The 71,032-nt window shown below is 47.0% G+C and overlaps 3 protein-coding genes and 2 long non-coding RNA genes across 8 annotated transcripts; 4 read left to right on the forward strand and 1 right to left on the reverse strand.

Annotated features, from left to right (window-relative positions):
• The first annotated feature begins 12,577 nt into the window (after positions 1 to 12,577).
• On the forward strand, positions 12,578 to 22,539 carry LOC309653350. 2 transcript variants are annotated; one of them, XR_014259114.1, is made up of 8 exons: positions 12,578 to 12,830; positions 13,255 to 13,311; positions 15,004 to 15,139; positions 15,514 to 15,758; positions 16,947 to 17,080; positions 17,436 to 17,503; positions 17,635 to 17,736; positions 20,466 to 22,539. It is a non-coding gene; the product is annotated as an uncharacterized lncRNA (long non-coding RNA). The 2 variants fall into 2 exon arrangements; XR_014259115.1 differs by lacking the exon at positions 13,255 to 13,311.
• Positions 22,540 to 22,731: 192 nt separating this feature from the next.
• LOC309653392 (testis-specific Y-encoded protein 1-like) lies at positions 22,732 to 26,057 on the forward strand (the record flags this gene model as incomplete). Its single annotated transcript, XM_082448017.1, has 6 exons — positions 22,732 to 23,361; positions 24,468 to 24,527; positions 24,716 to 24,827; positions 24,937 to 25,082; positions 25,198 to 25,267; positions 25,978 to 26,057. The coding sequence occupies 6 exons, from the start codon at positions 22,732 to 22,734 to the stop codon at positions 26,055 to 26,057; spliced, it is 1,098 nt and encodes a 365-aa protein (XP_082304143.1).
• Positions 26,058 to 26,581: 524 nt separating this feature from the next.
• LOC309653319 lies at positions 26,582 to 29,839 on the forward strand. Its single transcript, XR_014259079.1, has 3 exons — positions 26,582 to 26,716; positions 26,807 to 26,923; positions 29,330 to 29,839. It is a non-coding gene; the product is annotated as an uncharacterized lncRNA (long non-coding RNA).
• A 1,764-nt stretch (positions 29,840 to 31,603) lies between these two features.
• On the forward strand, positions 31,604 to 34,240 carry LOC309653393 (testis-specific Y-encoded protein 10-like; the record flags this gene model as incomplete). The annotated part of the gene is made up of 5 exons (XM_082448018.1): positions 31,604 to 32,242; positions 32,829 to 32,927; positions 33,046 to 33,157; positions 33,255 to 33,400; positions 33,515 to 34,240. The coding sequence occupies 5 exons, from the start codon at positions 31,604 to 31,606 to the stop codon at positions 33,590 to 33,592; spliced, it is 1,074 nt and encodes a 357-aa protein (XP_082304144.1). The 3' UTR covers positions 33,593 to 34,240.
• Positions 34,241 to 65,572: 31,332 nt separating this feature from the next.
• LOC309653351 (testis-specific Y-encoded protein 10-like) lies at positions 65,573 to 69,993 on the reverse strand. 3 transcript variants are annotated; one of them, XM_082447957.1, is made up of 7 exons: positions 69,568 to 69,993; positions 68,883 to 68,981; positions 68,653 to 68,764; positions 68,456 to 68,555; positions 68,226 to 68,295; positions 67,372 to 67,564; positions 65,573 to 66,041 (listed from the first exon to the last, which is right to left on the reverse strand). In XM_082447957.1, exons 1-6 carry the CDS (start codon positions 69,901 to 69,903, stop codon positions 67,538 to 67,540), a joined length of 744 nt encoding a protein of 247 aa, XP_082304083.1. In that variant the 5' UTR covers positions 69,904 to 69,993; the 3' UTR covers positions 65,573 to 66,041; positions 67,372 to 67,537. The 3 variants fall into 3 exon arrangements, with proteins under 3 accessions (XP_082304083.1, XP_082304081.1, XP_082304082.1); XM_082447955.1 differs by having other exon boundaries at positions 68,410 to 68,555; XM_082447956.1 differs by having other exon boundaries at positions 68,410 to 68,555; positions 68,883 to 68,960; positions 69,568 to 69,989.
• Positions 69,994 to 71,032: the final 1,039 nt, after the last annotated feature.

Genomic DNA, 71,032 nt, shown 5'->3' on the forward strand with positions numbered 1-71,032 from the left:
AGAAGGTGTCTTACATGGCTATAGACTGGAAAAGATCCAGTCAAAGGAGACATAAGGGTGGTCCTCCTGCAATACCCTATCAGGAGGGAAGAAATACCGCTTTCTCACACTTATAACATCTTCTGGAAGAGCTGTTATAACTGCCAGTACAGACACTGCAGGATATACCAATATCAGAGTAAGCCACCAGAGTTACGGTCTGTTGTATCATAAATGTAGTTTAGAAATTACTATAAAAAAGCAAATGAAGCAGAAAATAAAATGGAAAGTTTAAAAACTATTAATAATTAAATCCATATTACTCCACTTTACAGGGGGAAACAGCTGAGTCCTTAAGGAAGTAAAGTAACTATCAGTGGTTACAATTATTCTGTGTTCTATTATTCTATTTAGCAAGGATTTGGGAAGAGCTACAAATTCCAAGAGTGTATAACGTAAGTGTATATGAGATGAGATGGAAGGAAAGAAGTGAGGGTATTTCAGGAATTTTATGCAATTAAAAAAATTGAAAGATATACTGTAAAAATCTTAGGAGGCTATGGTATAAAATATTTAAGAGACATAATAACCCATATCTCACAATCCTTCCTATATCTATTCCTTCAGACCACGGTAACTTTGGGAGCAGTATCAAGAAGTTGTCAGTTAAGCTGGTGGACCTCTCATTCTGCCGCCATCAACATATCCACCTGACTGAAAGTAACTCATCTGGAGTCATCCAGAAGACTGCTGGGTACTTACTGTATGAGGGCAGTTACCTTTGGGGGGGCATATAAAAATGTATGTAAAATTCTATGAAATAGATATAAACTTTCATTTATGCAAGATGAGTAAATTCTGGATATATGCTGTACAACATACTGTATACAGATTGACAAATCTTATACAATACACTTAAAAATTTAAGAGGGTAGATGTCTCGTTAAACAAGATAAATTTTAAAAGTTTAATATAAGATAGACAACTAATAAGAACCTGCTGTATAAAAAATAAATAAAATAAAATTTTTAAAAAAAGAAAGTTTATTTCCACTGCCATTCACAGATGTAATCTTCATGAGGATTACATAATCATATAGATAATATGTAAACATATATCATCACTATGTAAAAGAAGATGCATAGAGACATTTATTCTTAAGATCAAAAAGAAAGCTGGATGGTACTTAGTGACCACCTAGAGGAGTGGGATAGGGAGGGTGGGAGGGATACATACGAGGGAGGGGATAGGGGGATATATGTATGTGTATAGCTGATTCACTTTGTTATACAGCAGAAACTAACACACCATTATAAAGCAATTATACGCCAATAAAGATGTTAAAAAAATAAATAAAAATAAATAAAGCTGGAATATTTTCATTGAGAAAATTTGAGAAGTAGAGAACTTACTAAAAATAATCTTTGAAACTATGGAAAGAACAGGAGGTTACGATTCTTGGATTGTAGCAAAACGAACAAAGGAAAAATGTTAAGCGTTGAGATCAAGGGGTAACAAAATAAAGCCCTTGGCCTTTACTCTGAGTGTCATTCTGCCTGCTTGGATGAGAACAAATGGTGGGATAAGGATGGGTGAGAAGGAAGCAGAAATGATAGCTTGAACCAGACTAAAAGCAGTAGAGGTAGTCTGCCTAGAAATACCCAGCTAGGGGGATAATAAGTGACATCCAAATAAAGTTGCTGAATATGTAGTTTAGTTTTTATAATTTTGAAGTTTTCTCTAAATTCCCCCTACTATTTTCCTCTTTTAATCAGCGTTATGGTTATTTGTACCTAAGTCCATTTAATGGACCTCCTTGAAGTAAGCATGTGTTTGTCATGTCATTTGGAATTTATATGTGGTAGAAAAAAATATAAACCTTATATATTTTAATGTACTTATAAACAATGTTAAGCATATACATAATGTATAACTATGATGTATCTTATAATTCATTTATATTATATACCTATATGTAATGTGGATCTGTTACTTATATATTTAATATATGCCTATCTGTCTCATATATATATGGGTTATCTTTGTTTCCTTATCCAGATACAGCAGAGTAGTCCTGTTCTCTGTCTCTTTGGCAACCACTGGGAACTGGTAGGCCTGGTCACTGAGTCCTCAGTGGCCTGTTATGACCCAGTTCTTGTGATCAAGACAGCCCACTACCTATCTTGGATGAGGTGGCTTATCAAGGCATCCCAGAAGCCACTGGATCCTATTTTTTCTCTACCCTGCAGTTTTTCTCCTGGGGTAGAACATGGTATACAAGACAGGCTTAGCCTGAACAGGGCCTCTACCATTTTGACCTCCCATGGATTCTCTGAACAGTCATGGAGGAGAAGATTAGGTACTTTCCCACTGAACAGACAGCACTGAAATCCTCCTCCAGTATTTTTTGGGTCAAATAATGGAGACTCTTTTCCTGGCAGTACACAGCTACGCCTTCAAAGCAATCAGCTCTCCTCCGCTAGCACATTCCCAGTGGTACAGTCTTGGACCTCTCCTCTTGCCAAATCATGGGATCCTTCTCCTACAGCTGTGCCCTGGAGTACCCCAGTGGCTGATATTTCTGATCCTTTTGTTCTTTCTGGACCTCAGAACACTCCAACACCTGATATACCTACAACCTGGAACCTTCCTCACAGAGACACAATGAAACATAAATATCAAACTATGACAGATTCACTAAGATCCTGGGTTAAACCTTTAGGTGGTATAATTGGGCTTCATACTCCACCGTTAGGTAATGCTGGTGGATCACATGTTCTGTTTTCAAGTGACATAGATGGATCAAAAGTTCATTCTGAGATTAATACTGTTCAGTCTCAAGTTCAGTCTAGTAAGGTTCCTTTCCATGGTCAACTTCTAGCGAGACTGTGGCTAGAAATTACACCTGGTGTTGGACCTTGGACCCATTTTGTGCCGGATAAAATAGGAATAGTTATGCAAATTCAGTCTAGTGAGGAGAGTGTTAGAGCCCAGATACATCATGTAGCTGATAGAGTTGATGCTGTTGTTAAACCAGTAACTTACAACTTGCAACCATGGGTCCCTTTAATTGTTAATAAAATTGATTCTGGACTCATTGCATACCAAGTGAAGAGAGATCCCAATATCCTATGGTAACCAATACCTTGGAACCCTGGTTTCAGCCCGTCTTAAATATAGTTAGATCCCAAAGACCTATAGAAAAGACAGAAGAATACAGGCTTCTCCCTGAATCTAAGTCAACTCAATTTTGGACTTCATCAACTCTTAATATGAACTTTACTTGGGCTCCATCTACAGTCAATACAATTACGTCTTTGGCCCAGTATAAGGCAAGTACGATCAGATCCTTAAGTCAAATGGGTAGAAGGAGTCCATTGAATAAACATGACACTATATAGTCAAACCCCAGATGCAGACTAAAGATACAACATGGCTTTTGGTTCATACAGTTACTAAGGTAAATGATCCTTTAATCCACTCTGAAGTTGGTACAATCAGACCATGGCCTCAGCCTGAAGCTGACATTGTCCAAACTTGGACCCAGTCAGGAATGCAACCAGGAAGACCTTTGACTCAACTAAAAGCCGATACAACCAAACCATGGTTACAGACTAAAGGAAGCAGACCCTGGATTCAGACTAAATTCAAAATTGTCAGACCCAGAACTCAGACTGAAGAAGGTAAAGATAGACATTGGATTCAGCCAGAAGCAGATGCAATCAAATATTGGACCCACACTGAAATTGAAACAATCAGACGCTGGAACCATCCTGAAGCTGGTACAGCCAGATCTTGATTCTGGACCAAACCTGATCAAATGGGAGAGAGGACCCAGGCAGCCTTTAAAACACTCCACTCTTGGACTCAGCCTGAAGTTGACGTGGTTAGACCATGGATTCAGTCTGAAGCTGGTAGTATCAAACAATGGACAAAGCCTGAATCATCTACATTCAGACTCATGACACAGTCTAAAGTTATTACAGTCACAGCATGGACTAGGCATGAAGCTGATGCTGTCAGACTTTGGTTGCAAACACAAACTGATAAAATCAGAACGTGGAGCCAACCTGAATCTCAAACAATCATTTCTTGGTCTGAGCCTGAATCTGATAGAGTCAGACCTTGGTTGAATACTCAAATGGATACGTGCAAACCTTGGATTGAGACAGAATTTGAAACAGCCCACTCCTGGGCCCAATCTGAAGGTGATCTAGCCAGATCTTAGACTCAGTTTGAAGCTGAAAATGCCAACCACTGGTTCCAGACTCAAATGGAGACAGTCACACTGTGGACAGAGCCAGTAATCAAAACATCCCACCACTGGATACAGTCCAAAAAGGAAATAGTCAAGCCCTGGAACCAACCTGATAAGGTAGAAACTTGGATACAACATGATACTAATACAGTCAGGCCCTGGGATGAGTTTGAAGGTGATAAGGATAGATTGTGGACTCAGTCTGAAGCTGACACAATGAGACCCTGGATTCAGTCAGTTATTGCTATAATCAACCCTGGGGCAAATAATGAAGCTGGTACATTAACACTCTGAACCCAGGCTAAATCTCCAAAAGTAAATCCCTGGACACAATCTGAAACTGAAACAGTCACATTGTTGACCCAGGATGAAACTGCAGCAGTAAATCACTGGACAGAAATAGCTGATACCATCACGCCACAGGTAAAGACTGAATTTCAAGGAGTAAAGTCCTTGACACATCTTGTGTCTAATACAGTCACACCATGGACTCAGGCTGAATCTCTAGCAGGAAACCTCTGGACTCAGCCTCTAACTGATAAAGTCACACAGTGGACTCAGGGTGAATGTTCAGAAATAAATCCACGGACAAAAACTATAGCTGACACATTCACGTGGTGGACCCAGGCTAAATCTCTAGCAGTAAATCCCTGGGTGCAGTCTGACATTGATACTGTTACACCGTGGACGCAGACTGACTCCCTCACAGTAAATTCTTGGACACAGCCTCTACCTGATACATTTACACAGTGGACCCAAGGTGAACCTTCAGAAATAATTCCCTGGACAAGAGCTGTAGCTGATGCTACACCTTGGATTCAGGCTGAGACCCCAGCAGTAAATCCCTGGACACAGTCTGAAACTAGTCACAGTATGGACTCAAGCTGAATCTTCAGCAGTAAATCCCTGGACAGACACTGCAGCTGGAACAGTTCCTCAGTGGACAAAAGCTGAATCACTAGCAGTAAATTCATGGACACAGCCTGTGGTTGATAATAGTCACGTGGTATACTCAGGCTGATTCCCCATCATTACATTTCTGGACATTGTCTGAAATGGATACAGTCACGACATGGACCCCAACAGAATCTTTAGCAGTAAATTCCTGGAGACAGTCTGAAACTGACAGTATCTCAACATGGACCAATAAAGTAAATCTAGAAATAAATCCCTGGATACAATATGAGACTGATACAGTCACAGCTTGGACCTAGGCAGAAACTTCGCAAGTAAATACCTGGACACATGCTGTAGCTGATGCAGCTCCATCATGGACTCAGGCTGAATCTTCAGCTGTAAATCCCTGGATCGAGGCTGAAACTGATACAGTCACAGCATGGACTCAAGTCGAATCTTTAGTGAATCTCTGGACAGAGACTGTATCTTCCACAGTCATACCACAGGCCCAGGCTGAATCTCTAGCAGTAAATCCATGGACACAATCTGCAACTGATGTAGACATGCTATGGACCCAGGCTGATTCGCTAGCAGTAAATCCCTGGACAGCACCTGCATCTGATAGTGTTATACAGTGGATCCAAACTGAACTTCCAACAGAAAATCAGTGGACACAGAATGTATCTGATACACTCATATAGTTTACCCAGGCTGAATTTCCTGCAGTAGAGACCTGGATACATCCTCTGGCTGATGTAGTAACACTGTGGAATCAGACTGAATCTCCAGTAGTGAATTCCTGGACAGAGGCTGTACTTTCTACAGTGACACCATGGACTCAGGCTGAATATCCAGCAGTAAATACCTGGACAGATGCTATAGCTTCCACAGTCACACAGCTGGCTCAGGGTGAATATCCAGCAGAAAAGCCTGAGGCACAGGCAGTATCTGATACAGCCATACTGCTGAACCAAGCTGAATTGCCTGTAGTAAATCCCTGGACACAGTCTGAAACAGATGCAATCACACAGTGGACTCAGGCTGAATCTGCAAAAGTAAATCCTTGGATACAACCTGTAGCTGACACAATCACATCATGGACTCAGGCTGAGTCTCTAGCAGTAAATCCCTGGACAGAGGCTGTTGTAGATACGGTAATACCATTGAACCAGGTTGAATCTCTTTCAGTAAATCCCTGGACAACACTTGCAACTGATACTGTTACACTCTGGACCCAGGCAAATTCTGAAATCATAAATCTCTTGACACAGCCCATAGTTGATACAATCACATTCTGGACCCACAGTATTTCTCTAACAGTAAACCCCGAGTCACAGTTTGATAGAGTCACTCAATGGAGTGAGGCTGAATCTGCTGCAGTAAATCCCTGCACCCAGTCTGAAACTAATCAAGTCACACCATGGACCTAGGATAGATCTCCAGCATCAAATCCCTGGACTCAGTCTGAAACTGACACATTCACATCATGAACCCAGGCTGAATCTCCAGCAGTAAAGCTCTGGACACAGTCTGAAAATGACACAATCACACCATTGACCCAGGGTGAATCTCCTGCATTTAATCCCTTAACAATGGCTGTAGCCGGTACAATCACACCATGCATCCAGGTTGAATCTCCAGCAGTGGATCCCTGGACAAAATCTGCATATGACACAGTCACATTGTTTACCCAGAGTATAACTCCAGCAGTAATTCCCTTAACGATAGCTGTAGCTGATAGAGTCACACTGTGGAATATGGCCAAAATTATACTACTAAAGCCTTGGCCACAGTCTGTGACAGATACACAATGGGTGCAATATGAGTCTCCCCCAGTATATCCCTTTGCACAACCTATATCTGACAAAGTCACACTATTTACTCAGGCTGTTACTCCAGAAGTAAATCCTTGGTCAAGGCCTGAAGCTGATACAGTCACACCATGGATCCAGGTTGAATCTTCAGAAGAAAATGCCTGGACAGAGGCTGGTTCTGAAACATTCACACCATTGATCATGGGATTTAAACCCTGGATAGAGACTGTATCTGATATAGTCACACCAGGAACCAAGTATGATTTTTCAGAAGCGAAACTTGGGATACTGCCTGAGGCAGGTACATTTGAACTGTGGACTCAGTCTGAATCTTCAGCAGGAATTCCCTGGACAGAGGCTGTACCTGTCATAGTCACACAGTGGACCCAGGCTGATTCTCTAGCAGTAAATCCCTGGACACAACCTGCAGCTGATACAGTCACAAAGTAGACACAGACTAAATCTCCATTAGTAAATATGTGGACTCAGGCTCAATTTCCAGTGGTAAATCCCTGGACACAGTCTGACTCACTACCAGTAAATATTTTGACAGAAACCGAATCTCTAGCTCTAAATCCACCAATACAGCCTGAGGCTAGTACAGTCACATTGTGGATTCAGGCTGAATCGCCATCAGTAAATCTTTGGATAGAAGCTGTAGCTTCAAGAGTCATACCATGGACCCAGGCTGAATATTCAGCAGTAAACCCATTGACATAGGCTGTAGCTAATGCACTCACACTGTGGACCCAAGCTGAATCTCTAGCATTGCATCCCTGGCCAAAGTCTATGATGGATACAATCACAGAATGGGCCCTGGATGCATTTGCTCCAGGTGCAAATCCTCTGACACAATCCTTAGCTTCCGCAGTCCCATTTGGGGCCCAGCCTGGAACTCCAACAGTAAATCCTTGCATACGGTCTGATTTTGAAACACCCCCACCATCAACCCAGGTTCAATCTGCAGCAGTTAAACCATGGACACAGTCTGAAAATTACACACTCATACCATGGACCCAGGTTCAACCTCCTGCAGTGAATCCCTGGGCAGAGGCTGTAGCTTCTTCAGTCATACCATGGACTCAGGCTCAGTCTCCAGTAAATCCTTTGACAGAGGCTGTGCCTTTCACAGTCATACCATGGACTCATCCTGAATATTGTGCAGCAAAATCCTGGACAGAGACTGTAGCTTCCACAGTCACACTGTGGATTCAGGCTGAATTTCCAACAACAAAGACATGGACAGAGGCTATAGCTTCCACAGTCACACCATGGATTCAGGCTGAATCTCCAACAGTAAACACTTGGAGAGAGGCTGTAGCTTCCACAGTCACACCATGGACTCAGGGTGAAAGTCCAGCAGTAAATACTTGGACAGAGGGTGTAGCTTCCACAGTGGCATTGTGGACTCATGCCAAATCTCTAGCATTAAATTCTTTCACACAGAGTGTAATTGATACAGTCGTATTTTGGACAACGCTTAAAACAAAGAAACCCTGGAAACTGCCTCAAACGACGATGTTCATTATTTCACTGAATCCTCAAATTGATACTATTGGATCCTTGAACCAAGTTGAAAATCAAGGATCTCTTCTGTGGTCACATCCTGAAATTGATAATGTCAGTACATTAACCTTGCCTGAATCTGGAGCACTTATGTCATGGATAGTGCCTTTTCCCCAAACAGCCAGACTCTGGCCCCAACCTGAAGCTGATATTAGCAGACCTTGGTTTAAAACCTCAGAAAGAATAAGATCCTGGGCTCAGTCAGAATCTCAAACAATGAGTACCTCAACCCAGTTTGGAGCTGGTAGAGTCAAACCCTTGGCCCAGCACAAAACTGCTACAGTCGTGTCATGGATTCAGACTGAAACTGGTATATTCCACCCATGGAACCAGTCTGAAGGAGACACAGTAAGATCCTGGAACCTTTCTAAAACAGGCTGTAAGACCATGGATCCAGACTGGAGCTGGTATAGTCAACCTCTGGGATCAGCCTAGAAGTAGTACAATCAGACCCTGAACCCAAGCTGAATCTGAAGCAGTCAGACCCTGGACACAGTCTGAAGCTAAGGCAATCACAGTGTTGACCCAGGCTGAAATGCAAGCAATGAAACAGTTGACATTAATACTGTCAGACCTTGGTTCCAAACTCAAAATGATGCAATAAGAGAGGGGACCCAACCTGAATCTCGAATAGTTACTACCTGGATCCAACCACAATTGCCAATAGTCCATCCCTGGATTCAGCCTGAAGCTAATGCAGTCAGATTTTGGACCCATGCTGAGGGTTATTTAGCCCAACCCTGGATCCAGGCTGAAACCCACACAGTCAGACTCCAGACTCATTATGAAATTGGTCCAAGAAAACCATGGACCCAGCCTGAATCTCAGTCAGTCACACTTTGGTTCCTGACTCAAAATGATGCAGTTAGGCCCTCATCCCAGTTTGAATCTCAGAGGACATGTTCCAGGACCCAAAATGAATTTGGTATAATCAATCCTTGGACCCATTCTGAAACTAATTCAGTCAGATCCTGGACCAAGCTTGAAACTGGTACAGGCCAACCCTGGCTCCATCTTGACGCTGCTACAATCAGACCGTGGACCCAGTATGAAACTTTAGAAATCTATCCCTCAACCCAGCCTGAGGCTGATACAGTAGTAAGACATTGGTTCCAGACACAAATGGATTCAATCAAAATTTGGAACAAGCCTGAGGCTGATACATCTAGACTCTGGACCCAAACTGAAACAGAAACAATTCAAATTTGGACCCAGACTGGAAGCAAAGTAGTAAAGCCTCCAAGCTTATCTGAAGTTGCTATAGTCACACCTCGGTTACAGACTCAAAGTGATACACCTAGATCGTGGATTCAACCTGACTTTCAGTCAGTCAGTCTCTGGACCCAGACTGGAGTTGGTATAATTTGTGCCTGGTCTCAGCAAAGAGTTGCTATAAATCAACCCTGGGCATACCCTCAAACCCAAGCAGTCAGACCCTGGAACATGTTGGAAGCCGATACAATCAAATCTTGGTTCCATGTTCAAATGAATAAAGTCCGACCATGGGCCCCTTCAGAATCTCAAATATTGAGTCTGGATGCAGGCTGAAGTTGGTACAGTTAATCCTTGGATCCAGCCAGAAACCCCGGCAGTTAGACCTGGGGCCCACCCGGAAACTGCTAGTGTTGCATCTTTTGCTATTCCTAAAGCTAACAAAGTCAGAACATGGGTCCAACCTGAAATAGAAATAAGGCCTGACATTCATTATAAAGCTGATATAATCACATCATTTGCTTCTCCTGAAGTTGAGCCAGATGGAACAACCCAATTAACTAGTCACGTTGACTCCTCATCTAAACAAGTAACTTTTTTACCAGTAGAAACTGTTCCTTCACCAGGTGAGTATTTTACAGCTTTGTCAGCTGAAACAGCTGCAGTAGAAAGCCAAGGTCAAATCAATTCTCTCCAACCCAGTGACCTCCCAAATATTCTCTTTCTTACTCTTTCAAGCACATGGCTTTCTGGAGGAGTTGGCTACTGGAACTTTGGCAATAAATTACAAATTACGAAAACAAAAGGAAGCCTGATGTTCCATCTACTTCTCTCAGCCCCCTTTCTCCATCTTTTTCCTTTCTTGTTCCTTGTTTTTTCCCATCCTCATGTTGTTTGTCCCTTTCCTGTTCAGCCTTTTCTTCTTGCACCTTCCCTTCATCCTGTACTTTCCGTTCTTGCTCAGCTCTTTCTCCTGTGGCCTTCTCTCCTGTTCTCCTTCCCTTAGCTGCTTCTGATAGTTCTCTACAGGGACTATCTTTCTCAAAATTTGCTGAAGGACCATTCTTTCTCATACTTTTTCATCCCTACGTGCTGCCCCAGCCACACCTTTAACAAACCAACCTTCTGTGATGCCTGCATCTCAATCTGGAACCAAGTCTAACCAGCCTGAACAAGATCCTCTCAAGTATTCAGAACTCAATATTTCCTTGGCTGAGTTTCGCCTAAGTGTGGTCTGGAGAGAGAGCCTCCGGGCTTTCCGGCTCTTCAAGACAGCTGTTATTTCTCATGAAACCACAGGCAAGTTCAGCCTAGTCATCTCTTTGAGTTGTTATATTTGGGACCATGTCTTTGTTGGAACCTAAAACCAGGGTTTCTGAGTAGATCAGAGGTCATGTTCTCAAATTTTGGCAGGACCAAACTTCAAATTATTACCTGAATGAGAAGAGGGGTAATGAATAATATAATCTTAAGAGATAGCCACATAATTGAGAAAGTACTATCTTACTTTTGCCAAGAATGGTTTAAAAGCTAAGTTTTACACAGGGCACAGTAGTATAGAAACACTTTTAGTGCTTAGAAATGGTTTATTATTCCACTTGAGAAATGAACAGAGATATTTTGGATTATTCTTAGAGTGTGCAGGCAACCTGTTACTATACCTAATGTTGTAGGGTTAAAAACATGTATTTCCAAGCATTTTGCCAAAGTTGAAGAGCTACAAGCATTTTCCTGAAATCTAAAAATAGGAAATCAACATGTTCAGGAAAAGGAGGGTGGTACCACTAACTACACCCTGTCCCACATGTGGATTCCTTCTGCAGAGTGTAGATTACTCCCTGGCGTTGTCCCACACTGTCCCAACTGCTGGGAGGCAGGAGTGGGTGAATTCTGTGCAACTCTCCTTCTCCCAATTCTGTGCTGGCTCTATACTGAATGAACAGTGGATCCTTACTACAGCTAGATGTGTGAATTTCATGTAAGTGTGAATATGTCCTTTCAAGCTTAAGGTATCATTATAAAATATGAACACTTTGAGTTTGTTAATGGTATATTCCTTTGAAGAAGCTAGATAGTCTTCCTTGGCTACAGAAACCAAATCTGGTACATCTGACTTGCAATACTCACATCTGATATATTTCCTTAAGAGAAAGCATCTCCTCTTGTATCACCTCATATCATTATGTATCTCAAAATTAGTGTTTTAGCTATTTTTTTTTCAGGGAAAATTTCAGGTTTCAAATCAATGTGTTTGTAAATTATAAAAAGATATCTTAATTTTATAAAACTTTACCTATAAAAGGATGGTATCTTGAGTTTAAATCATAATCTATGTTGGAATCACAGTTTTGCCTTTTATGACTTTAAGTATCTTGACTCTTAAAACTCAATTTATTGATCTGTTCAAGGATGATAACTACCTCAAAATATATTTTGGGTATATAATTTTATTTCTGATTGTGAGATAGTGAAGTAAAACCATTAGTACAGACAAGGATCAGAGAGAAAGAGTAACTGTCCATAGTCTCAGATCTTGTAAGTGGGATATTTCAATTTCTAACTTTCTAAGTCTATATCACTAAATGTTAAACACTATAAATACTAGGATGTAAAATAATTTATTTTGTTAGGAATTTTCGATAAGGATTTAGATTGCATTGTAATATTTACCTTCTCATTCCTGAAGGTGTCCACACATATTGTGCCTAACAAGACATTGTGTGTTTGCAACAAGTAGAGAAGAGGAGTCTTACTTTAGTGTTCACCTAGACTTCATCCGATTCATATGATTTTTTTCACATTGAAATATGTAAAAATAAAGTGCTTGCTAAATTTTCTCCCCAGAAAAAACTCAGAGGCATTGGCCCTGGTCCAGATGGGGCTTATTGATCTTCAGAGCCCTGCCCAAGCTCAAACCATAGGTATTCATCATGGTATGCCCTACCTAGGTCCCAAAGGACTTTTGGGACCTGGGCTAATCTTCCTGAAGTAGTCGCTACGTTTTCAACCCCTGGTGCTTCCTGTCTGCCTGGAGGAGAGCCTAGAGCAAGAGAAAAACATACAACTATATGACTGCTGGCTACCCAGTTGGTCCCTCATGAGAGGTGAGTGATGCAGAAGACACTGGAATTGGATGACATTGACACATTTAGAAAGAGAGTAATATTCTCTCATGTGTAGTAGTAGATTTGTTATCTTTCTCTTCAGCCATATTTCTCCTGCTAATCTAGGCCATAGCTAAAAAACCCTCTCTATTCTCTGTTTTCCACCAGGAAGTCCTGGAATTCTGCAAAAAAAAGGCATCTAAGCATCCTGCAGGTCAGCACATGTGCCCAGTTTTGGCCCAAACTGAATGAATTTACTTTCTGCATGGAAGCCAAGAAAGCTATGGGGGAGGCTGGCTGTAAGGTGATAAGTTGAGGGGGTATGAAAGGCAGGGAGAAAGAGAGGAATATCCTTCAACATAAGAAGTTACTTTCTCACATCCTTTAAAATATCCATGATTATCTGTTTCCTTGTTTCTTGCAGGGTGACCTGGGGGCACCTCTTGTGTGCCATCTACAGCAAAAGGACACATGGGTGCAGGTGGGAATCTTGAGTCACTTTGATGAACATTGCAGAAAGCCATACATCTTCAGCTAAGTGAGCCCTTTCCTTTTCTGGCTCCAGGGAGTTACACGACCCAGCCATGCACCCTGGTCCAAGCAAGGGCCCATGACTAGCTCTGCTTCCATCTCCCTTTCAGTCTCTACCTCTGCAAATGCCTCAGCTTTTACCTCCACTCCTGCTTCTGTCCGGCCACACTTCATCTCTCTGCCACAGCCTCAGAGTAAGGCCCAAGCAAATGGTAATGAGGGATGTATGAGAAGGAAAGAAAGAGAAGAGGATAATGAAAGCAGAAAAGGAGGAGGGGAGAAAACTCTTTTCCTGATAAATTCATGAGTATTTATACCAGGCAGGCAATAGGAATCATTTTTCTTAGGCTTACAAATGCATTTCATCCTTGTTGTATTATTCAACTTTCTTAATATCCCCATATGATATAGATGACACAATCATTCTATTCATCTTAATGTATTATTCTGAAACCCAGAGAAGTACATTGGACTGACCATGTTCATAAAGACAAAAGAGGAATGGCGCTAGCACAGACACTCAAATTTCTTATTTTTCTAACACAAAGTTCTTTACTACCACATATTGCCTTATAAAAGTAATTGTAGAATTTTAAGTTAAATATGTATTTTGTTTTGTTGACAGGTAATATGTAATGATTTCTGTAGGTTACTGTGTACCCAACTATGTTATATTTTAATGATTGTCTTTCTCCTTTCCTTGACTATTACGAAATGAATTACACTCATCAGCAGCTATTTCACGTTACTCTTCTATCCTTACAAATTTATTTTGATTGAATCATATTCCTACACATTACATGCTCACTTAAATCTATTTACCATGGCTCATATTGCCATATCCACAGTGAATTATGCTTTTAAAACATGAATGAGGTCATCTCAGTTTTTGGTCAAATTCTTCAAAGTTTTTTTCACTCAGAGACCTCAAAGACTATACTTCAATGAAAATTCCAGTTTCTATGTTCATGTGTACTCTTCCCTTACTACTTTTTATAGGTAGGTTATTTCTACCATTTTATACACACACTCATAGACAAACACACACACGTGTGTATATATGTGTGTATATATGTATATATGTGTCTGTATGGGTGTTTATGTATATAAAATTTCATTGCTTCAACTCACACTTTTTGAGGCACTCTAAATTTTTTTAACATAAACTATTTGCTGAGCTTCAAACCTGAATGTTCAAATTAGTGTGTCTATTTGCTATATCACTAAAATTTTAAATGAAGTAAGCTCAACCCTCCAGTTCATTTAAACTAAAATTTTTATTTCTCTAACATTTTCAAGTTAAATTATTGTCTTTTATTGCCTTCTATGTTATTGTCTTATACTGTTGTAACGATTTAAGCTAACAGTTACGTAAGGATGACAATGGGAGAGAGAGGTGGAATAGTTTCCAATATAATGACTAAAGGAAATTTAAACTGGACCGTAAAGAAATTATGCACTTGGAGAGACAATAATAAGGGGAGAATTCTTTACAGAGGTACCATGGACACAAAAATGCAGATTTTGTGTTTGCAAGTCAATTTTAATAATTGCTTAGCAGAGTAGTGAGAGGTGAAAAACTTTTATAGATGGGCTCTACATGAGAATCCTGCTAAGTTTGCTTTTACTGTTTTTTCCTCAGCTTTGGCAGATCGGATTTCTCTGAGATATGCCATGCCTTGGCAGGCCATGATCATCAGCTGTGGTAGTCAAATTTGCAGTGGTTCCATTGTTAGCAGCTCTTGGGTACTCACTGCTGCCCGCTGCGTCAGGAACATGTAAATTGGCGTCATGCAATTTCCAATACACTATAATCTAGTATCTCCAAATTACTTTGCCGAAGTCTTCTTTGGATAAGTGAACTTCATATTATGCCTGAACCATCTCTCTTAAACACATAGCATCTTTGCTTCAGGGTAAGCGAGACATTTGGCTCTGTGTTTGGCTGATGGGTATCTCTGTTAGTTAATTCTTCCGTAATCTCATTGTCTGTGATCTCAGACTCCATTCATAGACTTGATTTTCCTTGAGGTGAAGTAGGAACTCTGACCACATGGCTAAAGAAATACATGGGAATAGCTAATGTGGTAGCTTTTAAGGACTCAAATTTCGTAGTGAATCTATTCTAATTGTTCTCTAACTACACACATAGGAATCCTGAAGGCACTGCTGTAATACTGGGCCTGAGGCACCCTGGGGCACCTCTGAGAGTTAAGGTATCTACCATTCTACTGCATGAAAGATTCCAGTTGGTGAGTGGGGCAGCAAGAAATGATCTAGCATTGCTGCTCCTTCAAGAGGTGCAGACTCCCATTCAGCTTTTAGCACCCACGGTCCATCTGAAGAACCTGAATAGCTCAGAATGCTGGCTGTCTGGGCCACGGATGCTTAAGCCAGGTTAGTAGTTATTTTACTTGTTAGGGCAGTAATTTTAAAACAAGATAGAGGGGGTGTTTTTTATATATATATATATATATATATATATATATATATATATATATATAAAAACTGAGGTTACATTGATTTTTAACAGTATATAAGTTTCAGCTATCAACATTTTATTTCTACTTCTGTATACACTACCACTGCTTAACACGACAAATTTAGTTTCCACCCACCACCATGCAGTTGAACTCATTTATCCCTTTTGCCCTCCTTCTACCCCTCTTCCTCTGGTAGCCACTGATATGTTTGTTTTTCTTTGCTTTCTTTTATTCATCAAAAATCTTCAGAGACATCCAAATCCAAATCAAAATGAGATATCACCTCACACCTGTCAAAATAACTATCATGAAAAAGAATACAAGTAACAAATATTAGTGAGGATGTGGAGAAAATGGAACTCTCCTACACTGTTGGTGGGAATGTAAACTGGTGCAGCCACTATGGAGAACAGTATGGAGGTCCCTTAAAAAACTCAAACTAAAACTAAGAAACCAAAAAAAACTAAAAATAGAGTTACCATATGATCCAGCGATCTCACTCCTGTGCATTTATTAGAGGGTCCATATTTTTGATGTTGAAATTCAAGGAAGAATTCTAATCATGATTGTCTGCATTGCTACTTTTAAGATTTTATCCAAATGTGAAATTGTTTTTGTTGCATAAAATGCCAGTTTTTATGATGACTCCATTGAATTTAACAAATGAAAGCCAATACAAGGGAGGTAATTGTGTGGAGAGTCAACTTTCATAAACAAGGTAGAAAAAATATGCTACCAAACTCTTTTGTATCTTTAGAACAAAGATGTTTTTGTTTTGTTTCATTTGTTCTATTTAAGAAAATGAAACTGGACTTGAAATTTCTGATTTTACGAGTGAGATTGGCCTTGTTAATTATGAAGAGTGGCATTTGAAAAATGAGCGAAGAGATTGGAATAGATAAGTGGAATAAGTTGATAATGATGACAATGATAAAATAAATGGAACATCTTAGCATAAAAACTTAGAAATAAAGCGATGATAGATAGAGATTGTGGTCTTATCTCCCCAGTTGGTGTTTCAGTATAAGCTATGTCTTATACTGACTTATGTCTTATACTGTCTTATGTCTTGAGCTTTTTGTTTTCCAACTGTTTTTTCTAGGAGAGACAGATGAAAATCCAGAAATATTACAGATGCAAGTGATGGGCACTTCAAGCTGTGCCCACCTCTCCCCTGACAGGGGCGGTTCTGTTGTGTGCTTCATTACACAAGACAAACACTCTGATACAAATGTGGTGAGCAGCTCTTTTTTTTTCTTTCAAATTCTAATTGACAGAAACTATAACTCTTTCCATACATAAAAGTGTAGTCCAACCCATCCATAAATCATAAATATAAGAAAGTGAGTTATTGCTCTGTGGGGGAAAAAACCAACATATCTTTAATTATAAAATGATTCTTCAAAAACTATGTTACTAACTTCTGGTTTATCTCACATTGGTTATACTTGTATATCCAAACTGAACAGAGATTTAGTTGTATCCCAACAAATTAGGCAACTCATATGATTCATGTTCTTCTAATTATACAATCCTTGCTCGTCAGAGTCCACCATACATTAAACCTTTTTTTATTTTATTTTCCCTTTAGAAATGAAGTCTTTGTGGTCTAACACTGGTGGTTTTACTTGTGGGGTCCCTGCAAGAAGAATCTATTTGGTAATAATACTCATTTGCTTATGTACCTATTTAAAGTCTCCCTATTTCTCTCACTGCCCACTTCAAAATCTAGTATTAAGTAAGAATTTAAGATGGTGACTTGAATGTAAATTCTACCTTTAATTTCACAGAAACCAGTGAGCCCAGGCAGTGCGGTTATATGCAGACCAATTTCTGGGAATGGCAGCTGGAGACAGACAGGCCTCACCAGTCTGAAAGCACTGGCTACCATTGTGAGCTCCCACTTCTCATGGATATTATCCACTTCAGCAACAGCAGGGCATCCCCTAACCCAGGAATGCATGCTTTGGGTGGAAAAGCCCAAGTCCTCTAGTGTCCTAAGACAGCCAAACACACTGCCGCTCTCTTCAATAATAATTATAGCAGTACACACCCTTTTGTAAGTCAGTGGCTTGGTCAGTCAGTGCTAATCTATTAGGACGATGACAAAAAGAATATCAAAACAACATTACAAAGATTAAGGCCCTACAAAATCTAAGTAGATATTTCATAAATAAGAAACATCCTATGAATACTATTTTAATATCATTTTGGAAAAGAAAACGCCTAACTATTTCAAATTAAACAGGTGCAAAAATATAATATTCATAGAAAGTTAAAAAAAGGACTTTAAAATTAATGAAAACATTTAATTCTTTATATTTTTAAAACTAAGTACTGATGTAGTTGAAAAATCAGAAATATTCCATGATTCCTATATTAGAAAAGAAATAATTTTGCAAAAACGAAATTCCTAAGAAAGCATGATATTTTAGTCTTGAAAGAATTAATATACACATATAGAAAAAGTTTATAAAATTAAACAATAATATTTCCTACAGGAAATTAACAGTGACAGTTGTCTAAAATATGGAGTATGCGTTTCCAGTCTTACATAAAAACATGCTATTGAAGAAGCACACAAGTAATCACTTACTATGTGGCAGGCTGCCCTCAGCTTACTGTGCGCCAGGCCCCGGGAAAGAGAAAGGCCTGGAGCAGACAGATCTCGGGCCGGGAGGCCCGGGGATCCGTTTCAGGGTGGGGCATGGGGGGTGGCCCGGGGCGGGTGAGGGGAAGGGATGGCGGGCACCGGGAGTGCTCCTTCCTGAGCGGACAGCTGCGTTCCAGGCACGCCTCTGGTCCAGCGCACAAGGTCCGGGACCGACTCTGCGGCAGCTGGGCTTGGGAGGGTGGAGCGTGGGCCCCCGCGCTCCCTCCCCGTTGCCTGCACTTTGGTTCCAAGGGGAGCACCTCTGTCCCTGAGGTACCACGCTGACCTTCCTTTGCCTGTTTGGACTCCTGAGAACACGTGGGTGCCCACTGCACCCCCGCAGCTGTTTCAAGGCCGAGGAGGGTCGCAGCACCAGGGCGGGTTCAGGAATCCTCCCTCGTCCTCGCTTCCGAGCTGCACTGGCTGCGACCTGCCGTGCATCAGCCTTGGCGATCTGAAGCCCTGAGGGCCGTGGTGTACACTTCTAGGGTGGCACACAGCCGTGGCCTAGAGAGGAAGGCCTGCCCCGCTCTGGCTGCTGTCCCCTCTCTCAGGCAGAGAGACAGACAGACAGACAGACAGACAGACAGGAACTCTGTCCCTCCTCAGCTCCGTGATCCTTAAGCTGGAAGGGAGCCTCCTCGTGGCTCCCACACTCCGGTGCCTAGGGTTCCCTACTGTGGAGGCAAAGGGAAACTACGTGCAGTGGCCCTGCGGCTGAACGCGGGACACAGGGCAGCGGGGGACCTCCGACCCTCAGCCGGGGCCAAGTCCCTTGAGCCCTCTTGCCCTGGTCAGCGCTGCTGGGAGGGGCCTGGCAAGGATGAAAGGCTGGAGGGAAGGTTGGACAGCGTCCTCGCACAGCTTGTCCTGGGCCACCCACGCGTAAGGCGCCATGGCTGGGTTCAGGTGCGGCCCGCCTGCCCGGGCATGATGTGGGGGAAATGGTCAGGCCCTCCTCCGGTGGGGAAGGAAGGCTTACACTGCCCGCTGGGGCCCCGGGTGCCCGCCGCCGGGGCCTCGTGGTCCAACCCAGTGGATGCGCCTCACTGAGATTCACCCTGGGGTACAAAGCTTCGGCTTTGAGGGTGGAAACCTGTCAGCCCCGCTGGGGCACGGTACACAGGGCTTCCCCTGTAGGTGTCGTTCAAGGTGGAGGGCCCACATCCTCCATGCTGTCCCTCACCGCATCGTCCCTTGGCGTATCGGGGCATCGGGGCCCTGAGAAGTATGACTTCTTGTCCAGCGGGGATCTGCCTCATCCACTCAGGAGGGAGCACGCAGGCTCAGTCTCTGTGAAGACGGTTTATGTGTTGAAGTCGGCCAGGGTCTTGGTGTCCTTGTCCCTCGCGAGGCAGCTTCTAAGCTCAGCCCTGCCCGTGTTGCGGGCTCTGCCCTTTCCGCGCGTGAGCTTGTGTCTCTTTCTCTGACTGTGGCCGGGAGCCCCTCTGTCAGATATCCCGCCTCCCTGCCTGTCTAAAGCGGTCACATCCTCCGGTCCCTATGCCCTTCTCTCCTGGCACGTCTCTGCCCGGTGCCGCTGGGGGCACATCCTCCCTGTGTATCACACAGAACCTGAAGGAGGTCTGCCCCAGGTGACACTGACAGGGCCCCCGGCTTCTAAGTCAGGCTCTTCGGTGTCACCTGGCCAACCCGTTACCAGGGGGTCTGCGGACCGCGGGGTGTGTAAGCTGCCGGGGACAGCTGAGCGGTAGGCTCGGCCAACACAGAGGAGCTACCGAGAGGAACGGAAAGGTAGCCTTGTCCTTGAGGAAGTCAGTGAGGCCCCGAGTGGTCAGAGGGCCTCCCGGCGAATGAAGAGGGTGCCGCTTTCTGCACCAGGGACGGGTTGACTGTGGCCCCCGGGGCAGGCAAGATTCCCAGGGTGGCCATCAGGGTGGGGGCTCTGTGCGTGTTTAGTAGTAAACAGTAGGGCAGACGGGAAGGGAGCCCACCTCCTCTTTTCAGCCTCACCTTCAGAGCCTAATTCCTTCACCCAAGTGCTGGATCCATCTGCACTTTCTTCAGGACATTGTAGCACACACGTAGCCACGACCTGGTTCCCAGTGGCCTCCCACAGCTGCCTGAGGGGGAAAGAGAAACCAGCTCAGGGCCAACACCTACAGAGCAAAGGGAGCCCGGGAGCACCTCTCTAAGAAGACGGCCCGGGGACACTCGAACGAACCTGAGAGCTGCAGGAAGAGGAAAGCGTGTCCCAAGTCGGCTGGGCCCCTAGCACCTTGTCTTCCTGTATGGTGCCACAGACAGGGGCACGGGGAATGGAATCGAGCCTGCGTGCTCCCCACGGTCAACCTGTCGAAGGCAACCAGGAGGAAACAGAACACAGGTGCACGTGACTCAGCCTCCCACTGCGCCCACTTTCAACCACACCGTCCCATAGGCAGGGCAATCCCAGGTGTTTGTATCGTTCCAAGAACGACCCGTGGAGCTAAATGTGCACATGGGCTTGGTCCACAGAGGGGAGGCGGGGGACAGAAAACAACTGGGACAGTAAACAAGGGGGTGCTGACCAAAATCCTCTCTCGTGGAGACACGTACATGTGGAGTTCTGCATAGGTACATGCCCGTGTGTGTGTGTGTGTGTGTGTGTGTGTGTACATGTGTGCATGTCCATGCTCAGGGATAGGCACGACTACTGTCATGCATGCATGGACGTTGGATGGACGCGGGGACATGGAAAAGCTTAAACAGCTTATAGAACATATATAAACCGTGGGCCAGTTGAAGCCCCCAAGCCAGGGAATCCAGCCCAGAGATACCACCCCTGGAGCAAAGTGTAAGTGGCATCACTCGCCAGCAACCTCGACCAGGGGCTGAGACTAGAGGGAGGAATAAAGCACCTGTGGAAGGACAGGGAGGTTGCAAAGTACATGAGAATCATAAAGGGCCCGATGTCCAGGCCCAGAAGAGGAAAGACCCCCCCCCCCCACAGCCCCACTCCCATCCCAGCTACAGCCACCTTTATCTCCTTCTCCAGTGCACGGGCAACCTTTCCCCCCACCCCTGTGTAGGCCCTTGAGAAACACCTTGCCTTTTTTTTGGTAAGGCTTGGCAGACCGACCCACACCGAGGTATAACCGACTGCCTCACACTTTTTCTGATAGTTTAAAGCATCACTCTTTTATTTTCTGACAACTTTTGTGGCTCAGGATTATGGACCTGATGGCTTAGCTTGATTCTACCCCTGCTCCCCTGTCCCACAAGCCTGGGGCAAAGGGCTGGGCTGGGATGTGATCTCATTTGGAAGGTGGACAAGAGCAGAACCACTTTCAAAGGGCATCCTTGGGGTAGGCAGACTTCAATTCCTCGAGTCGGCAGTGGTGAAGGTTTGCGTGCGAGTGTAGTGGCACTTGACTGGGTGCAGTCCTCAGCACCTCACTGTGTTGGTGTCCAAACAATGTTGTGAGTGTTCCCCCAGTGTCGTCCCTCTGTCCATCTCTGAAAAGACAGGATGGCCAAGTCCCCTTCGTCTTGTGCAATGTCAGTGTCCATTGCGGGAGGGACGCCTGTCACCTTATGTTGGCTAGAGGAATGGCAAATGTTCACCGCCACTCAAACATCCAAAAGGCAGTATGCAAACGTGTGGATGCAGAAAGTCCGAGCACCCATGTGTGCCAGTCGTAGAGAGTAGGAGAGGTCATTTGGTTCCGGGCAAGATACCTTTCTTTCTGTGAGGCTTTAAGTATCCAGAGGGGACAGAGATCCCAGGAGAGTGGGCCACGGAGGGAGGGACCAGACACACACACACACACACACACACACACACACACACACACACACATCCACACACACATCCACACAGAAAGGCCGGGAGGAGACAGACACTCAGACGGAGCTCTTCACTCCATAGCTTTTCTGCTGTTGAGCAAAGGAAATCAACTTTAGCAAAGAGGTGGGTTTGCCGGACACGAGGGTGACGCCCACTGTCCTCGCCCTGATTGGTCGTGATGGGGACGAGCGGCCTGGGCGTGGCTTGCAGCTCCTTCCCGCCGCCTGGTCACGCGTGCCTGGTATAAAAAGCTCCTGCGCATGCGTTTCAAGCCTCTTCACCGCAGAGGGAGCGGTGCGATTCAAGGAGCGGTCCGATTCAGGGAGCGATACAGTGCGCAGCGAAGCGTGACTGCGGTCGCTGGTGCTGCGTTCTCTGCCGCCCACGTACTGAGTTTCCAACTGCCCCACTTTCACCACTGCCCCAGCTCAGAGCCAGGTCCACATGGGCAGTAAGGCGGGGCCCGGGGAAGGCGGCACTGCCCAGGGACCCTGGGTCACCCTAGGTGTGGGAGGGGGTCCTCAGGAAGCAGGGGCCCGCGGGTCCCCAGGTGTGCTGCGGCAGGTGGGTAGGGTGCCGGCACTAGCTGATGGGTGCGGCGAGGAGGCCGCCATCTTCAGCGGGGAGGTGGTGCAGCAAGGCACGGCCCTGTTGGAGGGAGAGGTGACGCGGATCGGGGAGGTGTTTTGGCTGCCTGTGGAGGACATCATGGAAGAGGTGGAGGTGGTGGCGGAGGAGGAGGAGGAGCAGGAACAGCAGGAGGAGCAGATGCTGGCGGAAGAGCCGGAGGAGAAGCCCCAGGAGGAGGGTCAGGAAGAGCCAGGGCCGTCCCCGCAGAGCGCCCCGTCCCCGCTGGAGGCGCTGGAGGCTCTGGAGGCCCTGCAGTTAGAGCTGAGCACTCTGAATACCCAAGCCAGCAGGACCTACACTGGGCTCAAGCGCAAGATCTGTGAGCGGCGGAAGCCTCACTTGGATGGCAGAAGCGCCGTCATTCGGGGCATCCCTGGCTTCTGGGCCAGAGCCGTATCCTTACAGAGGCCCCTTGGGGTTGGCTGCAGTGAAGGAGGAGCAGGCGTAGGAGCAGCGGGGGTGGGGGTGGGGGAGGGGGTGGGGGAGGGGGAGCGGCGGGCGCAGGCGCAGGCCAAGAGGACTGAGGACTGTGGGTACAGGAGGGCATGGGGGGCTGCAAAGGGGCAGCGGGAGCAGAGGGTGGGCCTGAGGCCACAGCTGTAGGTGTCTGAGCCAAAACTTCGGGTGAATGCTCTTGGCCTGCAGCGTGCACAGCAGTACTTCCCCAGGGTGGGGGGAAGAGGCCGTGGCAAGGTCACAATTGGGAGTAGCCCCGAGCACCCCTCACACAGAGCAGTTATTGGCAGTGTGATTATCCCGGGAAACTGGCAGCAGACAAGCGGAAGTCCCAATACCCGTCCTGGTCAGTCAGAGCCCGTGTAGTTAGTTGTTCCAGCTGCCTCAGTGCAAAAGCACAAGGTCCTGCCTACACACAGGGTGAAGCTGTAAGGGGCAGCAGTCCTTGGCCGGACACCAGGACCCCGGACACACTCTTGGGCCGGCAAGAATCCTTACCTCCACGGGCCCTTCACCAGCACACTCGAGTCTGTGGAAGACACACACGCGCAGGCACGCACCTGACCTCCCCGTGGACCCTGTGAGTCCTGCAGAACTCCAGACACACCCACGCAGCCCCTTCTGAAGACAGGAAACAGGGCAAAGGCCCAAGGCTTCATATTTGAACACACACGCATGCGCGCGTACACACACAGGCACACACACGCACACCCACACGCACACGCACACACGGCGTATGAGAAGGCATGAGGCAGCGACAGCGCATCTAGACTGCTTAAGAAGGGACATGCCGGCACCCAGCACACACAGGCCAGGGAGAGATCAGGTTCGTCCAGGAAACAGGCCCTCCCCCGGGTGGGTGCACTGGGCCCCAAGGAAGCCACAGGCAAGAGCACGTCTGATGGCAGGGCAGGGGCTGAGGACGTCTTTGAGGGCCAGACGGCCATTAGCGCTCACGGATCTGGCAGATGTCCTGCTGCAGTCTCTTCCTTTGGCCGGTCTGGGGACTGGCTCTGTGGCTTGTGGCTCTTCCTTCCCTGACATGTGGCATGTGAAGTCTCCTTGACCTAAAGCAGATTATGAACCACCCCCAGATTTCGGCCGTGATCAGTGACCAAGATGAAGACCTGCTTAGCTACATGATCAAGTTGGAGGTCAGTCTGGAGAGACTGGGGCCTCGTGGGTGGAGGCGGGTGGCCGGTAGGGAGGGGGCAGGGTTGTCCTTAAAGGTTGGGTGTAAGCAGCAGGAGAAGGGAAGGGGAAATGGTTCGTGGCTGCCAAGCAGGCAAGCTCGGGACCCCTAGAAGAGCTCCCGCCCTTCTCCTCCTCTTGGGCGTGGCAGGTGAAGGAACTGGGCCATCCGAGGCACCACTGCAAGTTGAAGTTTTTCTTTCGGCGCAACCCCTACTTCTGGAATAACATGATCCTTAAGGAGTATCACCTTAGCATCGCTGGTAGGAGGGGCTCCCAGGGGGGCTGGGGGGTGAGGGGAGGCTGCAGAAGGGCGTGGATGCTGGGCCAACGTGACTGTGATCCTTTCCTATCTCCCCTGTCTTCCTCCAGGATATAGGGCGTCTCGTTCCACTCACATCCATTGGTTCTGGGATTATGAACGGGGAGCTCCCAGCCGCAGGCAGGACCCCACCGGCCTTAACTTCCTCAACTGGTTGTCTGAACACAACTGCCCAGGGTCTAACAGGATTGCTGAGGTGGGGTGCCTCTGGTCCCCCTCAGCAGTGGTGACGTTGGAGTCCCCCGGCTGCTTGCAGGGAGGGATGTGGGCCTGGCCTGCCCCGTCCCGACCTGGCCCCTTTCCCCTACCAGATCATCGGCGAGGACCTGTGGCCCAATCCCCTGCGCTACTACCCCAGGGAGGAAGGCCCCACTGGGACAGGTAAGTGAGAGGAGGACAGGTGGGTAAGGAGCCCAGGGGTTGGGCGCTGAAATGAGTGTGGTCCGGGTACACTGGGGCTCTCCCTTTCCCCAAATGGGAAAGCTCAGGCTGAGAGCAGACTGTGGGCGGAGCTGGGTTTCAGGTCATCCCGGCCTTGGCAGCGGGTGAGAGGGTGAGAATGGAGCCGGGAGGACTGTAGGGCACACGGGGTAGCAGGACTCTAACCAGCTAAGCTTTCAGAGTGAGTGCCCCGGGTGTCTATGAAAGAGGCAGGCACCTCCTTAAGCAGGCACCTTTGTGTGAATCATCAGTCCCTGGCTTCAGCCTGCCCTCAGCTGGGGATCACCTGGGCCCCTCCCTCCTGGCAAAGGCCTACAGATGCTGAGGAGCTTCACTCCGAGTCTCCTCCCGCCTGTTTGCGGACTTTCCCGAGTCTTCTTTGAATTTTCACGTCCACCCCTGAGCCTCACCCGCGCCACCACACAGACAGTCCTGGAAACGGCACAAGGCTAGCTGGGGACAATATTGAGGACCTGGGGCAGGAAATGGCAAGGGACCACAAAAGGGCTGGGCCTACCGCCTACCAACGCCATGTCTCATATTGCTGGACACAGCCAGTGTCCCCTGCTGAAGGGCCTCATGCTCCCTGTTTGTGTTCCTGTCCCTGTGCTCCTGTGTGTGCATGCGTCTGTGTGTCGGGTGCACTCCAGACCCAGAGATGAAGGCGCCGGGGAGCCTCAGAGGTTGGCCAAAGAGCACCAGAGCCAGGAGGCGTCTACAGATGCGGTAGACGGGTGGAGGTGTCTACCTACGCGGTTCGGGTGCCCAGGGAAGAAACGAGGAAAGGATGGCCAGTGAAGGTTCCAGAGAGCAGGGCCCCACGTGCCGGGAATGACGCCCAGAGAGACATAAACACCGTTCACAAGTGCTCCTGTCTCAGTGTGTGTGTATAGGTACGGTGGTTCGTGGAGTATTCACGAGTGAATCAAGTGGTGTGGGGCTTCTTAGCCCGTGCCTGTGGACCTCCCTGTCTGTGGGCGAGATGGCGGGCCTGTGGAAGTGGAGGACGTGGGGAGGGCAGGACGACGTGGGATTCTGGAGAGGCCCAGGGCCTTCCTAACAGGGCAGGGACTGGGAGGAGGAGGAGGCAAAGAAAGAGAGCCTGCTTAACTGGAGACTTGCCCCGCAGGCAGGGCAAGGAGACAGGGAAGGGCCCTGGCCTGCAGGGGCCTAATGGCCTGGTGCCACCTAGGCTCCGTGCCTGAGCCAGCAGCCTGCGTCCAGGACGTCTGGCACACACTGGCACGACGCGAGGCAGGTGACTCCTGAAGCTCAGGCTCACCGTTGAGCGCACAGGGTGGGAGCGTGGGATCCTTGGGGGCACTAGCAGCCCACCCCGCGGGGCGGCGTTCCAAGGACGCGTGAGGCAGATGCCGGTGTGACGTGTAGGTGTGTGCCCCGGTGGCGGCGAGGGTGAGTGTGTGCGTGCGAGGGAGCGAGCGAGCAGGCAAGGAAGGGTGCCAGGCTGTTTGCATGCAGGGACCCTGGGACGGTGACAGAGAGCGATGCCTGTGGGCGCAGGCAGACGGCTTGCTGGCCTCCAGGCTCTGCTGACTGGGGAAGAGAGGAACTGCCAGAGAGAAGCCCCGTTCCCTCGTGAGCGGAAGGCCGCCCGTGAATCCCTTCCTTTTCCTGGGGTCTCATCCTTGCATGCGACCGGCAGAGGGGCAAAGGTGAGGGCTGAGGGCTGAGGGGAAGGGGCTGAAGGGCACCTGCCTTCCCAAACCGCAGGTGTGCCGCCTGCCTTTCTTCCCGCCCCAGCGATCCGAGGGGCAGCACATAACTGTTGCTCAGTCTCTGCTACACAGAGGCTAAAAACCTCTACCCGAGCCTGCCCTAGGGAGCGGAGGGGGTGGGATGCTTAGCGGAACTAATGCCCAAGAGGAGCACACTTCTCCTCAGGAAACAGTCCGGTGAGCAGTTCTCGTCCTCTGGGAGCCCCCATCCGCACACCCTTACGGCAGGCCTGGACCCCGCTACCTGGCAGGCTCCTCTCAGCTTACTGTGCACCAGGGCCCCGGAAAGAGAAAGGCCTGGAGCAGACAGATCTCGGGCCGGGAGGCCCGGGGATCCGTTTCAGGGTGGGGCATGGGGGGTGGCCCGGGGCGGGTGAGGGGAAGGGATGGCGGGCACCGGGAGTGCTCCTTCCTGAGCGGACAGCTGCGTTCCAGGCACGCCTCTGGTCCAGCGCACAAGGTCCGGGACCGACTCTGCGGCAGCTGGGCTTGGGAGGGTGGAGCGTGGGCCCCCGCGCTCCCTCCCCGTTGCCTGCACTTTGGTTCCAAGGGGAGCACCTCTGTCCCTGAGGTACCACGCTGACCTTCCTTTGCCTGTTTGGACTCCTGAGAACACGTGGGTGCCCACTGCACCCCCGCAGCTGTTTCAAGGCCGAGGAGGGTCGCAGCACCAGGGCGGGTTCAGGAATCCTCCCTCGTCCTCGCTTCCGAGCTGCACTGGCTGCGACCTGCCGTGCATCAGCCTTGGCGATCTGAAGCCCTGAGGGCCGTGGTGTACACTTCTAGGGTGGCACACAGCCGTGGCCTAGAGAGGAAGGCCTGCCCCGCTCTGGCTGCTGTCCCCTCTCTCAGGCAGAGAGACAGACAGACAGACAGACAGACAGACAGGAACTCTGTCCCTCCTCAGCTCCGTGATCCTTAAGCTGGAAGGGAGCCTCCTCGTGGCTCCCACACTCCGGTGCCTAGGGTTCCCTACTGTGGAGGCAAAGGGAAACTACGTGCAGTGGCCCTGCGGCTGAACGCGGGACACAGGGCAGCGGGGGACCTCCGACCCTCAGCCGGGGCCAAGTCCCTTGAGCCCTCTTGCCCTGGTCAGCGCTGCTGGGAGGGGCCTGGCAAGGATGAAAGGCTGGAGGGAAGGTTGGACAGCGTCCTCGCACAGCTTGTCCTGGGCCACCCACGCGTAAGGCGCCATGGCTGGGTTCAGGTGCGGCCCGCCTGCCCGGGCATGATGTGGGGGAAATGGTCAGGCCCTCCTCCGGTGGGGAAGGAAGGCTTACACTGCCCGCTGGGGCCCCGGGTGCCCGCCGCCGGGGCCTCGTGGTCCAACCCAGTGGATGCGCCTCACTGAGATTCACCCTGGGGTACAAAGCTTCGGCTTTGAGGGTGGAAACCTGTCAGCCCCGCTGGGGCACGGTACACAGGGCTTCCCCTGTAGGTGTCGTTCAAGGTGGAGGGCCCACATCCTCCATGCTGTCCCTCACCGCATCGTCCCTTGGCGTATCGGGGCATCGGGGCCCTGAGAAGTATGACTTCTTGTCCAGCGGGGATCTGCCTCATCCACTCAGGAGGGAGCACGCAGGCTCAGTCTCTGTGAAGACGGTTTATGTGTTGAAGTCGGCCAGGGTCTTGGTGTCCTTGTCCCTCGCGAGGCAGCTTCTAAGCTCAGCCCTGCCCGTGTTGCGGGCTCTGCCCTTTCCGCGCGTGAGCTTGTGTCTCTTTCTCTGACTGTGGCCGGGAGCCCCTCTGTCAGATATCCCGCCTCCCTGCCTGTCTAAAGCGGTCACATCCTCCGGTCCCTATGCCCTTCTCTCCTGGCACGTCTCTGCCCGGTGCCGCTGGGGGCACATCCTCCCTGTGTATCACACAGAACCTGAAGGAGGTCTGCCCCAGGTGACACTGACAGGGCCCCCGGCTTCTAAGTCAGGCTCTTCGGTGTCACCTGGCCAACCCGTTACCAGGGGGTCTGCGGACCGCGGGGTGTGTAAGCTGCCGGGGACAGCTGAGCGGTAGGCTCGGCCAACACAGAGGAGCTACCGAGAGGAACGGAAAGGTAGCCTTGTCCTTGAGGAAGTCAGTGAGGCCCCGAGTGGTCAGAGGGCCTCCCGGCGAATGAAGAGGGTGCCGCTTTCTGCACCAGGGACGGGTTGACTGTGGCCCCCGGGGCAGGCAAGATTCCCAGGGTGGCCATCAGGGTGGGGGCTCTGTGCGTGTTTAGTAGTAAACAGTAGGGCAGACGGGAAGGGAGCCCACCTCCTCTTTTCAGCCTCACCTTCAGAGCCTAATTCCTTCACCCAAGTGCTGGATCCATCTGCACTTTCTTCAGGACATTGTAGCACACACGTAGCCACGACCTGGTTCCCAGTGGCCTCCCACAGCTGCCTGAGGGGGAAAGAGAAACCAGCTCAGGGCCAACACCTACAGAGCAAAGGGAGCCCGGGAGCACCTCTCTAAGAAGACGGCCCGGGGACACTCGAACGAACCTGAGAGCTGCAGGAAGAGGAAAGCGTGTCCCAAGTCGGCTGGGCCCCTAGCACCTTGTCTTCCTGTATGGTGCCACAGACAGGGGCACGGGGAATGGAATCGAGCCTGCGTGCTCCCCACGGTCAACCTGTCGAAGGCAACCAGGAGGAAACAGAACACAGGTGCACGTGACTCAGCCTCCCACTGCGCCCACTTTCAACCACACCGTCCCATAGGCAGGGCAATCCCAGGTGTTTGTATCGTTCCAAGAACGACCCGTGGAGCTAAATGTGCACATGGGCTTGGTCCACAGAGGGGAGGCGGGGGACAGAAAACAACTGGGACAGTAAACAAGGGGGTGCTGACCAAAATCCTCTCTCGTGGAGACACGTACATGTGGAGTTCTGCATAGGTACATGCCCGTGTGTGTGTGTGTGTGTGTGTGTGTGTGTGTGTACATGTGTGCATGTCCATGCTCAGGGATAGGCACGACTACTGTCATGCATGCATGGACGTTGGATGGACGCGGGGACATGGAAAAGCTTAAACAGCTTATAGAACATATATAAACCGTGGGCCAGTTGAAGCCCCCAAGCCAGGGAATCCAGCCCAGAGATACCACCCCTGGAGCAAAGTGTAAGTGGCATCACTCGCCAGCAACCTCGACCAGGGGCTGAGACTAGAGGGAGGAATAAAGCACCTGTGGAAGGACAGGGAGGTTGCAAAGTACATGAGAATCATAAAGGGCCCGATGTCCAGGCCCAGAAGAGGAAAGACCCCCCCCCCCCACAGCCCCACTCCCATCCCAGCTACAGCCACCTTTATCTCCTTCTCCAGTGCACGGGCAACCTTTCCCCCCACCCCTGTGTAGGCCCTTGAGAAACACCTTGCCTTTTTTTTGGTAAGGCTTGGCAGACCGACCCACACCGAGGTATAACCGACTGCCTCACACTTTTTCTGATAGTTTAAAGCATCACTCTTTTATTTTCTGACAACTTTTGTGGCTCAGGATTATGGACCTGATGGCTTAGCTTGATTCTACCCCTGCTCCCCTGTCCCACAAGCCTGGGGCAAAGGGCTGGGCTGGGATGTGATCTCATTTGGAAGGTGGACAAGAGCAGAACCACTTTCAAAGGGCATCCTTGGGGTAGGCAGACTTCAATTCCTCGAGTCGGCAGTGGTGAAGGTTTGCGTGCGAGTGTAGTGGCACTTGACTGGGTGCAGTCCTCAGCACCTCACTGTGTTGGTGTCCAAACAATGTTGTGAGTGTTCCCCCAGTGTCGTCCCTCTGTCCATCTCTGAAAAGACAGGATGGCCAAGTCCCCTTCGTCTTGTGCAATGTCAGTGTCCATTGCGGGAGGGACGCCTGTCACCTTATGTTGGCTAGAGGAATGGCAAATGTTCACCGCCACTCAAACATCCAAAAGGCAGTATGCAAACGTGTGGATGCAGAAAGTCCGAGCACCCATGTGTGCCAGTCGTAGAGAGTAGGAGAGGTCATTTGGTTCCGGGCAAGATACCTTTCTTTCTGTGAGGCTTTAAGTATCCAGAGGGGACAGAGATCCCAGGAGAGTGGGCCACGGAGGGAGGGACCAGACACACACACACACACACACACACACACACACACACACACACACACACATCCACACACACATCCACACAGAAAGGCCGGGAGGAGACAGACACTCAGACGGAGCTCTTCACTCCATAGCTTTTCTGCTGTTGAGCAAAGGAAATCAACTTTAGCAAAGAGGTGGGTTTGCCGGACACGAGGGTGACGCCCACTGTCCTCGCCCTGATTGGTCGTGATGGGGACGAGCGGCCTGGGCGTGGCTTGCAGCTCCTTCCCGCCGCCTGGTCACGCGTGCCTGGTATAAAAAGCTCCTGCGCATGCGTTTCAAGCCTCTTCACCGCAGAGGGAGCGGTGCGATTCAAGGAGCGGTCCGATTCAGGGAGCGATACAGTGCGCAGCGAAGCGTGACTGCGGTCGCTGGTGCTGCGTTCTCTGCCGCCCACGTACTGAGTTTCCAACTGCCCCACTTTCACCACTGCCCCAGCTCAGAGCCAGGTCCACATGGGCAGTAAGGCGGGGCCCGGGGAAGGCGGCACTGCCCAGGGACCCTGGGTCACCCTAGGTGTGGGAGGGGGTCCTCAGGAAGCAGGGGCCCGCGGGTCCCCAGGTGTGCTGCGGCAGGTGGGTAGGGTGCCGGCACTAGCTGATGGGTGCGGCGAGGAGGCCGCCATCTTCAGCGGGGAGGTGGTGCAGCAAGGCACGGCCCTGTTGGAGGGAGAGGTGACGCGGATCGGGGAGGTGTTTTGGCTGCCTGTGGAGGACATCATGGAAGAGGTGGAGGTGGTGGCGGAGGAGGAGGAGGAGCAGGAACAGCAGGAGGAGCAGATGCTCGTGGAAGAGCCGCAGGAGAAGCCCCAGGAGGAGGGGCAGGAAGAGCGGGAGGAGCGGGAGCACGTGGTGGCGGAAGAGCGGGAGGAGAAGCCCCAGGAGGAGGAGCAGGAAGAGCCAGGGCCGTCCCCGAAGAGCGCCCCCTCCCCGCTGGAGGTGCTGGAGGCCGTGCAGTTACGGATGGAGCCTGTGAATAGGCAATGCACACGAGCCTGCGCTCGTCTCAAGCTCAGAACACTTTGGAGGCGGAAGACCTATCTAGAAAACAGAAGCACCATCATCCAGAGCATCCCTGGCTTCTGGGTCAAAGTTGTATCCTTAATTTTGTAGTTGAGAGACCACGTGGTGGCTGGGCTACAGCAAGAGGTACCTAACATAGAGGGCCGTTTGGGTACCAAAATGTATCCATTGGATTTTGCATTGTGGGCACACTCATGGAAATGTGATCCTGAAATTGTGGGGGCATGCTGATTTTCTGCATAGCAGGAAACAAGACTAGGGCTTTAGTTGCAGAGGTCCAAAAAGGTATTGTCATTAGTACCAGGGCCTCTTGAGACAAGAGAGTTGTCTTGTGCACAGGTTCTCCTTGGAATAACCATCAAGGGAAATGGGGGTGAGAGTGGGGAGTTATGAATGCTCATCCTAGTTAGAGCCAGGAGTGTTTGCTGTGCAGATATAAGCTTGTTCTGTCCAGATGGAGGTCAGGGCCTCCCTCTCAGAAACGGAGGCTCCCTGTTTTCGTGCACAGGTATGCACACCCCGAGGGGCTCATTGTGCCTTCATGCAGTCTGTATTGAAGGAATAGGACTAGATACTAGTGGGGAGTTGAGATCAGACACTCCCAGGCTGCTCTCCAGGCTCGCTCTGTGCTCGTAGGCCTTTCACCTCCGGCATCTAGAGGCTCCTTGACGTAAAGCAGTTTGTGAACCACCCCCAGATGTCGGCCACGATGAGTGACCTAGATAAAGACATGCTTAGCTACATGACCAACTTGAAGGTCAGGCTGGGGAGGCTGAGGCTGGGGAGGAGAGGGGAAATGATTTATCCCGGAAAGCAGGAAAGAGCAGGTCTACTGCAGACAGATTTCACCCTCCTCCTCCTCTTTATCCTATCAGGTGGAAGAACTCAGATATCCCAGTGATTGCTGCAAGATCATGTTGTTTTTCGGGAACAACCGCTATTTCCAGAATGAAGTGGTTGTTAAGGAGTATCTCATTAACGTCACTGGCAAGAAACAGCTCCCTGGATTGGGGGGGAGGGCAGATGGGGTGAGGTGAACTTGAAACATGATTTAGGCCCTTCTCCCATGCTCCTTTTCCCACAGGATACATGGCAGCTCATTCCACTCCAATTCAGTGGCACCGGCATTTTAAAAGTGAGGCGTATAGCCGCAGGCACCACAGCAGCAGCCATGACTTCTTCAGGTGGTTCTCTGACCACAGCTTTGCAGGATCTAGCAGGATTGCTGAGGTGGGGTGCCTCTGGGCCTCCTCAGCAATGGCGATGTTATTTGGCTGCTCGTGGGGAGGGGTGTGGGCCTGGCCTGGCCTGGCCTGTCCCGACCGGGCCCCTTTCCCCTACCAGATCATCAGCGAGGACCTGTGGCCCAATCCCCTGCGCTACTACCCCAGGGAGGAAGGCACCACCGGGACAGGTAAGTGAGAGGAGGACAGGTAGGTGAGGGGCCCAGGGGCTGGGCGCTGAAACGAGTCAGCTGGGTCATTTATTTCACTCATGGAGAAGTTGAGGCTCAGAGGCATACAGTGACACCAGGGCGTGAGGGCATCAGGGTGAGACAGCACATCTGGAAAACTGCAGTGCAGAACTGGTGCTGACTAGGGAAGCTTTAGGCAAGTGAAGCAGCATGAGCGTCAAAGTCACTGAGATTCAAAGGTGCACGTCTCTGAACTGTCATTCCATGGCCGTCAACCCCACCCTCAGGCCTCCTGTACCGCCCCCTTAAATTTGGGCTTGCCTCAGGTTCCCCCCACCACCCCCTTTCCACAGAGGTCTGTGAGTCCCCTTTGGGCAAAGCCTTAAGCCCCGCTGTCCCGTCATTTTTTTCTGTTTTGATCATCACAGTCACCTTTTAATTTTCTCATGCATCTCCTTCACCTCCCACGGCTATGGTGAGAACAGTGGCCATTTTGCATAGATGATGAAGAATCGTTTCTAATATGTGGTTGGAGGAAATGTAAGAGATCACAGGGAATGTGACTCTGTCTCCTGGGCAGGGCCTTAAAAAGTTAAAGCGGTCTTTAGCGTTGTTCAGGGAGGATGGGTTATTATGTGTGTGTCTGTGTGTGTTTCCAAAGGAACTCCCGATGTGTGTGTTGAGATGCGTGTGATGGAGCATCACCCTTGACCTAAGAAGCTGCTTCAGATGAAGGCGAACGGTCAACATGGTTGTCCTGCACACGAAGAAATGAAGAGAGGTCTGGTGGTGAAACGTACAGAGAGGGAGACACCAGTAAACCTGGAATAAAACCAGAAGATAAATAAGCAGCATCAGTTGTATGTGTTTGTGTGACGTTTGTGCAGGGGCTCAGGGTAGATACATCAGGCGCAGGTAGGCTTCTCAGTTTGCTGCCTGGGAGTTACCAGTCCATGGAGAGCTGTAGAGGCGGGGGGAAGTCATACTTTGGGATTGCATCAGAGGATGCAGTTCTTCCTGTGGGATGGGGGTTGGGGAGGAAGGAGAAATAAGAGAAGGGCTGGTTAACTGGGGCCTGCCATTTTTCCAAGGGAAATGTGGAAGTTCAAGGAAAGGGGCTGGTGAGCTAGGGCCTGAGGTTGAAATGCTGGAAGTTAATTTTGTTGGATAGTGGTCCTCCATGTAACCTCCCTGTTGCATATCGTCAGACACTTTAATGGGATACAATGGGAGGAAGCCTTAACATTTAATTCACTGTTGGACCAGATGCCCTTCTAGTGTATGTGAAATTGTGGGGGCATGCTGATTGCATATCCCTGTTGCATATCATCAGGCACTCTAATGGGATACAATGGGAGAAAGCCTTAACATTTAATTCACTGTTGGACCAGATGCCCTTCTAGCGTATATGAACACAGGGTCTTTTGCTGAGACAATTAGCCTCTCAGGGCTAGGGTTCCAGACAACATCTTAGGACATGGGGGTATAAGGTATATGGAGGGCATGTGGGGAGGTGAGAGAGACACGGGTGGGAAGGCAGTGAGGGTGTTAGTGTGCTCTGGCAAAGGTGACCAGGGGAAAAGGTAACTTTGCTGGGAAGCGGATAAGCAAACCAAAACAGATTCCCTCACATCTGAGTGAGCTCACGTGAACTCTGTTCTTTTTTCCGGGGGACTCAGTTTGGGTACAAAGGGCACACGGGGAGAGGTGCGAGGTGAGGGGAGTGGGGAGTTGGGGATGTTAAACAGGCAAGTGCCAGGCCACCCAGCTGTGTGCTCTCTGTCCTGTGACGGCACAGTGGTTAATATCCCTATTTTCAGACAGGCTTAAGCCCTTTGCCCAAGGCCCGCTTGAGACCAAGTCCCCAAAAAGTAAACAGTTTTCTCATGAACGCTCTGGTAGCGGTGTCCCGTCCTCGCTGAATGGCTGGACACACTGTGTTTCAACCACAAAGGCGCTGTCCTTCTTCTGGGGCCTTGCCAGCTCTCTGTGCCCCTGAGGCCAATGGGAAGACCTAGAGCATACCGAGCTCACCCAGGAAGTGGTGAGCGCTTCGGGTGCTGCTTGCCAAGTGGCTGGCTGCTTCCCAGAAGCACGTGTGTCTCTGGACCAGGCAAAGGACAGACTCTGCCACAGGCGGAGCAGGGAATGTTCAGTGTTTGTCCCCCCAGTGTTCTTCTCTCTTCCCAGATACAGCGGCTCCAACACAGGCGTCCCTGAGGGTGGCGTATTGACAGTACCATTTCCGTCCCACATGTTGAGCTCTCACTCCACAACTTTTGGTAGAAGAGCCTTCTCCCAAAAGCCCCAGCTCTTTCCAGGACGAGGGGTTGACAATCAAAGTTCATGGAGCCACGGATGTCCCCTTCAAAGTGCACTGAGTTAGATCGCCTGCTCAGTGTCAGGTTTTGTATTTGAACATCTACACCCCAGCTATGCCCCTTCTACAGTGGAGACATCCGAAGGTCTAGAAGGCAAGGCTTGGCCTCTGCCAGCTGCTGTCCCCACAGCCACGCCACAGACACTGTGGAAACAGGTCTTCTCAGCTTCTTGAACTGTAAACCTCAAGGAACCCCTGGGGCTGCCGCATGCTGGTCCCTGTCTTTCCTGGTGCTGGTAAAAATAAACTATGCTCTAATAACCCTGCAGTGGGAGTGGGACAGCATATTGGTGCGTGGTCTTAGGGGACCTCAGACGGGGCTTGTTCTAAGGACTCCAGGGTATTTATCCACATTCAGAACATTTGGTAAGGTCTTGCAAAGGACTTAAACACCAAAGAAAAGGTTGGGACAGGGTCCCCCAACTCCTAATATCTCCTGCCAGTGCTTAGGTACCAAGGCTATGCTTAGGTCTGACGTGTCCTGGAGTGAAGCGGGGCAGACGTTCATGGAACAGGTAGCGGAACTGTAAACAGTGGACGGTTGACTTGATTGTCATTCTCTGGAGACTTGGCATGATGTGTGCCCCAGAGGCTATAGCTTACTGAGTTTCCTCCTGGGCTACAGAGCTTAGACGTAGGTGTGACCCGGTCTCTTAAGGGCTTTCACGTGGGACCTAATATCTAGGTGCGAGTAGATTGAATGCACAGTTGCACATGTTGCCTAAGGTTTTCTTCCATTGAATTTCAGGGCATGTGAGGCCCAGCAGATTACTGATCAATCTATGAGAATTCTGGCTCAAACACTCTGAGCCGCATTGGTGTTTCCTGGTCTCTGGACATGTTCATGTTTTCCTCTGTTTAAAATGAAGATTGTGTGTCTGTGTTGTGTTTGCCCATGATCTCTCACCCTGAGCGTGAGTTGGTGCTCCTTCCTCTGGCTTTGCCCATGCCTTCATCTCTCTGATCTTCCACCCGTGCCTGTGCCCATATGCACACCTCTATTGCTGTAGCTGTCTCAGTCTTTTCATGTCCCTCTTTCGATACACATGCTCTGGGTTGCTGTTACTCACTTACTTATTTGTTAAAGTTTGTGTCTCTGAGTTGGTCTGTGCCTGCGTTCGACCCTTTCCTCCATTCCTGCATCAAATGCTTCCACCACCTTGAACTGGGACTTTTTTGTGACTTCCATTATCTTTGTGAGCAACAAGAAATGCTTTATTGCAGGTAGAGTTAGCAGTGACACGCATTTTGGAAACAGAGGAATAGGCATGCACTTATGGCAAATCACCGACGGACAAGAATATCTTGGTGGAGGTGAGAATATTAATTATGGCCCTCAGAGGGTGACGAGGACATTGAGGGAATGCATTGGTCAGGGAATCTTCCAGGAGGAGAACGTTTGGGGTTGACTTGTTAGTGTTTTGTAAACACTAGTGCAGGAGCGAAGGAAATTGACTCTTATTCCTCCCCATTTTATTCTTGCGTTGGTCATTAAAGCGACCTTATGTAGGCACAATTTCTTCATGATTTTTAATAAAGCATCACCCAGACGATAGGAATTGGGGCTAGTCCTTCTGTGAAGAGAAAAGTTGTTAGAGAATCCTTGTCCTCGGTGACCTCCTCTGACCCAGTGAGAGGGGGTGCATGAACAAAATACGAGCATACCGAATAGAAGATCGTGGACCGAGCACCTCACCCAGAGGATCAGGTGGTGCTGAAGGAATGTGAGGGCTTCAGGAAGAGAGAGGTATGAGGAAAGGAAAGTTTGATGTGTAGATTCATGAGTTTTGCCATATTTGAAGAGTGTGAGGGGCATGATTTCTTGAAATACTTGTTCTGCCCCTTTCTCTCCTGTCTCCACCTGGGACTGCAATTACGTATGCCTCGGATTGCTCAGTGGAGTCTGGCAAATAATCTCGGCTCTGTTCCATTTTCTGCATTATTTTTGTTCTCTTTCTGCTCCTCAGCCAGGATGATTTCAATTAACCTAACTTTAGGTTTTGTGATTCTTCTGCCTGCTCAAACCTTCCTTTGAAGTCTCTACTGAAGGTTTTGATTCACATGCTGTGGTTTTTCAGCCCCATAATTCCTATTTGTTTCTGTTTTAAATGTCTCTTTGTTGAGAGTCTCCATTTCGTTAGACCTTGGTCTCCTGGTTTCTTTCAGTTCTTGCTCCATGGTTTCCTTTGTCAGGTGAGCATAGGTATGACTCTTGATTGAATGTCTGCCTACAAAGTTAAAGTACTTGGTTTCCTCATGCACAGTTTCTATTAATTTGCTTATCTGACCTGTGATGGGGCAAATACACACTTGTTTCATTGCATGCCTTGTAAGTGGTGTTGAAAACTAGAGATTTTGAAGTTTGGAATGCAGTAAATGGGGAGGAGGTTTTTCTCCCTCGTATTCATTTGTGGCTGCTGGTTGTAGTTGATTCTTTCGGTTACTATGCTGAACTGTTTTTGGTTAGACGGTTTTCTTTGCCGTGTGCTGTGTAGTCACTGGTGTTTCTGTTCCACTATGTGGGTGGACACAACAGATTATTATTTTTTTTAAACCGCCGGGGTGCTGGGTCAGGGGGGTTGGGGAGGTAACAAGAAAACACAAATTTTAAAAACCACTCTCCTGGTCTCTGCAGATTACCTTGGGGCTGGGTGCACAGCTTCATCACTGTATACACCATTTTCATTTTCCCAAGTTTTCCCACCCAGTACACTTGGAGACTAAAGATCAGCCAGAGGTGAAAACTTAGGGTCTCCTCAAATCTTTTCTGAGCCAGTGAATGTGTGTGACCTTGTCTAGCAACATGGGGACGGACAAATTTCTCCTTTACCCCTCTTGAGGTCCTTTTGGCTCCCCTAATAATTATGTGGACACAAGACAGATTAACAGGAAAAATAAACCAGTTTAATTCATGTACACAGAGGTCTCATAGAAATGGGACCGCCTGAAGTGAACAAAGCAGGCTGAATGTATTTAGTTTTGGACAAATAAATATTTTTGTACATTTGACAAAAAGAGGCTTGTGCTTGAGCAAGCAGCCTAATGAAGAAGTGTCAGCGTTCGTTTATCCAGCTTTCTTAGCCTTGAATTTCCTAACTGTGGCGACAAGGATGCTTTCTAGCCTCCTGTCATAGGGAGGATACCGTCACATGGATTTAGTTACCACTTTGGGGGAAGGGAGGGGACCAGAGTGTTTTTGTTGTTGTTTTCAATCATTTCCCCTCACTGACCGTTTCCCAGGTAGCCTCCGTTCAAAATAATCAACGTGCCGGTGAGGCATATCTTGGGCGGCCCACTCTGAGCCCCAAGGATTCCCTCCTCTGCAACTTCCCTTGATATTTCACAAAGAAAGGGCTAAGGTGATGGCTGTGGAGAGCAAAACTGGGTGAGTAGCTCAGTGGTAAGAGATCTGCAAAGGGAGAAAAGAACATAGGTTAGAATGAGGATGAAGAAACAGAAAAGAACAAATCAAATCAAAGTACATTTCCCCAAACCCTATTGAAACAGTTCCCCAGTCCTGGGAAGAGATCAGTCCAATAAAACGGCTTTGCTTCATTTATGTGACGAAAGCATTTTCTTCACTTTGAATAAGTTGGACACTATTTTTCCCATTTGATTTACGTAGAAGCAGTATTTTCCACTGACGATTGCATAAGCTCATCCTCGCTGAGCAGTCAGCGTGTCCAGAGCAAGTCCATTTTGGAGCACCGCTGATGCGAGGCTGTTAACTTCTGACTGAAGTATTTTCAGAGTTTGCGTAGGGGAACTGAACTCTTGTTCCACTACCATGGAGAGTTAAGATGGCTTTTCTAATTCACAACCTCCATAGCTTGGGAATAAGATCCTGAACAATGAAAAGAAGTTGGAGTTGTGATATTGTCTATGCCAGTGGATTGTCTATGACTTCCCTGCTGGCACATTTATGGGACGCAGTTTTATGAACAAAGGAGCCCAGGTTTGTAATTTGGCTGCATTTAGGGTGGAGTATTTGGTGACAGAAGGAGCCAGGTATCCAAGTCCCCATTGTCCTGACCGTTTAGGTGGACACCCTTTATATACTTTGTTGCCACCTAACATAAAAAGACCAGTGTGGTTTGCAGACAAGGTTACAACGGAACCTGCAATCTCCGGGAACTGGAGTATTCCACGACCTTTGCCATTGGTAATGCTAGCATCCATACCCTCCATTTCCCATGTGCTCCTGTCAATCTGTGAGAGCGGAACTGGTTGCAAAAGAGTTGGTACAGGAGGCCTGTGGTCTGGTTTTGGCAGCTCTAAAGCTTGGTTCTGTGGCCAAGTGAGTCCAGATTTTTATAGTGGTCCACCCGTATATAGCTTATGCTAGTAGGCAGCTTAGACATGGGAGCAGCCGTAGTACCCCAAGTTGTACGGAGGTGGCTTACGAGTCAACCAAAACATTTGTTGATTTGGCAGACGTTTGTACCAAGAACGGTAGTGCTAGAGTCACTTACAATATTTTCCAGGGATTTGAAGATGCCACCTGTGGGATCAAACCACAGAGTCTGAATGTACTATGGTCCTGGAGTGTCACTCGGGAAAGGCCGAGTATCATGTTTGTTTCAAAGCAAAGGGACAATTTTTCACCTGTTGGTCTTTATGTGGGCAAGGGACAGTCCTTGCCCTTCCATGTAGGTTATGCAAGACCCAAATAACTCACCAGAAGGAGGGACAGAGCAACGTTTCCTTAGACATGGGTGCCATACCTTGTCATTTATCTGCCTTCCATACTTGGTCCACCAGATGTTCACATCGGCAGAAACAAAGAACAGTTCAGATTCTTCAGCAGTATCTAGAGGCCAGCATGACCAGCAGTCAGATCAGTTAGGCCAGGGGGTGGTAAACTGGCATAAGCACATGTTTGGTTGGTTGGTACTCTTTGCATTGAAAAAGTAAAGGTTAAAAAGAGCCTATACAATAGGTTGTAAAGGGGCGCATCGTGAGTATTTGGAGAGGGGCAGTAGGATAGATAGAGACCAGCTAACTCTCCAGTCAGTCTTTTAGCAAGTGATTAACAAACGTGGGAGGACCTTCAAGACGGTGGAGGAGTAAGACGTGGAGATCGCCTTCCTCCCCACAGATACATCAGAAATACATCTACCTGTGGAACAACTCCTACAGAACACCCACTGAAGGCTGGCAGAAGACCTCAGACCTCCCCAAAGGCAAGAAACTCCCCACGTACCTGGGTAGGTCAAAAGAAAAAAGAAACAACAGAGACAAAAGAATAGGGATGGGACGCACACCAGTGGGAGGGAGCTATGAAGGAGGAAAGGTTTCCACACACTAGGAAGCCCCTTCACGGGCGGAGACTGCGGGTGACGGAGGGGGGGAAGCTTCGGAGCCATGGAGGAGAGCGCAGCCACAGGGGTGCGGAGGGCAAAGCGGAGAGATTCCCACACAGGGGATGGGTGCCGACCAGCACTCACCAGCCCGAGAGGCTTGTCTGCTCACCTGCCCAGGGTGGGCGGGGCCTGGAGCTGAGGCTCGGGCTTCGGTCGGATTGCAGGAAGAGGACTGGGGTTGGCGGCGTGAACACAGCCTGAAGGGGGTTAGTGCGCCACAGCTAGCCGGGAGGGAGTCCAGGGAAAAAGTCTGGAACTGCATAAGGGGCAAGAGACCATTGTTTTGGGGTGCGCGAGGAGAGGGGATTCAGAGCACCGCCTAAACAAGCTCCAGAGATGGGCGTGAGCTGCGGCTGTCAGTGAGGACACCAGAGACGGCCATGAGATGCTAAGGCTGCTGCTGCAGCCACCAAGGAGCCTGTGAACAGGCACAGGTCACTATCCACACCTCCCCTCCCGGGAGCCTGTGCAGCCCGCCACTGCCAGGGTCCCGTGATCCAGGGACAACTTCCCTGGGAGAACACACGGCACACCTCAGGCTGGTGCAACGTCACGCCGGCTTCTGCGGCTGCAGGCTCGCCCCACATCCCATAGCCCTCCTTCTCCCCGGCCTGAGTGAGCCAGAGCCCCTGAATCAGCTGCTCCTTTAACCCTGTCCTGTCTGATCGAAGAACAGATGCCCTCAGGCGACCTACACGCAGAGGCGTGTCCAAATCCAAAGCTGAACCACAGGAGCTGTGTGAACAAAGACGAGAAGGGAAATCTCTCCCAGCAGCCTCAGGAGCAGAGGATTAAATCTCCACAATCAACTTGATGTACCCTGCATCTCTGGAATACCTAAATAGACAACAAATCATCCCAAATTTAAGGTGGTGGACTTTGGGAGAAACTGTAGCCTTGGGGTTTGCTTTCTGCACCTATTTTCTTTCTGGTTTTATGTTTTCTTAGTTTAGTACTTAGAGTTTATTATCATTGGTAGATTTATTTATTTGGTTGCCCTCTTCCTTCTTTTTTTTTAATATATATATATATATTTTTCTTTTCCTTTTTCTCTTTTTCTGAGTGTGTATGTGTATGCTTCTTGGTGTGATTTTCTCTGTATAGCTTTGCTTTTACCATTTGTCCTAGGGTTCTCTCTGTCCATTTTTTAGTATAGGTTTTAGCACTTGCTATAATCGGTGGATGTGTTATTTGGACTGGTTGTGCTTTTCTTTCTTTCTTTTTATTTTTCTCTGTTTAATTACTTTTTAATTTTTTAAATTTTCAATAAGTTTTTAAATTTTAGTAACTTTATTTTCCCTCCCTCCCTCCTCCCTCCTCCCTCCTCCCTCTCCCTCTCCCTCCCTCTCTCTCTCTCTCTCTCTCCTTCTTTTCTCCTGAGCTGTGTGGCTGACAGGGTCTTGGTGCTCCGGCCGCGTGTCAGGCCTGAGTCTCAGAGGTGGGAGAGCCGAGTTCACGACATTGGTCCACCACAGACCTCCCGGCTCCATGTAATATCAAACGGTGAAAGCTCTCCCAGAGATCTCCATCTCAACGCTAAGACCCAGCTCCACTCAGTGAACAGCAATCTACAGTGCTGGACACCCCATGCCAAACAACTAGCAAGACAGGAACACAATGCCACCCATTAGCAGAGAGGTTGCCTAAAATCATACTAAGTCCACAGACAACCCAAAACACACCAGCAGACATGGCACAGCCCACCATAAAGACAAGATCCAGCCTCATCCACCAGAACACAGCACCAGTCCCCTCCACCAGGAAGCCTACACAACCCACTGAACCAACCTTACCCACTGGGGGCAGACACGAAAAACAACAGGAACTACGAACCTGCAGCCTGCGAAAAGGAGACCCCAAACACAGTAAGTTAAGCAAAATGAGAAGACAGAGAAACACATAGCAGTTGAAGGAGCAAGGTAAAAACCCACCAGACCAAACAAATGAAGAGGAAATAGGCAGTCTACCTGAAAAAAAATTCAGAGTAATGATAGTAAACATGATCCAAATTCTTGGAAATAGAAGGGTGAAAATACAAGAAACGTTTAACAAGGACCTAGAAGAACTAAAGAGCAAACAAACAATGATGAACAACACAATAAATGCAATTTAAAATTCTCTAGAAGGAGTCAATAGCACAATAACTGAGGCAGAAGAATGGATAAGTGACCTGGATGATAAAATAGTGGAAGTAACCACTGCAGAGCAGAAGAAAGAAAAAAGAATGAAAAGAATTGAGGACAGTCTCGAGACCTCTGGGCAAAAATTAAACGCACCAACATTCGAATTATAGGGGTCTCAGAAGAAGAAGAGTAAAAGAAAGGGTCTGAGAAACTATTTGAAGAGATTATAGTTGAAAACTTCCTTAACGTGGGAAAGGAAATAGTCAACCAAGTCCAGGAAGCGCAGAGAGTCCCATACAGGATAAACCCAAGGAGAAACATGCCATGACACATATTAATCAAACTATCAGAAATTGAATACAAAGAAAAATTATTAAAAGCAGCAAGGGTAAAACAACAAAATATATACAAGGGAATCCCCATAAAGTTAACAGCTGATCTTTCAGCAGAAACTCTGCAAGCCAGAAGGGAGAGGCAAGACATATTTAAAGTGATGAAAGGGAAAAACCTACAACCAAGATTACTCTACCCAGCAAGGATCTCATTCAGATTCGACAGAGAAATTAAAACTTTTACAGACAAGCAAAAGCTAAGAGAATTCAGCACCACCAAACCAGCTTTACAACAAATGCTAAAGGAACTTCTCTAGGCAGAAAACACAAGAAAAGAAAAAGACCTACAATAGCAAACCCAAAACAATTAAGAAAATGGGAATAGGAATGAACATACATATTGATAACTACCTTAAATGTAAATGGATTAAATGCTCCAACCAAAGAACACAGACTGCCTGAATGGATACAAAAACAGGACCCGTATATATGCTGTCTACAAGAGACCCACTTCAGACCTAGTGACACATACAGACTGAAAGCGAGGGGATGGAAAAAGATAGTCCACGTAAATGGATATCAAAGGAAAGCTGGAGTAGCAATTCTCATAGCAGACAAAATAGACTTTAAAATAAAGACTATTACAAAAGACAAAGAAGGACACTACATAATGATCAAGGGATCAATCCAAGAAGAAGATATAACAATTGTAAATATTTATGCACCCAACATAGGAGCACCTCAATACATAAGGCACATACTACCAGCCATAAAAGGGGAAATTGACAGTAACACAATCATAGTACGGTACTTTAATACCCCACTTTCACCAATGGACAGATCATCCAAAATGAAAATAAATAAGGAAACACAAGCTTTAAATGATACATTAAACAAGATGGATTTCACTGATATTTATAGGACATTCCATCCAAAAACAACAGAATACACTTTCTTCTCTAGTGCTCATGGAACATTCTCCTGGATAGATCATATCTTGGGCCACAAATCAAGCCTTGGTAAATTTAAGAAAATTGAAATCATATCAAGAACCTTTTCTGACCACAATGCTATGAGAGTAGATTTCAATTACAGGAAAAAACATGTAAAAAATACAAACACATGGAGGCTAAACAATACACTACTTAATAAACAAGAGATCACTGAAGAAATCAAAGAAATCAAAAAATACCTAGAAACAAATTACAATGAAAACATGACGACCCAAAACCTATGGGATGCAGCAAAAGCAGTTCTAAGAGGGAAGTTGAGAGCAATTCAATCCTACGTCAAGAAATAAGAAACACCCCAAATAAACAACCTAACCTTACACCTAAAGCAATCAGAGAAAGAAGAACAAAAAAACCCCAAAGTTAGCAGGAGAAAAGAAATCTTAAAGATTGGATCAGAAATAAATGAAAAAGAAATGAACGACACGATAGCAAGGATCAATAAAACTAAAAGCTGGTTCTTTGAGAAGATAAACAAAATTGATAAACCATTAGCCAGACTCATCAAGAAAAAAAGGGAGAAGACTCAAATCAATCGAATTAGAAATGAAAAAGAAGTAACAACTGACACTGCAGAAATACAAAGGATCATGAGAGATTACTACAAGCAACTATATGCCAATAAAATGGACAACCTGGAAGAAATGGACAAATTCTTAGAAAAGCACAACCTTCCTAGACTGAACCAGGAAGAAATAGAAAATATAAACAGACCACTCACAAGCACTGAAATTGAGAGTGTGATTAAAAATCTTACAACAAACAAAAGCCCAGGACCAGATGGCTTCACAGGCGAATTCTACCAAACATTTAGACAAGAACTAACACCTATCCTTCTCAAACTCTTCCAAAATACAGCAGAGGGAGGAACACTCCCAAACTCATTCTACGAGGCCATCATCCTGATACCAAAACCAGACAAAGATGTCACAAAGAAAGAAAACTACAGACCAATATCACTGATGAACATAGATGCAAAAATCCTCAACAAAATACTAGCAAACAGCATCCAACAGCACATTAAAAAGATCATACACCATGAACAAGTGGGATTTATCCCAATATACGCAAATCAATGTGATAAACCATATAAACAAATTGAAGGAGAAAAGCCATATGATCATCTCAATAGGTGCAGAAAAAGCTTTTCACAAAATTCAACACCCATTTATGATAAAAACCCTCCAGAATTAGGCATAGAGGGAACTTACCTCAACATAATAAAGGCCATATATGACAAACCCACAGCCAACATCGTTCTCAATGGTGAAAAAATGAAACCATTTCCTCTAAGATCAGGAACAAGAGAAGATTGTCCACTCTCACGACTATTATTCCTCATACTTTCGGAAGTTTTAGCCACAGCAATCAGAGAAGAAAAAGAAAGAAACAGAATCCAAATCGGAAAAGAAGAAGTTAAGCTGTCACTGTTTGCAGATGACATGATACTATACATGGAGAATCCTACAGCTGCTACAAGAAAACTACTGGAGCTAATCAATGAATTTGGTAAAGTAGCAGGAAACAAAATTAATGCACAGAAATCTCGTGCAGTCCGATACACTAATGATGAAAAATCTGAAACAGAATTTAAGGAAACACTCCCACGTACCACTGCAACAGAAAGAATAAAATACCTTGGAATAAACCTACCTAAGGAGACGAAAGACCTGTATGCAGAAAACTGTTAAGACACTGATGAAAGAAATTAAAGATGATACAAACACATGGAGAGATATACCATATTCTTGGATTGGAAGAATCAACTGTGCGAAAATGACTCTACTACGGAAAGCAAGCTACAGATTCAATGCAATCCCTATCGAACTACCAAGGGCACTTTTCACAGAACAAGCACAAAAAATTGCACAGTCTGTATGGAGCCACCAAAGACGTCGAATAGCCAAAGCAATCTTGAAAACAAAAAATGGATCTGGAGGAATCATCAGGCTCCCTGACTTCAGACTACACTACAAAGTTACAGTAATCAAGACAGTATGGTACTGGCACAAAAACAGAAATACAGATCAATGGAACAAGATAGCCCAGAGACAAACCCACGCACATATGATCACCTTATTTTTGATAAAGGAGGCGAGAACATACAATGGAGAAAAGACAGCCTCTTCAATAAGTGGTGGTGGGAAAACTGGACAGCTACATGTAAAAGAATGAAATTAGAACACTGCCTAACACCATACGCAAAAATAAACTCAAAATGGATTAAAGACCTAAATGTAAGGCCAGACACTATAAACTCTTAGGTGAAAATATAGGGGGAACACTCTATGACATAAATCACAGCAAGATGCTTTTTGACCCACCTCCTAGAGACACGGAAATAAAAACAAAAATAAACAAATGGGACCTAATGAAACTTAAAAGCTTTTGCACAGCAAAGGAAACCATAAACAGGATGAAAAGACAACCCTCAGAATGGGAGAAAATATTTGCCAATGAAGCAGCTGAAAAATGATTAATCTCCCAAATTTACAAGCAGCTCAATATCAAAAAAACAAACAACCCAATCCAAAAAATGGGTAGAAGACCTAAATAGACATTTCTCCATAGAAGATATACGGATTGCCAACAAACACATGAAAGGATGCTCAACGTCACTAATCATTAGAGAAATGCAAATCAAAACTACAATGAGGGGCTTCCCTGGTAGCGCAGTGGTTGAGAGTCTGCCTGCCAATGCAGGGGACGTGGGTTCGAGCCCTGGTCCGGGAAGATCCCACATGCCGCGAAGCAGCTGGGCCCGTGAGCCAAAATTACAGAGCCTGCACGTCTGGAGCCCGTGCTCCACAACAAGAGAGGCTGCGATAGTGAGAGGCCCGCGCATCACGACGAACAGTGGCCCCCACTTGCCGCAACTGGAGAAAGCCCTCACACAGAAACAAAGACCCAACACAGCCAAAAATAAATAAAGAAATAAAATTTAAAAAAAACAAAAAACAAAAAACTACAATGAGGTGTCACCTCACACCAGTCAGAATGGCCATCATCAAAAAATCTACAAAGAATAAATGCTGGAAGGGTGTGGAGAAAAGGGAACACTCTTGCACTGTGGGTGGGAATGTAAATTGATACAGCCACTATGGAGAACAGTATGGAGATTCCTTAAAAAACTAAAAATAGAACTACCGTATGACCCAGCAATCCCACTACTGGGCATATATCCTGAGAAAACCATAATTCAAAAAAAAGAGTCATGTACCACAATGTTCACTGCAGCTGTATTTACAATAGTCAGGACATGGAAGCAACCTAAGTGTCCATCAACAGGTGAATGGATAAAGAAGATGTGGCACATATATACAGTGGAATATTACTTAGCCATAAAAATAAACGGAACTTGAGTTATTTGTAGTGAGGTGGATGGACCTAGAGTCTGTCATACAGAGTGAAGTAAGTGAGAAAGAGAAAAACAAATACCCGTATGCTAACACATATATATGGAATCTGAAACAAAAAAAAAACTGGTTCTGAAGAACCTAGGGGCAGGACCGGAATAAAGACGCAGACGTAGAGAATGGACTTGAGGACACGGGGAGGGGGAAGGGTAAGCTGGGACAAAGGGAGAGAGTGGCATGGACATATATACACTACCAAATGTAAAACCGATAGCTAGTGGGAAGCAGCCACATAGCACAGGGAGATCAGCTCAGTGCTTTGTGACCGCCTAGAAGGGTGGGATAGGGAGGGTGGGAGGGAGGGAGATGCAAGAGGCAGGGGATATGGGGATATGTGTATATGCATAGCTGATTCACTTTGTTATAAAGCAGAAACTAACACACCATTGTAAAGCAATTATACTCCAATAAAGACGTTAAAAAAAAAGAGAGAGAGAAAAATAGGAGTCAGCATTCGTCTCTCAAGTTACGAAGTTTGAGGACAATGGTTACATACAATTTCACCTCTTTACTAAAGGAAGGACTGCGTACAAACTCTCTCGTGTTCCTGATGAAGCAATGACAAAAACACAAAACAACACATAAGATTGGGGGGCTGGCTACCATGGGGCCCCTGAAAAGCCAACCTTTAGACTCGGACCCAGCACCTCTATCCTCCTCTGGTGGGATGCTGTTTCCACCTCGTCGTCCTGGGATAACGTTGGGGGAATGAATGCCTGACATCCCTCATCCTGGGACCCATCTGAGATGAGCTGGTGAGCAAATTAAATGTGGAGGGAGCCTGCAGGAGGCATCGGAAGGACATGGAACAGGAGGAGGCCCAAAGACGGAAGGGGAGGAGCGCCCACGTTCTCTCTCTTCCGACAGCTCTCTATCCTTTCTCTGAGCTTAAACGTGTCTGTGTTACGACCTAATGACAAAAGAAAACACCACGAAGGGAAGCACCCGCTGACTTAGTTCACAGGCTGTACTTACGGACACAGACTGGGGTGTGCCGGACCACTTGGGGTCTTGCAAGCATATCCGAACGGAAGTCCCCATGAGCCGGAAACCGGGGTTGCACTGATACACCACGGTGTCCCTGTATCTGAAGCCGTCGCCGCTGATGTGGCCGTTCACGATGGGATCCGGGCAGCCGCAGTGGCCCACTGAAAAGCAAGCAAAACAGACCAAAACACGCTGGAGAGCTTGTCTTCTGTAAAAGTACCACATTCGTGGAGAAACAACAGAGTCCTACGGTACGGCACGGGGAACTCTATGCAACGTCCTGGTCTAAACCAGAATGGAAAAGAATATACAAAAGAATACACATGTATATGTATAACCGGGTCACTATGCTGTACAGAAAAAACTAACACACCATTGTAAATCAAGTATACTCCAGTAAAAAAATCTAAAATAATAAAAGTACTCCATTCAAAATTAGTTTATTGTCAAGTGATTGACAGCACTGAATGCAAACGTTATTGGAATTTTTTCCACTTATATATTTTCTATTTGATAAGAGTTTTCTTCAACTCATTAATTTTTCTTAACAACTGTGGGTAACATAAGTAATAGTTCAAATATAAAATTGTTAAAAGGTATTTCCCCAGGTATGGTTTCTCCATTTATTTCTTTTACTTATTTTTCTTATTGATATTTTATGTTATTTATCTATTTATTCTATTTCCAAATAAAAGCCAAAAGAAAGGAAGCGACACTTGGAATTAATATAAGTTCTGCAACCCTATAGAAAATGGGTAGCAAAGAAAAGGATGGAAGGATCTCCTGTGAGAGACCAGATTCCTGAACTATCTGTGAAATTCCAAAGGAAGGACTGTTATCAGAAAATAAGTCCAATTTCAGAAAATGTCCATTTGAGTTATGCCTGAACTGATGTCTAGGGGAAACTGTCACATACCCAGTTAAACACAGAAGTCCAGAGCTCAGGGGAGGGACATCCTGCAGACAGAGCAGATTTAGGAAAAACTAGATTACAGATGGAGGCTGAACCCAACAGGTGGCTGAGCTCGCCCGTGAAGAGTATGTACAGCAAGGAAAGAAAGGGCCCAAAGACGAAACTGGGGTGAACATCAGTACTTAAGGGGAGGAAAATAGTACTGATGTGAGGACTCTGATATGTAAGGAGGTCGCTGGCAAACAGGGTGTCAGGTAAGCTTCAGTACCAGAGGGCTTCCAAGTGGGGAAGGAAGTTAGAGGAATTTTCAGTCCTTCATGAGTTGAAGGCTGCGGAGTGACAAAGCTTCTTTGCCTGACCAAACTTTAATCTGGGTCCTGACACTCCTCTCAGGCCCACCTGTGCACCTCCTTGTAAAAGTCAACTTTAGCAAGCACCCTGCTGAGTCAGCCTACGAGAACCCTCCAGCCTCAACATCTGATCCAGTTTCTCACCGCACCTGCCACTGGTAGGTGGGTTCAGCCAGAACCCCTCCAAGCCCTGAGGGCCCCTCTCAGGAATGTCCCACCCGTGCCCCCTCCTTGCCCCTTGGCTGTGACCCCCACTGGCCCACACGGCATCCGGAGTTGAGTCGTATCTTTGTGAAATCCCATCACCCTGGTCCCTACACCAATCGCTAGGGTCCTAAATGAAGTCTGCCTCATTATCTTTAAGGAGCGTCATGAATATTCTTTCTCTGTAAGAGTAGGAAGGTGCCCTGTGGTCCGGGGAAAACTAGGAAAGGCGGGATTCCCTTCTTCTCTTTCACTCTCCTTCCACTTTCCTTCCTTCCCCTCCGTCCGTCCTCCTCTCTGTCCCTCGCCCCCACCTCTCCCCTCCTCACGTACACGGAAAGACTATCTTGTTAACGCGACAAACTATGGAGTATTAGGAGTAACTGACATGAAAAGGATGGGAGTGACACAGGGGTTTCGGATAGACAAGGAGAGTTCCTAAATTGTCCGCCAAAACTCGCTCCTTACGCTGGAGCGGCGGCAGAGCGTTTTGGGGTGGACTTCCCCTGGCCACTACCGCCCCAATTAGAGCACCCAGCTGCCAGTGCTTTACTCAGAGTACAGCAACCCCAAAGCCGAGAGCATGGCCAAACTACTGTCATATGACACTCAGGGTTAATGCCACCATTCTGGAAGAAATCACAACAATACCCTCTATTTCTGTTTAAGGCAATGCAGCTGCATTGTGTTATCCTAGGTTTGAACTAGATCTGTTATCAGCAGGGTGACTTTGCAGAGGACAGAGGGAGAAAACCGAATCGCTGATAGGTATCCCTCTTTGAGCAGAAACTCTGCCCCAACATTTGTAAGAGGCCGGGTCAAGTTGTGCTCGATTCGCTTGATCTTTTGTCACCTCTGCAGCTTTTCTATTCAGCCAGATCCAGATCAATACAGCTGATTCTGACCAGAAGCCAGATCGCCTCCCCCCACACCAGGCGTGAAACAAGCAGGGAACTGGGAGGAGGCTGAATGTTCTCCAGGGGCTGAAGGGAGAGCTTCTGAGGCTGTTATCCTGGAACACGGAGGCGTGCTCCTTCCCAGAGGCTGGGCTTTGCACGGCGATCTCCGTCAGGTCGAGACGTGGAGCCCCACTTGCATCCCCGAGACAAGAAAAGAGCCAGAGCCACCACACACACAGGCTTACTGCAGGGATCCAGCCACTTCTGAGGTGAGAAGGAAAAGATGTAATTTCTAGAAGCACACACCAAAATAACACACTCCAATCCTCAAAGAGAGTGTGGGCCACCTGATTCTTGGCTGTTACTCTAGAGAATGTCAAGCACTTTGGGGGTACTCTGAACCTGATCAGCACTCCAACAGTGCTGAGGGACCCGGGCTCAGGGTAACTGAGATGCTGAAAAGGGTACATTGCAACAGAAAGTCCCCATCCCTCTCCGTGATCTGCACAGCCGCACTCTTGACTTGGACAAACACAACTGGCTAGGCTCACTTTTAAACCTCAATCATATCTTTTTCATCTAAGTTTTCAGTAAGAGCACATGGTTCAAGGCTGCATTCTCTGTTGAAAGCCTGGCAAATGAGCACTCCTAACAGCAAGGAGATATCTGTACACTCTAGAAACCAGATGGCAAGGTTGACAGGCTTGTGTGGAAATAAAGACTTCCAACAGCAACTCCTCTCTGACACGTGGTCACTTCAGTTCTGGGAGGAACTGGCCTTAAAGACCGAAAGAAAATCGGGGATGTCTTTCAAACACACTCCCTTTCAGCTCAGTGCCTGAAGGAGAGAAGAATTGACAGCATCACCTCGAACTTCACTTCCTATTTTAAGTAAATGTGGATGATGTGACTTCTGGATCTGAAGCTGGTAAAGAACAATCTGTTTGTCACTTGTGTAACTTTCCAGCCCTCAGGTGAGTTCCTCTTTAAAACATTCAAAGCCTTAGACCAATTACGGGCTATTCAGAAATACAGAATATTTCACGTACAGTATTTAACCAAAATTTCAACAGTAATATGTCGAAACGTTGTAGAAGGGAGAAACTGTATGAGGCAGAATTTTTTTTTTTTTTTAATAAATTTATTTATTTATTTATTTATTTATTTTTGGCTGTGTTGGGTCTTAGTTTCTGTGCGAGGGCTTTATCTAGTTGCGGCGAGCGGGGGCCCCTCTTCATCGCGGTGTGCGGGCCTCTCATTATCGCGGCCTCTCTTGTTGCGGAGCACAGGCTCCAGACGCGCAGGCTCAGTAGTTGTGGCTCACGGGCCCAGTTGCTCCGCGGCATGTGGGATCTTCCCAGACCAGGGCTCGAACCCGTGTCCCCTGCAGTGGCAGGCGGATTCTCAACCACTGCGCCACCAGGGAAGCCCTATGAGGCAGAATTTGAATTCAATGTACTCTGAGCTCTATTTCAAATGTAAGATTCTGTTATCCAATGATAATACTGGGATATGTCCTTTATGAGTTTTTTAAGGTAGCCCCAGTTTTGTTATAGACACACTATGTAGAAAGCATTTCTCTATCCTTGTAACTATGTTCAGGCATCTGCTGAGCATCTAACACGTATTAGCCACTCATTAAACACTTGATGAAGTGAATAGAGATAAAGTAACTTCACAAGGGACCGTGTTGCCCTTTACATTTTCAAAGCATTTCCAAATCCACTGTCTCCTAGCTGGCTTTCCTTTATTGGCAATAATTGAATGCTGATTAGCTGTGGGCCAGCAACGTCCTTGGGGCTGGGGATTCAATGAAGAATAAGATACACTCGTAAAAGAGACGGGAGGTCTGACACAGAAAGTGTCCCACGGTGTTTGCCCCTAAAGAGGTGAGGAGCAGGGGAACTTCCCTGGTGGTCCAGGGGTTAAGAATCCGCTTTGCAATGCAGGGGACACCAGTTCAATCCCGGGTCAGGGAACTAAGATGCCACAGGGCAACTAAGCCCTCGCGCCACAACTAGAGAGAAGCCCACGCACTGCAGTGAAGGGTCCTAAGACCCGACGCAGCCTAAATAAATAAATAAAGATTTTTTAAAAATAAATAATTAAAAATAAAAAGTACACTAGGAAAAAAAAAGAGGTGAGGAGTGGGGAGGGACTACGTGTAGCCCAGCTGGGCTAAGCACAGTGATGAATATGCATTGTTTTTTTAATGAGCACAGGATGGTCCCACAGAGGAACACTCACTGTGGTACTCCAAGTGGTGGTGTGCTTTTCAGGGAGCACTTAATACACTCCAAAATTTGGATTTTACTTTTCTCCTAAAATAGCTTTGGAAATATCTTTTGCTGGAAGCATCTTACATTCTCTGTCTGGGAGCCTGAAAGCTGAGCCCTGTGGTAGCTGCCACATTTTTATGGGCATTTTGGACTGTTCTTTGCATAATATTTAAACAGTGACAGGAGATTTGCACCTGGGCTCTACTGTTTCCCGTGGCTCCTGAGGACAGCATTTTTGCAATAAGTCAATCTCAGACCAGGAGACAAGGAGGAACATCCATTTATGGCCTGCAACGATGGAAAAACAGAGGAGGGAAATACAGAAACAGAGACACACAGAGCCTACCTATGAGAGGGGGCGGTTCCTGCGAGATAGCTATCAGGGTGGTAAAGGAAGGCTGTGCTTTGTTTTTCAGGCTGGCATCCCCCAGGCGAAGAGAATTGTGTTTGGGATTAGGGTTGTCCTCAGACCTCTCATGCCCTGCAGGAGAATTAATAATTTAGCAGGCAAGTCTCCTGCAGTTTTTGGTTCCAGTGCTGTTTTTTTGGTGGGCTTTCCATGGGTTTAGGGGCCTTCCGCCCTGCTGAAGGGGAAGATCTCTGTGGCGGGGATTTCAGGGTGGAACTGAAACTCACCCAACTGTCTCGCTCAGCACTCTGGGTTCCCTACAGCCCCTGCCTGCAAGCCGCTCTTGTCCAAATGAACTTCCGACAGCCTCACGTCGGTCTGGTCGCCATGAAGCCCTGGATAGTGTGTAGCGCTGCATGCTCCCTGTCACTTGTATGCAGCACAAATGAAGACAGCTTTAAGGTTCATAACGTCTGTTCAGCTGATGCACTTCAAAGGAATCTCTTTTGAAATAAAAGCCTTCTTGGAGTTAAAAATACATTTTGCATAGTAGAGAAAAATGAAGAATAATTGTTCTCTCCCTAAATTTTATTGCTGTTGACTTTAAAACCCAGACACTTTTTCCTAAAGTTTTCCCATTTGAATATGACAATAGTTTGGTCTTCAAAGTTTTCCTTTTTTTTGCCACCTGGGAAGTATGTAAACTGTCACCATAAAGTTTTTAAGCACCTTTACAATATTAAATGTAGTTAAAACATAAGGATCTTAAGACTGTGGGACTTATAGAATAAAAAACAAAATGTAAACTCAATATTTGTTTCACAGTTAACATACAATTTGTTCGCCACAAGGAGAGTGTATTTCTTCGTTTGCAGCAGAAATTCATTTTTTGTCAGTTGTAGGTTATACCATTATGAGTACTGAACACAAATATGTAAGATAACTGTTCTTTAAATTTAGTGTGAGCATCTAAGTGCTATTTATAGGTTCTTTCTGCCATGCCAGGCCTGTAAAAGATTCCTTTTACCTCGAATCTTTACTCTCACTTTAGTGACTGATTTGATAAACAATCCAAAGTTTCCGTTTGGTGTTGATCAAATATTCAATAACACTACGACTATGCAGAAGCTTTACATGTCATTTAGCCCAATACTAAAATGTACTGCATATAAATATTAATTTTAAATGTATGAATTGATTTGACATCGACTCTCATTACAGCAAGTCTGGAAAGGTGAAGAAAGAGGGCACCTCACTGTGATCTCCAGCAGCTGAGTTTACTTAGGGTATCAACGAACAATACTGACGGTACAATGCCCTTATGTCTGAATCCCTGAAAGAAATTTAGAAAAGAAGACACTTAAAAAACATTTTATTTATTTATTTATTTATTTATTTATTTATTTATTTATTTATACTATTTTTCCTTATCAGCGTCTCTTCTTTTGAATGTCTCTTAAATTTTGCAAATGATGATTGCTGACAAGAAAAGAAAAAGCAACTGGAAAATTTGCTTATTTCCCCGTCCACTGCTGAAAAAGACACATTTTTAGACAGGAAGTCTCAATACCACACTTGGCCACTGATTCCTAAATTCATCTGTATATGTAACAGGACCCCGTAAAACAGCAACATTTATACGAGAAAATAAAGAAAGCGATCTGTTTCCAGTCACGGTGGGCTAACTTAGACAAAATCCTCCACTGAATAAAGTAGAAAAAATGGACAAACTATGTTTAAAAAATCTGCTTGAAGGTAACAGGGAAGGTACTGAAGATCTATGTGGCCAACATCAAGGACAAGATCCAGCCCCAGCAAAGCAAGCCTGCAGTGGAGGTTTCCCTAGCTCTGAGGACGCTGAAATTGGAAACGGTGGCTGGTGCGCTGAGGCGCCAAGGGCGTCTTCCCTCAGACTCGTGGGTCGCGGCCTGGAACGTTGAGGTCAGGGGCCACCAAGGGTTGGACAGAGGGAGGTTGACAAAATTCAAAATGTGCTGCCAATTCAAAACCAACCCAGAGTTGCCCTTGGATTCATGAGATGAAACGTTTCAGAAGAACATCACTCCCCTACAAACAAACAGAAAACGCTGAATGATCTACAGAAGTCTTAGTTGTACTGGAGCCCATCGGAGAGCTGAGATTTCAAGAAGTTCAGATGCACGAACTCCACGCAGGAACAAGCTCTCCAAAGAGCTGGTATGTGGATCCCTCCACCTTCCTAGAGCACGGGGGCAGGGGGGCTGCTGTGAAGGAGGGGAAGACTTGGACAATTTTTTAGCCGTCATAGGTGGCTTACTCGTCTGGTTTAGAATCACTGAGGGCTGAAGACACAAGGGAAGTCGGTGCAGCCCTCAAGCCCTTTCCCTTGGGCCTCCTCCAGGTGTTCGTGAGAAAGACTCTTGACACGCTTTGCGTTGTCACACGCTTAACTTCTCTCCAGGGTTCCCAGTCCCACTTGGGAACCGCAGAACAAAACCACAAGTATACGACTATGTTTTCTTAACAGAGTAAAAAAGAGCATCTTACACCTTTACTAATATATACACCAGATGGTATTGGTAATGTTTGTCTCCCCTTTTGGAATTAAACTCTGCATGAAACCTAAACGGAAGAGGATTTTCCAGTGTGTGGGGAAAGGGGGCATCTGGGGTGTTAAGAAGGCTTATTGTGCAGGCTCTGTCTCTGTCTCTCTGCATCTCTGGTCTATCTCTCTCCATCTCTCTCTGTCTCCTGGTCCCTCTTTCTGCCTCTGTCTGTCTCTGACTCATTCTCTTCTGTGCTTGTATATAAAAGACTAATCTTGGACACTGCTGGACATGCATCCAGTCGAGGTGTAGCCCGTCCCCGAGTTGCCCCCAGCAGCACCTCAGGTCTCCTTGCTGGAGGAGGGGGAGAATTCAGAGTAGCATGCACGTAACTCTAACGGCATCATATGAGAAGCTTACATTACAGGAGAAGAGAATAGAACAGAATGTGGGGTCAAAGCACAGAGGAAGGGTTATCACCCTGAGAAATGTTACCCCCTTTGATGAACTCAGTGCTCCCGACAAGCACTGTTGCGAGACAATCACCCGTGAGTCTTAGGGCCGCCCGGGAAGGGGCCTCCAGACACCCTAGGCAAGGAGGGCACACAGATGCTACTAGGACAAATGCAGCCACGTGTACACTTAGCTCTCACTTACAAGGACACAGAAGAACAAGAGAAGAAGCCTCACATGTAGGTGGGAAGGATGCACAGGGAAATCTGAACCGGCAAATCATTTCAAAACAACAAACTGGAATCCCAGCTTTCCAGGGTCCAGGCTGACGCGGCTTCTCTGTGCTGACTGTCGCGGTCACACAGGAAGTGCCACGTGCTGGTTTGAGTGTCTCTGTGTCCCGCTCCATCTGACTTCCCACTCTCCTGCTCTCTCCCATCATTTAATTCATTTTTTACATCTTAATTTTGACTCAACTAGTCTGTGTCTCTAATAGTTTATTATTCGCTAAATTACATGGTCAGCAGGCAGTATTCCCTCATCCTCCCTCTCCTCACCATGGGGCAGACATAAAAATGTGAACACATTTTTTTTTTTTTTTTTTTTGGGTTCTTTGAGGGGGACGCTAAGCAAACCATTCTTTCAGATACATTTAATGTACTGAGAACAAGGGCACTTGGACAGTAACATAATCAATTACCAGTTTCTCCACGGATTCTTCAAAAGAATGTCAAAGTAAATGTGTTAGAAATGAACAAAAATGAAACCTTGGCACTACGACATCTGGACACTTGGTGAAGACCGTGTATTTATTTTGGTTCTCTTCTTTAAATTTAGAAGTGCCTCAAATTTGGTGTCTAAAAGGTTAAAGAAAACACAGTGAAAACAAAACTTTAACACTTAAAACAAATAAGGCAATACCAGACCACCATACTTTCTGGATCCCAGCATATATAATTTTATAAGCCACATATAATGCAAAATATAACCTCATCTTTCTATAACTACGCACACTTTTTTCTACAGCATTTGTTTCTGCCTTATAGCAGATGCCACGTAGTCAACAAGGTAAAACACTTTCCACAATTTTCAGCGTATCAGTTTTATACCCCCTATGACATCATTCCTATGGTTGCTGTTAAGCCCTGACTTTTAGGCAGTGAAAATTCACCGGGCATCTTCACCAAGTCTGGAAGGGTCCTCGGGGCATGTCACCCCTCTCCTCACCCTCCCACCTTCCTCTTGGGAATCTGTGGGCAGCGCTGTAACGCTACCTGACACATCTTCTGGACCTCAGGAGGCTTGGGTGCCTTTGTGGGTTCTTTCCCAAGACTTTCCATGGAGCTACAGGATCCTGCTCTACCCTTGCCTCACCACTTCTAAGTGTGGAGTTTCCCAGAGGAGTCTCTCCTGCTTTTGGGCTCCTTCTGACATCTCCCAGACCACCACGAGGCCTCGGTGCCTTTAACCTTCTGGGGATCCCCCTCCTCCAGTCTATTTAATTTGAGGACAGCGTAGGCCTTCATTTCAGCTTTTCCCCTTTCCTTGTTCATGTCAAATTTCCAGGGCTGGGCGTTCTGACACTCGAAAGACAGCACACTTGAGGATTAAAAACATGATTCAAGAACACACTGTCTCACCTGAAAGTTCCAAGATCCTGTTTTTCAACTCAAAAGACAAGAAAGTGTTTGCTGTTTTCTGCAGTTCATTTGTAGAGTTAGAAACCAGACTCAGAGGCCTGTGCCGAGCCGTCAGCTTTGGCCGCACCCGTTAGGCTAAAACTTAACACAGGTTTTACTCACATGAGGAAAGAGGGGCGGCGGCAGCTTCAAGCCCAGCCTCTCAGCCCAGCGACACTGCATCTCCGGCAGCTTCAGTGGGGTGAGTCCCAGAAGAAGCCACCGTTTTAGCCCCCGGAGAGAGGGGTCCTGAGCCAATCAGTGATGCCGAGGCCTCGGGTCACCTTACCCATCACTGTGGCTTCATAGGGGCGGGGCTCTCCCTCATAAAGCTTATGGTGCTGTTGAAGGGCCAAGCACTTTGATTTAAAAAAAGGGTGGCAAAAAATGGCAAATTTCAGAACTATAATTTAACATAAGGTCATGGGTCATTTCAGTGACCCTCTACAACTGCACAGAACCTTTCTAAGGATATGAATATACATTATCATGTCTGCTTCTGAGGACAGTTTTGTAAAAGAGAAAAATGATTATAATCCTTGTTTTATAATGCAGGTGAGTCTCACTCTCACATTAAGAAGGTAACATGGGGATACACTTCTATATCAGGGCTTTTAATGTCTGTTTCAGTTTTATATATGCAACAACGTGCTGAACTTCAAACTTTAGCATTTTCCCAAAGCCTGCTACAACTTTTAAAAATTTAATCAAGTTAGATGAATAAAACTTATAGATGTATATACTTATATATATATATATATTTATAAATTTAACTCAGCTAAGTTGATTACATACTCTCTCTCTGCCTCTCTTTCTCTCTCTCTCTCTCTATATATAATTTTAAGGAACTATGCAAATCAGGCTCAATTTGATAATCATATATATTTTTCTTGACACTCAGCCTCAAATTAAAATCTAATTTAACATGCTATTGCTTACATTGTTCTCTACTGTCATTTCTATGAGGATTTATACAATATAGTCCTTTGGATTCTGCTTACATATCTGACATGTAGTAATGTGTTCATGTATTGAGCATCCTATTGACAATTTCATTTTATTCTTACTTGGCTGATCTTACGGACTGAGAGTCTTCTTTGGCACACAGTTTAATGCGAAGCACACGCTGAGGCCTGGAACTCTTTCAGCACTGAGTGACTTCTGCTAAATCCCCACAGCAGCCTTCACTTGTTTTCACTATACAGCCGGCAGGTGGCTGGTATCTTATTCATGCTGCCCTCTGTTGCTGCTCAGACCCGGTGCCCGTGGTCAGCACAGCTCAGCACTCGCTGTGGGATGTTAGGCTGCTTTCAAATAATTGCAGATGCCTTTCAGATACTCTGTTTCCAGAAAGTTTTACTTTTAATCCCACACACTTCTATCTTCAATTATTAATAATTTGCTCAAGACCAAGTCTGGATGATGCTAGAAGCTTGATCTTACATTCGACAAGCTGTTTTTAAAGAGGTCCTGGAAACTTGATTAGAATATCCAAAGTTTCCCCAGAAATCAGATAACATATTGTGACATTTTTCATGTATATATGTATATATATGAATTCCATCATATATTTAAAGAAGAATTAACTCCACAACTATTCCAAAAAATTGAAGAAGGGAACACTTCCAAACTCATTTTATGAGGCCAGCCTTACCCTGATACCAAAGTCAGACGCCATGAGAAAAGAAAACTACAGGCAATATCCTTGATGAACATAGATGTGCAAGTTCTCAACACTAGCAAACTGAATTCAACAACACAGTAAAAGGATCCTACACCATGATATAGTGCATTGTACCCCTGAGATGCAAGGATATTTCAACATATGAAAATCAATTAATATGACAAACCACATGGACAGAATGGAAGGTGAAAGTCATATGCTTATCTCAATAGATGCAGTAAAAGCATTTGGGAGAACTCAATACCATTTCATGATAAAAACTCTCAAGAATGTACGAATAGAGAGTAATTACCTCGACATAACAAAGGTCATATACGAAAAGCCTACAGTGGATATCATATTCCACAACGAAACATTGAAATGTTTTCCATTAAGATCTGGAAAAAGGCATCCCAGAAAACATTTTCATTGCCTATCCAACATGGAGCAGAGCATGGAAAAGACTTTTTGAAGTGCCACTCCTCAGAAATATCCCCTCTTTGTTTTGGCTATCACTACAAATTCATGGCAAGACCTCAAAAGCCCCACCAAGACTCTAGGATATTTTTTAATCCCCCAGAGCAATAAAGTCTTATGGCTCCTGTGTTAAGACGGCTGGTTTGAACAGTGGCATTTTAGAGATGGCTGGATTTGATACCTGGCATCAGTGTCACTGCACAAATTTTATAAGAGAAATGACAGATTGAAAGTCTAAGCCATAAACACACAGCCAGTTTTCAAAATAAAGGCAAAACAAAAGAAAAGTTGTTTAAATTCATTTCCCCAGCTACCAAAAAAGACGTCCCAAAGCTGTGAAAAGTAAGTATAGAATGGAAGCAGTGCTGTGAACAATAACCATATATTCTTATTCGCAAGGTTAACGCCAAGGTCCCAAGGAGATAATTCCATTTTAGAACTGACATAAAACTTCACTCACCTACTGGCGTTATTTTACTATTTTCTGAGAGAGAACCTTATTCAGAGACCTTGATCTCTTGTGTTTATTAACATCTGATTCTGAGTCTCCTATTCTTGTCAAACTTCAACTCCAAGGTCATGCTTTTCAAACCGCCCGCCCCCCCCCACCACAACACACACACACACACACACACACACACACACACACACACACACACATTTTGTAGTAGAATCTTCTTAGCACGTCCCCCTCAAGATTCTGGTACCTAGATCCTCTTTATCTCATGCTTGCCAGCATTGCTCATCTTCCTTATTCTTGAGGAAACATCACTCATAAACACTCCATCCACCTGACGCTTCCATAAACTTCCTTAGTCCCAAATCACTCCTGCTCTCAGCATCTGCCGAGGTCTCTGAGGGGTCCCTAGGAGTTGGACTGTTCTTCATGAACCTGTTACAGAACAAGCTGTAAAATAAAACACGTAGATACAGAAGTGCACAAATCAACATCATCATTAATTGTGGCTTAGGTACTTCTGTTAGAGAGATGTCCGTCCTAATACTGAATTCCAAGTTTGCAGGCTTATCGCTGCTTCCAGTGTGCTGGACCAGGGCGAGCTTCCTCCAAAAGCTGTGGACTTCTCGGCAATGTGCAGCTTGGGGTTGCAGACGAGAGCACGAGCTTTCTGTGGACAGGATGGTTCTCAAGGGAGGAAGGATGAAGCCGAGCTGTACATGCTCAGTGATTCTTACCAAAAGCACCCATCAGCTAACTCACTCCACCTTCCAGAGGATGGAGTTACTGAAGGGCAGAGAGAGGCCAGCGTATGCTTTAAGGACACATACACACACACACACACATTTCTTTTACGCTGATGTGCAAATGGCTAACCCCAAATTACATCCAGCACACTATCTGTTTCTACACTCATGATGTGGTTGCTGTTAAGTGTTAGTGGAAAGAGGGGAGAAACTTCTAAACTAATTCAGAACTAGGGACCTATGGAAAGCTAATATTCAACCACTATTGCCCCTTGATCCATATTTCAAATCCATATCTATGTTTATAAAGATAATTTCGTTTCTTGAAATGTCTCTTTTCACATTTCAATACAGATTAGGTGAAGGTGTTAAAATGAGTTTAGAAGTGTCCCCCCCCCACCCCCCCACCCCCCACCCGCCCTTTCTAAGTTTTGGAAGAATCTGTTAGGATTGGTGGCATTATTATTTTTCCATTCCTAAATGTTAGGTAGAATACAATAGTGTAACTCTCTGTGCCTGGTATCATTTTTGTGGAAAGTTTTTTTAAACTTCGAAATCTATGTCTCCAATAGGCAGAGTTAGTCAGGTCATCTCTTTTTCCCTTGATTGATTGGGTAATTTTTCAGGATGATTTTTACCTTACCTATGTTATCCAATTCACTGGCATAACATTTTTATTGTGTCCTCCTAGCATCTGTAGAATCATTAGTGGTATAGTATCGTTCTTGCTTGCTATCGGTAATTCATGTCTTCTCTCTTTTATTCTTGACCATTCTGATTAGAAGTTTATCATTTTTATTGATCTTTCCAGGAAACCAGATTTTGGCATACTGATTTCCTCTGGTGGTTTTCTGTTTTCATTTTCACTGATTTCTTATAATATCTTTTTCACTTACTTTCTTCTGCCAGGTTTCGATTTCATCTGTTATTCCTTCCCTAGTTTCTCCTGGAGGAAGCTTAGCTCAATAATGTGAGACCTTCTTTTCTCATTAAAAAAAGCAAAATTAAAGCTGTACACGTCCTTCTGTTCTGCTTTTATTGCATCCCACAGATTTTCATATATTGTTGCTCATTTCTGTTAAATTCAAAACATATTCTAATTTGCCTTGTGATTTCTTTTGACCCAGGTACTGTTGAGGAGTTTATTGTCTAATTTCAAATTCTGGCATACTTTACAAATTACCGGATACCTGATTCAATTCTGCTGTAACCAGAAAACATAATTTGAATGACTTAAATCCTTTAAATTTATTGAAATTTATTGCGTGGCCCAAAATATGACCTACCTCAGTGAATTTTCCAGATGCACTTGAAAATTAAGTGTCTCTGTTGGTTGGAGTGTTTGATTTCCCACATTTCTCTTCACAAAACAAAATCTAGATGGCAAAGTGACATGTCAGAAACTTGGCAATAATAATAATGATAATAATAACAATAATAATCTGTAGAGAAAGGGAGTGTATTTGGGATAGCACATCAGGAATACAAGCTTTCAGGAACAAAAAGAAGGGCCAGATGTAAGGTGGATATGATCTTTGCAAGCAGTGTTGTTTGTGGCAGCCGTAGGGTAGCCCAGGGACATTGTAGGGCTACTTGCCAAGAGCAGAAGTGGACAGCAGTTATTCCCAAAGCTTTGTAAAGAGTCAAAGTGAAAACTGAAGTTCTGTTCTCATATTTTATTAAATTATGAAATGAGAAATAGCTTCTTTCTGTATCTCTCCTCCCTCCACTGACTTTTCAGTTTGGAACCTCTAAGATAAATCCGTTACATGGAATACCAAGTGTGAACCAAGAATGGTGGTATGAAAAATAAACAAAAAGAAACTCTTTAGTTTCCCAGTTTGCGGAAGCATAGAAACTCGACAGTATTTTGACTTGTCAGCAAAGCAGATATGGATCCGAGCACACACTGGCCTGTGAAATCCGTTTGGTTGTTGTAATTGCTGTTGTTTAGTCTGTAAGAGTCCTAGGAATTTACATCAATGATGTGACAGTGCTAATGTATTCCAGTGGACGAATGTCGATGAGTGTCATGTCACCCTTGGTCCTTCAGTCAATACCACGTGTTAAGGAAAGCCTGGCACCTACGGAAATAAGGATGGGAGCTTGAGCAAATCCGATTTTTTAAACACAGAGTAGGTCAGAGCAGCCTGACTAAATACCAAGATTCACGGACGGAAAAGTGAGAGATGACATTAGAAGGAGGAGAATCACCAGACGAGCCAGAGGACTGTGAACACCGTCCCAGAAGTAACTTGGATAGAAATAAAAATATACTAATTTATTCTTCCATTAATTCCTATTGTTTTCTAACATTGCTACATTTTTCCTGATTAGAGTGTATAAAAACCATCCAAATTCAAGCATTACAAAATCCAGTCATGTATTAAAAGAGTGGGAGTCTCCCAAATTGGTGCGGTACCTAATATATTACTACTGCCTAACATTCTGAATATTTCTTTGATTTTTCCTTCTGAATATACAAGTGTATTTAATATTTTTATAGAAAGTAAATTATGCCTTGTATAAAAAAAATGACGTTTTATTTTAGCTATTCTAAAATTTTTGTCTCATGTATGGCAAAATGTCGCTTTCTCTTGGCTATTCTGCTTGCACAATATTCCATGTTAAGGAATACAACTGTCCCATCATTCTTTTTAAGCATGGTATAGTAGTTTCTTATAAAAATATGCAGTAATTTATTATATTTGATGAGTTCTTCCTAACATGTCGCTAATATAAACAGTGCTACCTTCTTGTATATGTTTTTTTAGACTTGAGGAAGTATTTCTAGAGTATACATTGCTAAAAACAGAAATGTCAGGTTATAAAGCACATAATATTTACAATTTTACTAGACATTACCAAAATGCTTTCTAAAACGTAGTATCAATTTATATGTCCACTAAGATTGTAGAAGAGAGACCATCTCACTGCAACTTCCCAGTAAGGATATTACCTTTCCATATTTAAAAAATTGAATACTCCAGAGGTGACACTTTATTGTTGTTTAAGTTATCGATTCTGTAAATTTTAGTAAGGTTGAAGATACCTCAATATGTTAATTAGGCCACATTCTTTTCCACTGAATTGCCCACTTTAACAATTTAGTACAATATTCCTGCCAAAGTTCTACATGCAATTTGTTAAGGGGACTCCATAGGCAGCAGAATGAACCTTCTATGCATATGACCTAAGCATAGCCTTGGTACCTAAGCACTGGCAGGAGATGTTAGGAGTTGGGGGACCCTGTCCCAACCTTTTCTTTGGTGTTTAAGTCCTTTGCAAGACCTTACCAAATGTTCTGAATGTGGATAAATACCCTGGAGTCCTTAGAACAAGCCCCGTCTGAGGTCCCCTAAGACCACGCACCAATATGCTGTCCCACTCCCACTGCAGGGTTATTAGAGCATAGTTTATTTTTACCAGCACCAGGAAAGACAGGGACCAGCATGCGGCAGCCCCAGGGGTTCCTTGAGGTTTACAGTTCAAGAAGCTGAGAAGACCTGTTTCCACAGTGTCTGTGGCGTGGCTGTGGGGACAGCAGCTGGCAGAGGCCAAGCCTTGCCTTCTAGACCTTCGGATGTCTCCACTGTAGAAGGGGCATAGCTGGGGTGTAGATGTTCAAATACAAAACCTGACACTGAGCAGGCGATCTAACTCAGTGCACTTTGAAGGGGACATCCGTGGCTCCATGAACTTTGATTGTCAACCCCTCGTCCTGGAAAGAGCTGGGGCTTTTGGGAGAAGGCTCTTCTACCAAAAGTTGTGGAGTGAGAGCTCAACATGTGGGACGGAAATGGTACTGTCAATACGCCACCCTCAGGGACGCCTGTGTTGGAGCCGCTGTATCTGGGAAGAGAGAAGAACACTGGGGGGACAAACACTGAACATTCCCTGCTCCGCCTGTGGCAGAGTCTGTCCTTTGCCTGGTCCAGAGACACACGTGCTTCTGGGAAGCAGCCAGCCACTTGGCAAGCAGCACCCGAAGCGCTCACCACTTCCTGGGTGAGCTCGGTATGCTCTAGGTCTTCCCATTGGCCTCAGGGGCACAGAGAGCTGGCAAGGCCCCAGAAGAAGGACAGCGCCTTTGTGGTTGAAACACAGTGTGTCCAGCCGTTCAGCGAGGACGGGACACCGCTACCAGAGCGTTCATGAGAAAACTGTTTACTTTTTGGGGACTTGGTCTCAAGCGGGCCTTGGGCAAAGGGCTTAAGCCTGTCTGAAAATAGGGATATTAACCACTGTGCCGTCACGGGACAGAGAGCACACAGCTGGGTGGCCTGGCACTTGCCTGTTTAACATCCCCAACTCCCCACTCCCCTCACCTCGCACCTCTCCCCGTGTGCCCTTTGTACCCAAACTGAGTCCCCCGGAAAAAAGAACAGAGTTCACGTGAGCTCACTCAGATGTGAGGGAATCTGTTTTGGTTTGCTTATCCGCTTCCCGGCAAAGTTACCTTTTCCCCTGGTCACCTTTGCCAGAGCACACTAACACCCTCACTGCCTTCCCACCCGTGTCTCTCTCACCTCCCCACATGCCCTCCATATACCTTATACCCCCATGTCCTAAGATGTTGTCTGGAACCCTAGCCCTGAGAGGCTAATTGTCTCAGCAAAAGACCCTGTGTTCATATACGCTAGAAGGGCATCTGGTCCAACAGTGAATTAAATGTTAAGGCTTTCTCCCATTGTATCCCATTAGAGTGCCTGATGATATGCAACAGGGATATGCAATCAGCATGCCCCCACAATTTCACATACACTAGAAGGGCATCTGGTCCAACAGTGAATTAAATGTTAAGGCTTCCTCCCATTGTATCCCATTAAAGTGTCTGACGATATGCAACAGGGAGGTTACATGGAGGACCACTATCCAACAAAATTAACTTCCAGCATTTCAACCTCAGGCCCTAGCTCACCAGCCCCTTTCCTTGAACTTCCACATTTCCCTTGGAAAAATGGCAGGCCCCAGTTAACCAGCCCTTCTCTTATTTCTCCTTCCTCCCCAACCCCCATCCCACAGGAAGAACTGCATCCTCTGATGCAATCCCAAAGTATGACTTCCCCCCGCCTCTACAGCTCTCCATGGACTGGTAACTCCCAGGCAGCAAACTGAGAAGCCTACCTGCGCCTGATGTATCTACCCTGAGCCCCTGCACAAACGTCACACAAACACATACAACTGATGCTGCTTATTTATCTTCTGGTTTTATTCCAGGTTTACTGGTGTCTCCCTCTCTGTACGTTTCACCACCAGACCTCTCTTCATTTCTTCGTGTGCAGGACAACCATGTTGACCGTTCGCCTTCATCTGAAGCAGCTTCTTAGGTCAAGGGTGATGCTCCATCACACGCATCTCAACATCGGGAGTTCCTTTGGAAACACACACAGACACACACATAATAACCCATCCTCCCTGAACAACGCTAAAGACCGCTTTAACTTTTTAAGGCCCTGCCCAGGAGACAGAGTCACATTCCCTGTGATCTCTTACATTTCCTCCAACCACATATTAGAAACGATTCTTCATCATCTATGCAAAATGGCCACTGTTCTCACCATAGCCGTGGGAGGTGAAGGAGATGCATGAGAAAATTAAAAGGTGACTGTGATGATCAAAACAGAAAAAAATGACGGGACAGCGGGGCTTAAGGCTTTGCCCAAAGGGGACTCACAGACCTCTGTGGAAAGGGGGTGGTGGGGGGAACCTGAGGCAAGCCCAAATTTAAGGGGGCGGTACAGGAGGCCTGAGGGTGGGGTTGACGGCCATGGAATGACAGTTCAGAGACGTGCACCTTTGAATCTCAGTGACTTTGACGCTCATGCTGCTTCACTTGCCTAAAGCTTCCCTAGTCAGCACCAGTTCTGCACTGCAGTTTTCCAGATGTGCTGTCTCACCCTGATGCCCTCACGCCCTGGTGTCACTGTATGCCTCTGAGCCTCAACTTCTCCATGAGTGAAATAAATGACCCAGCTGACTCGTTTCAGCGCCCAGCCCCTGGGCCCCTCACCTACCTGTCCTCCTCTCACTTACCTGTCCCGGTGGTGCCTTCCTCCCTGGGGTAGTAGCGCAGGGGATTGGGCCACAGGTCCTCGCTGATGATCTGGTAGGGGAAAGGGGCCCGGTCGGGACAGGCCAGGCCAGGCCAGGCCCACACCCCTCCCCCCGAGCAGCCAAACAACATCGCCATTGCTGAGGAGGCCCAGAGGCACCCCACCTCAGCAATCCTGCTAGATCCTGCAAAGCTGTGGTCAGAGAACCACCTGAAGAAGTCATGGCTGCTGCTGTGGTGCCTGCGGCTATACGCCTCACTTTTAAAATGCCGGTGCCACTGAATTGGAGTGGAATGAGCTGCCATGTATCCTGTGGGAAAAGGAGCATGGGAGAAGGGCCTAAATCATGTTTCAAGTTCACCTCACCCCATCTGCCCTCCCCCACAGTCCAGGGAGCTGTCTCTTGCCAGTGACGTTAATGAGATACTCCTTAACAACCACTTCATTCTGGAAATAGCGGTTGTTCCCGAAAAACAACACGATCTTGCAGCAATCACTGGGAAAGCTGAGTTTCTGCACCTGATGGGACAAAGTGGAGGAGGAGGGTGAAATCTGTCTCCAGTAGACCTGCTCTTTCCTGCTTTCCGGGATAAATCATTTCCCCTCTCCTCCCCAGCCTCAGCCTCCCCAGCCTGACCTTCAAGTTGGTCATGTAGCTAAGCATGTCTTTATCTAGGTCACTCATCGTGGCCGACATCTGGGGGTGGTTCACAAACTGCTTTACATCAAGGAGCCTCTAGATGCCGGAGGTAAAAGGCCTACGAGCACAGAGCGAGCCTAGAGAGCAGCCTAGGAGTGTCTGATCTCAACTCCCCACTAGTATGTAGTCCTATTCCTTCAATACACACTGCATGAAGGCACAATGAGCCCCTTGGGGTGTGCATATCTGTGCACGAAAACAGGGAGCCTCCGTTTCTGAGAGGGAGGCCCTGACCTCCATCTGGACAGAACAAGGTTATATCTGCACAGCAAACACTCCTGGCTCTAACTAGGATGAGCATTCATAACTCCCCACTCTCACCCCCATTTCCCTTGATGGTTATTCCAAGGAGAACCTGTGCACAAGACAACTCTTTTGTCTCAAGAGGCCCTGGTACTAATGACAATACCTTTTTGGACCTCTGCAACTAAAGCCCTAGTCTTGTTTCCTGCTATGCAGAAAATCAGCATGCCCCCACAATTTCAGGATCACATTTCCATGAGTGTGCCCACAATGCAAAATGCAATGGATACATTTTGGTACCCAAACGGCCCTCTATGTTAGGTACCTCTTGCTGTAGCCCAGCCACCACGTGGTCTCTCAACTACAAAATTAAGGATACAACTTTGACCCAGAAGCCAGGGATGCTCTGGATGATGGTGCTTCTGTGTTCTAGATAGGTCTTCCGCCTCCCAAGTATTCTGAGATTGAGACGAGCGCAGGCTCGGCTGCATTGCCTATTCAGAGGCTCCAGCTCTAACTGCACGGCCTCCAGCGCCTCCAGCGGGGACGGGGCGCTCTGCGGGGACGGCCCTGGCTCTTCCTGACCCTCCACCTGGGGCTTCTCCTCCGGCTCTTCCACCAGCATCTGCTCCTCCTGCTGTTCCTGCTCCTCCTCCTCCATCACCACCTCCATCTCTTCCATGATGTCCTCCACAGGCAGCCAAAACACCTGCATGATCCGCACCAACTCTCCCTACAACCGGGCCGCGCCTTGCGGCACCACCTCCCCGCTGAAGATGGCGGCTTCCTCGCCACACCCATCAGCTAGTGCCGGCACCCTACCCACCTCCCGCACCACACCTGGGGACCCGCGGGCCCCTGCTTCCTGAGGATCCCCTCCCACACCTAGGATGACCCCGGGTCCCTGGGCAGTGCCGCCTTCCCCGGGCCCCGCCTCACTGCCCATGTGGATCTGGCTCTGAGCTGGGGCAGCGGCGACGGTGTGGCAGTTGGAAGCTCAGCACGTGGGCGGCAGAGAACGCAGCAGCAACAGCGACCGCAGTCACGCTTCGCTGCAGACTGAATCGTTCCCTGGAGCCTCTGCGGTGAAGAGGTCTGAAACGCATGCGCAGGACCTTTGGCCACCAGGTACGCGTGACCAGGCGGCGGGAAGGAGCTGCAAGCCACGCCCAGGCTGCTCGTCCCCATCACGACCAATCAGGGCGAGGACAGTGGGCGTCACCCTCGGCTGCCTCGCGAGGACAGTGGGCGTCACCCTCGGCTGCCTCGCCCCTCGCCTTGTGGAAACAGGCCAGCCTCCAGGATTGCCGGGTCCCCCAAAACACCCCTTTTGCCACGCCCAGACCTAGCGGCCCAGGTTCCCCAGGGAGCTCGCCTCCAGCGAGGCCTCCGGCCTTGTGTCTGGCATTCCCGGGTGCCCTGCGATACCTATTTGGCCTGTGTCAATTGGAACCAGGAGTTCCCGCTCGGAAATCAGAACATCAGAATGCGGTTTCCCTCAGGACCTTTAACCACTGGGAGCTCTCAAAAACTGTACAAGGAAATGCATGGTGGCCAAGGTTGCTGGATAGTTTTCTTCCAGGGGACAGAGAGCCCGAAGCTCTGTGGCATGAGAGGCGAGTGTCCGGCATCCCAGCTCTTTGCTAGACTTGAATTCCTTTGTTCAAGTGCAGGAAAGCCATGGAGTGAAGAGCTCCGTCTGAGTGTCTGTCTGTCTCCTCTCGGCCTTTGTGTGTGTGTGTGTGTGTGTGTGTGTGTGTGTGTGTGTGTGTGTGTCTGCGTTCTTGTTTCTATATGTATCTGGTCCCTCCCTCCGTGGCCCACTCTCCTGGGATCCCTGTCCC

The sequence above is a fragment of the Balaenoptera physalus genome (assembly GCF_965194825.1).
Source record: "Balaenoptera physalus genome assembly, chromosome: Y".
Lineage (NCBI taxonomy): Eukaryota > Metazoa > Chordata > Mammalia > Artiodactyla > Balaenopteridae > Balaenoptera > Balaenoptera physalus.

Excerpts from the sequence above, each read along its gene's own strand:
- LOC309653351 (XM_082447955.1), bottom strand. The coding sequence starts at position 69,903 with ATGCAGGTGTTTTGGCTGCCTGTGGAGGACATCATGGAAGAGATGGAG. Across the intron at positions 68,982-69,567 it reads CTGGCTTCTGGGTCAAAGTT|AGGCTCCTTGATGTAAAGCA; the intron begins GTATCCTTAATT and ends TCCGGCATCTAG. Across the intron at positions 68,296-68,409 it reads GATCTAGCAGGATTGCTGAG|ATCATCAGCGAGGACCTGTG; the intron begins GTGGGGTGCCTC and ends TTCCCCTACCAG.